The following is a 72,089-nucleotide window of genomic DNA, read 5'->3' on the forward strand; positions in this document are numbered from 1 at the left end:
GATCCCAATGCCCACCTACCACTCTCAAATAGCTGTAGCATTGATTTGTGGTCTGACCTTACAACAAATCTCCTCCCCCACAAGAAGTACTTAAAATGAATAATTGCCCAGAACATTGCCAAGGTTTCTGGCTCAATAACCGAGTAATTTCCTTCCGCACCCATCAGAGAACGTGAAGCAAAAGCTATTACTCTCTCCCAGTTATTCTTATCATATTGTATCAATGTTGCATCTAAACCCAATACACTGGCATCTACCCCCAAAACACACCTATCAGCTGGGTCAAACTTTCCATTCGAGGGTGCTTTGATTATCCCCTCCTTAATTTTCTCAAAAGCCTCTCCACACTACACACTCCACTGGAACTTAACACCCTTTTTGAGCAAACTCCTGAGAGGCCTAGACAACGCTGCAAAATCTTTTACGAATTTATGATCGTACCAAACCAAGGAACTATCTCACCTGATCTTTATCTTTTGGCAAAGGAGCACTTTTGATAACATCTACCAGACTTTCTTTAGGTTTCACACCTTCACAGCCAATCACATGTCCCAAATATTCCACATTCTCAACTCTTATTTTGCACTTACTCCTACACACCATCAAACCAGCTTCGCTCAGCCTGCTCAACACCTGCCTAAGAATCTCATCATGCTCTTTTTCAGAATTGGCACAAACCAAAATGTCATCTTGGAAAATCACAATGTTATGCACTCTCTCCATTACTGTTTCCATCACCCTTTGGAAAACCGCTGCTGCCGACGCCAGCCCGAACGGCAACCTGCAATACTTGAAAGTTCCCAACGTGGTACAAATGCAGTTAGATGTTGGCATCCTTCGGTCAGCGGTACTTGCTGGTAGGCTTGAGATAGATATATTACTGAGAAAAGTTTTGCACCATTCAGAGTTGTCAGTTTTTCTCCAATGATAGGAAGTGGATGTCTGTCAACTAAAATGTTCCTATTCAAATCTCTCAGATCCACACAGAGTCTTATCTCTTCATTTGAATTGGCTGCTTCACAAGCGGAGACAATGATTCAGCACCTTCCATTCTCTCGATAGTTCCTCTCTGCAACAGATTCTCAATCTCTTGTTTCACTTTGTCACTCAGATTCTGTGGTATTGGTCTAACTTTATGCACCTTGGGAGTGGCTCCACTTTTGAGAATGATCTCGTGCCCATCAACATCCCCAGTTCTTCTGTAAATACCTTCGGAAACTCCTGTTCCCATTTGTCCTTTACTTCAGCAATGTTGATGGGGTATTCAGCACTTACTTGCATTCTTATCCCTAACTTCCGATGCTCACCCTAACCTTAAAAGTGACGATCCCTCCTGGGTGACATATACATCCGCCTCATAACTCCGGCCTTCATACTTTATAGACGCTTGAAAGATTCCCAAAACATTAATTTTTACATTGCCGTAGGCATACGGTTCAATCATATGCTTGCTCAGCTGTTCCACTTTCCCTTGTACGCACCCCTCAAAGGTTTTTCTTGAGATAAGTGTCCAAGGTGAACAGCTGTCAACCTTCATCGTGACCACTCTTCCTACCATCAGAAAGACATCTGTTGGTCCGTTTCCTCTAGAGGACATATCTGCCACTTCCAAAACATGCTTCCCATGATGACTCTGTGCGGACACAGAACTTTCCTCTTGCGCTGGAACTCTTCCTCCAGCCTCTACATTCTCTACTCATGGCAAACCCTTGCAAAATGTCCTCTCCTTTTACATTTCAAACAATTAATGTTCCTGGCCAGGCAAAACATACCTGAAGAAATGTGGCGATTACTGCCACACTTAAAGCTTTTAATTTCTCTATTTATGCCCATTTTTTTTGTTCCCCTTATTGCCACAACTTCAGTCCCTTGCTTGTCTCCTCTCATAGTTGACATATATTTGCACGTCTGCTCCATACTTCTAACCATCTCTACCGCCAAATCCAATGGAAGATCCTTAGACAGTAATCTCTCCTACACCTTGGCACTATTAGTGCATCAAACAAATTGATCATCCATGAGTGAGTCTGTAAGTTGTCCAAAATTGCAGCTGCGACTCAGTGTTCTTAGTGCGGCAATTAAATTCTCTAACCGGTTCTTGTGGTTCCTGGGATCTCTGGGAAAACGTATGCCTTTCGAATGTGGTGTTCCTTTTTGGTTCAAAGTGAACTGACAGTTTTCTCTCAGCTGTGTTATATTGATCAGTATCTCCTTGACCTTCTGGCAATCCATTGTATACACTCTGGCCCTCCGCCCCTAAATTGTGCAGCAGAATTGCTTCTTTCCTGGCAGGCGCAAACTTCTTCTCTCCCCCTATGGCAACTAGGTATGTGTCAAACAGTTTTTTCCATCGGTCCCACCTGATGGCTGGTGTACCGGGCTCTGGTAGGAAGGGTGGAGGTGAGGCCCTGCTTGCTGCTGCCATGTTTGCAGTGTAGGCCTTCTGTGTTATAAATCGGTCTAATTACCAAATGTCACCAACTGGTTTGAATTGCTGTACAACTCTGCTTAAACGACACCTTGTTCACTTTTGTTTTCTTCCTCTCCTTCCCCTGCCTTTAGGGATCAAGAATCATCCCCAGTCACTCCTTTTAATCCACTTCTTGTGGAGAAATGGTTTATAGACCTACTTGCAGGTTTACATACCTCTTTGTAGTGCCCCTATTCTTTCTGCATGGCACTCCAATGGTCACTGCAGATTTATGGATCCCTTTTGCTGTACCCTTTCCTTCCAGCACTATCATCCAATGATTTTGCAGCTTGCTGAAAGGTCCTCAGCTCCTCCCCCCTTTGAACAGAGGCTTGCATTTAAGGGAAAGCTGTTCAGGACTGCAGCCCCTTCAAGCAGTTTGAGGTGTCCTCCCCCTCTCCTCACCTCTTTAGCTGTAGCCTTGGCAGCTGGGTATCAGCTGTGTTTGCTGAACACAGCAGCAACCGTTATCTGTGTGCTGGTCCCTGCGCAATGCCTCACTGCAGCCAGTTGTGAGTGACAGGCTAACTCTGGGTGGCCTATTCCTTGCGGCTGTCGAGATCGAGATGCCGTGCCCCGATGAGTCCTGTTGGCCTCAGTGAGCAGGGATTAGGCGGCAGGCTCCGTACGGTGCTCCTCTCCGCAGCAGGCCTGTGTGACCTCAACCCATCCCATCCTCGTCGCCAGTGGAAAGAACTTGTGAGGAGACGAATGGGTACGTTTTGGAAGGTTTTAATTATACAGGCCCGCCCGGAGCTAAACAACTTGCTGTCTTCATTCAACGGTTGCTGCCTCTGTCTCACAACCCCTGTATTCCAATAACAACAGGGCTCATGGGACAGAGAACAGGACCCACATCAATAGCAAATCATCACCATCATCTCACGTGATCAATAGCATTTCAAACTCGTAACGTAGAAATTAATACTTATTTTGGCTGCATCATTTACACATATTCTAGCAGTCAAAGATGAAAATATTTTCACTACTTGGATTTAACTTTGCTTTGTGGTACATATATTGTGATATATTTACCGACCTGCCATCTACAGGTCACGTGATTTTACACAACACTCCTTTGTACTCATTGATTCTACTGGCGCGTTGTGTATGATATTATAAAACGCGCATATATTGTTGTTGGTTGGATTTTCATGGCATTCTTGGATTTACACCTCTTCTGGTGGTTTATGATTTTATTTCAGCAGAATCCCTGGTCATGAGACTGTTCATACAGAGAACTAGTTAATGTTATTACCAGTTCAGGGATCTTGGAATTGTATTTAGTGAATTCACATAAGTTTTCTTCGTTATTGGTCTTTGGTATTTCTATGGAGTCTCATAATTATTTCATTTCTGCTCTCTATTCTTAGATTCTATATAGTTGGGGAAATGTCTTGTCAATAAAAGGGCTTCCATAAAGAGATTGCACTCCACTGATATATTTAAACCATTCTTAACAGCATCCAGGTTATAAATCAATTTTTGTTCGCATTTATTTTAAAGCTAGGTCATGGTTTGCTTCTCTACGGGACTGTTTCATCACTTGGAGCACAAACCAAAGATCTCAGTGTGTTTGTGCTGCTGCTGTATATAGTGTGCCACTAGTGGTTTGTTGGCCACTTTGTTCTTAATACAAGATCAGTGTTCACAGATTTGTTGGCGTACTTGGCGTTTGATATTTCCAATATATATAAGATTGCAAGGACATTTGATGACATAAACGGCCCATTGTGTCATGCAATTTGTAAAATTGGTGAGTCTCACTTCAGTGTCCTTCAAGTTGACCGTTTTGATGTCTTTTGCTAGCACACAAATGGAGCACTTCCCATATCTAAAGTGGCCTATCAAAGGTGGGAGATCCCACAGAGTTGGTTGTTTTATCTGTGTGTTCTCGCCCGTGGGGTATGTGTGTAGCAAGGCATCTCTCTAATTTTGTTTGCCGCTTGAACGCAAAACATGGTGGCGCTGCATTCAAATCTGGGGTGTTCACTATGTGCCAGTACTTTAGGATGACTTTCCGAAGGGCATTGATGATGGGGCTGAAAGTACTTACACAGGTAATCTTATCCAAACTCGTTTTTTTGGTTGGATTAAGACACGTTTCTCGATTAGCAAGCCAAGAAAGTTTGCCAAAGGGTTTAAATAATTTATTTTATTTATTTATTTTTTAAATTTGTACAGCGCACTGCAGCCCATAGACATCGAGGCGCTATTACATGAAGGTATACGCAGGCAAGATTATGAATACATAGAAGGCATGAGGTACTTAGTTACAGAGAGAGGAACGGAGCGTGGTTACATGTGACAGTCGTCTGTCTGCAGAGATCATGGCAGGTATGATGCATACTTAATGTTGCTAGTACCTAGGTTTTAACGTATGTTCTGTATTCTTTGTGAATATAAGCATGCAATATGGTCATTTAAAAGGGAAAATAGGTAATAACCTACTTGTAAAAAGTAAAGAGTAGATATTTATTAAGTTGCACCAAAAAATCACTGCAAAACAAATTTGTATAGTAAATAGTCAACATCTTAAACATTTAAAAATATATATAAATAATAGCATTCTGCAATCTTCTACTTCTGTTGTATTATGGAAACCAATATATATATTTTAACATGTGAAAGTGTTCCATAGAAGTACTAGGTTATGTAAGTGGTTCCTTGTACATTATTTTGAGTGTAGTTACAGATATCTGTTTACATATGAAACAAGTAAACAGTAGCAAACAGACCAAAAAAGAATAATAAAGTTTAAAAAAAGAAATAAAATGTGACAGAAAGTCTGCTGTCATAACCTTCTTATGTGTGTAGGCCATCAAAATAAGGACGCACATGGACTTTACAACAAGCATTGTAATGTCAATTAAGAGAAAATCAGTATAGTTTTAATGTAATTGTTGTCTATGTTAAAGAATTGAGATATAGTTCATATTGGGACATCCACATTTTATAAACATGTGTGTGGCTATTGCCTTTGTGTATGCTTTCATGTAAAGATTTCATACTAATAGCATGTTGGGGTGCATGCAAAGATCACTGTATCACACGGTGTCCTCAGCTGCGTCTGTGTCAGAAAATCTCCCTAGATTAACTACTTCTTGGTGGATTCTCTGAATCACTGTGCTACATTCTAGAACAGTCTGGAAATGTATTGTGTGTTCATACTCCGGATTTTGGCCACCATAATCTTTTAAAAAAATAAGATACTTTCTCAAATATAACAAATAATTGTACAGTGTAGATTGTAGAACATTGATATTAACTTCTTTTGTGTGTAGGTGGCCAAAGTAAGGGCACCCACACATTTTAAAAGAAGTATTTTAATGACAATTTAGAAATAATTAGTATACTACGAAGTCCATTTAAAGGTATCAGAAAAAAAGGAATCCACTTTTCAACTTGGGTCCCTAGTGTTGTCCTCTTACCGGGTGAACAACCAATTTAACTGGTAGTTCAGATTGGATGCCAGAATTCATATTTTACACAGCCCTTGTGCTGCCACAGTTTAACAAATATTGTATGCTTAAACCACCAGATGTTGGAGTTCCTGGGGTACTCCAAAATGCAGTTTGCCATTTCATTGAAAAGTTCGGGAATGCATTCGGCAGTGATATTTAAGCCCCTGTATAAGTATTAAAAAAGTGAAGAATTAAAACAAAGATTGAAAGATGAGGTATATATTGGAGTATGTTGTGTAGGTGGCCAAAATAAGGACACACACAGATTTTACATGAAGTATTGTAATGACAATTTTAAGATAGATAGTACAGCTTGTAGTACATATTAATGTATTAAAAAAGGGTAGATTGTACTATCTATTTTATTTAATTTAAATGTGCATTTGTAAGGCATTTATACATCAAGAAAATGTATTTCAAAATGCCCACAGGGCAAAATGAAGGGAACAAGGGAACAACACAATAATGGAAAAGATAACAGTGATGAGCAAAATACAATAGTGGTCCGACTAGGCCTTGTGAACATTCGGAGCGTGCAAGTGCAGAGAGAGAAGCGACAGGGGAGGGGATACATGCTAGAGGTTCCGCCGAGGGGGGAAGTGTGAGAGAGCCAGTTGCACAGGAAACAGGTAAGTGCCAGTCAGTGACCACTTGGTGGAAGAGGGGTTACCAGCCAATAAAATAAGTGCAGGCCTGTAAGCAATCACAGGCCAGTTGGTGCCCAAAGGAAAGAGCAGGGGGAGGGCCAATGCTGCAGGCGATTGGACAGACAGCCAGGTCCCAGAAGGACACATAAGGGCCCAGGCCACCAATCACAGTGACTGTGGGGGTTTAGCACGGGAGGGAGAGAGGGAAGGAGGAGGAGAAGAGGAAATTCTTGAGATGCTTGCGAAACTTAAGGAGATCTGGCTCAAGATGGAAAGAAAGGGGGAGGCTGTTACAGAGGAGGGAGCCAGACAAGGAGAGGGATTAGCTGGAGGATGCGGAAGGTAGATTTAGGAAGAGACTATTACAATGGTCTAGCCTGGAGAGTACCAGTGCTCTGGAGACATTGAGATTCTGGGGAAAAGTGAGGAAAGGGAGGATGCCTCTGAGTATGTAGAGTTGGAAATGGGCCTTCTTGGCAAGGTCCAAGATGTGAGGATTGAAAGAGAGAGAGGAGTCGAAGACAACTCCAAGGTTTCTGGTTTTCTGGTTTCAGAGGAAGGGGAGGTGAGAGCCCATAGAAGGGGGCCAGATTGAAGGGTGAAAAGAGGGAATAGGAGTCCTGATAGGAAGAATCTCAGTCTTGCTGTCATTGAGACAGAGATCATTGGAGGTGAACCAAGACTGGATGGCGGACAAGCAATCAGGAATGACAGAGGAAGTTGGAAGAGATGAGGAAGGTAGTCTGAAGGAGAGTTGGGTGTCATCTGCGTAACACTGGAAGTGCAGGTAGAAAGTGGAGACATGGTGAGCAAGATGGGAGAGATAGATGTTAAAGAGCCAAACCAAATGGATAGAGCCCTGGGGAATGCCACAGGTGGAGATAGAAGTGGCTGATGAGAAAGAACCCAGGGAAACCTGGGAGGGACAGTCAATTGAGGAATCATGTCATCCAGTCCATTGCCCTCTCTGAGATACCAAGGCTATCATGGAGCAGCTTTATGAGGAGGGAGTGGTTGGCCGTGTGAAAAGTAGAGGAGAGATCAAGTAGAATGAGAACAGCGGATGAGTTGGAATCAAGAGATGCAAGCAATTTTGCATGGGTGTTCATGAGACCAGTGTCCATGCCTCTGGATGCACGGAATCCAGATTGGTGGTCGTGCAGACAACCAACAAGCTCAGTATGCTGGGTCAGTTGGGGCAAGACCAACATCTCCAGAACCTTCCCAAGGAAGGGAATGATAGTGATTGGGCGGTAGTTAGAAGGACACGAGGGGTCGGCAGAAGGCTTTTTCAGTAGGGGGCGCAGAAGGGAGTGCTTTAGGGAAGAGGGAAAAGATCCTGTGGCAAGAGAGTGATTACAGGAATCAGTGAGTGCAGGGGCAAGTGAGCCGATGTTGTCCTTAATGGTCCAGGAAGAACAGGAGGAGACCTGTTTGGAGGAGACAGTCATAGAGCAGACTACTCTAGAGACATCTTCCGATGTGATAGGAGAGGAGGAAAGTGTGGGAGGGTGAGGGGCTGAGGGTGGCTCGGGGAAGTGGGGAGAGGGCAGAGGAAGAGAAAGAGCTCAGGATGTCCTGAGTTTTAGCAGTGAAGTGGGTGGCCAGTGCAAAGCGTAGGGCCTAGGAGGGAAGAGGAGAGGTAGAGACTGCAGCTGGATTTGCTTGTTCCTTGCAGATTTTAAAGAGTGCAGCTGTGTTGTTAGAAGCTCCAGAGATGTGGGCCTGGACGTGAGCCTTCTTCTTGGAGTGAATGGAGAGACGATATTGCTTTTGGTGGAGGCAACAGGCTAGTTTATCAGATGATGAGCTTGGGGTCTGCCACTTCCGTTCAGCAGCTATGCATTTTCATTTCAGGGCTGCTAGATCAGAATCGTACCAAGTGTTAGGCTTGGTGACAGTTTTCAGATGGATCCTCTTGACAGGGGCAAGAATATTGAGAGTGTGAGTGATAGCGAGATGGTAACTGTTGAGAGCAAAGTCAATAGTTGAGTTGGTAGTGGGAGGAGGGAGGGAGATGAAGCTTGAAGCGAAGCAGCAACTGACACTAGTTTCATTGGATGGATGTCTGCAAATGAGGCTGGTAGATCTGGGGGAGGTTTATTTGTATTTTTGTATTTGTTTTATTTATAAAGCACAGCCAGGCCCAGGGGCATACAAGCACGCTTTAGCCAGAGGGAGGAGAGGTCCCAGGTGGGAGGAGAGGAGGGAGTAGTCAGACCAGGAGAGAGGGGTGGGGAGCAAAAGATCGGTATGGATGAAGGCATCAAGGGGGTGCCCAGCTGAGTGGGTAGGACTACAGGGGTGAATAGAGAGGGAGAGAGGGGTGGTGAGGTCACAGAAGGGAGTGGAGGCTCTGATTGAAGAATCAAGATGGATGTTAAAGTCGCCCAGAAGGAGTTTAGAGGAGGAATTCATGAGCGAGGAGGAGAAATCGTCCCATTCTGAAATGAAAGAGGAGATAGGGCCCGAGGGCCTGTAGATAGTGACGATGGTCACAGAGGAAGTGGGAGAGATGTCAAGTTTGCAGACTAAAATTTCAAAGGAGGAGTAGGGCTTGGTGGGTATGAGGGAAGAAAGGACCCACTCAGGGAAGATCAAGGCTACTCCACTGCCAGACCAATTAGGAAGAGGCGTGGAGATGATCTTGTAGCCATCAGAGAGAAGGGAGTCAAAAGCAGTAACTGAGCTGGCATTGAACCAGGCCTTGTTGAGAGCGAGGACATCGAGATCAAAGTCTTTAAGGAGGAGGAAAACATTGGAAGAATGTTTGATAGCGGAACAAGTATTAAGTGTGGCTAAGTGAAGCTGGTCACCACACTTGAATGTTTTCTGAGGTGGGATACAAGGGGGGTACACCAGTCGGAGGTGATGAAGGAGGTGCTCAGAGAGAGGAAGGCGGGACAGCAGGAGCAGGAAGGTGAGAGATGGCAAGCCCCGGTCAAACAGGAGGAGATTGGGTTGATGACCCTGAACCATGATAGTGCCATTGTGATAGACATTAATGACGCACCTTGAGGATGAGAAGCCCGTCAAGAGACCTTTCTATCTAGTGCCACCATTAATTGATGAGGAAGAGGAAGGGGAGAGAGTGGAGATCAGATGCAGAGTCCAGGGGTCTGTAGAGGGGACATAAAAGAGGATGTCTGTGATAATTTGGTTGAAAGTAGAGCTAAAATAGGTGTCTGTGATAGGTAAGACATGGTTAGATGAAAGGAGATATTTCTTGAACTTTTTTCTTCCAGACTTTGTGAGAGAGGGAGGAAATGTAATAGAATAGCTGTTTGAGTTATAGGAGAGAAGGAGAGAGCTATGGAGATGGTAGAGAGGGTAGTAAATGGATAGGGGGAGATAGTGCACAGGCATGAGCGACTCACCAGGTGGCCTAGTAGCCGAAAGTAGCGGATACTTTAAAAAGCACACCTAGTTTTGAATTTGCCAAAGAGCACAAAAAAGCACAAAATGTAGGATGCAGCAATTTTGAAAAGCACAACTAGTTTTGAATTTGCCAAAGAGTACTAAAGAGCATAAAATGCAGGATGCATGCATTTTTAAAAGCACACCTAATATTGAATTTGCAAAAGAGCACTAAAAAGCACAAAAAGCAGGATGCAGCAATTTTAAAAAGCACACCTAGTATTGAATTTGCCAAAGAGCACTAAAAAGCACAAAATGCAGAATGCAGCAATTTTAAAAAGCACACCTAGGGCCTCATTAGGACCCTGGCGGTAGCCGGCTGCCGCTGGTAATGATTTTTTGCCGGGGCCCAGAAAAGGGCAATAACCAGGTCATGCCGACCTTGGTGGACCCGGTTATTGCCCTTTTCTGGGCTCCTGGAAAAACCATTCCCCATTCCCATTTGAGCCCCATAGGGCTCAATAGGAATGGGGAGGGGGCTAACAATGGGCCAGTTAATGACGGGCCCGTTGTTAGCATCCTTGATTGCTAGCGGGTCCCGCAGCAGTCCTCGTGATGGGGCAGCCCGTAATGAACGGTGCTGGTCCCGTACCAGCACCGTTCATTACGGGACCACCAGGGTCCTAATCCTAATGAGGCCCCTAGTATTGAATTTGCCAAAGAGAATTAAAAAGCACAAAATGCAGGATGCAGCAATTTTAAAAAGCACACCTAGTAATGAATTTGCCAAGGGCACGGGAGGGTAAAAGATGTTTAATACACTCTTAGAGAGGAAGAAAAGTTAGGCACAGATGGTCATCAGAAAGCAGGCTGTAAGTGACAAGTACAGGGATTAGCCATGTGAAGTGGGCCAGGAGGAAGAGACAGTTAGCAGTCAGGCTGTGAAATAGTGTAAATAGGAGACAGCAGGCAGTCAGATGGAGGGTTTTGGTCCATGGACATGTTGTCCTGCAAGCTTACCGGTGCTGAATGGTGGCATAATGTTCAAGGATCCAACATGCAGAGAAGATAAAAACATGTTTAGTGTGCAGCATGAGCTTGGAGGATGCAGGAATGGCTGCAAGAAGGGGAGATCCCTCCAGCTCCAGTCAGGTCCAGACAGGGGCCTTAGTTGTGGGACTTGGCTCCCAGGGTTGGCATAGATGGTTCCAGTTGCAGCTAATCAGAGCTGCGGCAAGAGAAGAGCATAACAAGCTCAAGTGTTGTTGAAAAAGGTGGACATGTTTAAGAAGCGAACAAGGCCAAAAGAAGGCAATGGCCCAGCTGGTCTATCAAAGGACTAGCAAGCTCTCACGAACATGAAAACACCTTCTGATGTAAAAACATGAAAGCCATACAATTATGGGCACTCGTTCTTTCAGAAAGCATAATTTTGCAGCCAGGCTTACCTGGTCGATGGTAGTGGGGTGGAAGCCCCTGTTGTTCCTAGAGCCTCGTGGTCTTGTTAGGACCATTTGCTTCACTGCTCAGATGTCACAGCCATCCACTCAATGCAAGCACGGGTGTTGTGGGAGAAAGGATGAACTATTTTACATAATAGTATGACTATAGGTTAAAACGCTTTACGCTAAAAATAATGGTACAATGTTGGCATGGCTATATATTTTCAAGTAAAATGTGATCTTGTTAGGTTATATGTCTTGGTTTCCTTACTAAGGTTACATAAACTACTCAGCAAAGTTTATCTGTAATAAAACAAAGTGACCTTTGTACAGACATGAAACATAAAGTATGTGTATATTGTGTCTTACTGTTAATATGTTGTTTTTTTATATATTGTGTAATGTGACGGCATCGTGAAGCAAGTCACAGCCAACAGATTCAAAGTTAAAATAAATATGTTTATTAACGTAAATGTCAGGATGCTGTAAGGCTTTACTTGCCCTACCTTGGCCTTTGGACGTGCTCACTGTATATTTTAAAACACTAGTGGACCCCTTGGGCCATAGGCAGTGGTCCCAGCCTTCGGATTGTCCACTGTATATTTTAACACATTAATGGGCCACTATCTATGACATTCAGCCATGACCAGTGGCTACGGCCTTCGGTTGGGTCCCCTGTATATTGTAAAACACTAACCTGCCACTAGCCATGGCTGAAGGCCATGCACAGTGTCCACAGCCTTGGCCATGGCAAAGGCCATTGCCTAAATTGTTATTTAGTTAATCAAAGCTTTTATTAGCTAAGTCATAAATAATATTATGTCTGATGCCATCACAGATGTAATCAGTGGTGTTATATATCATATAAACAGTGATGTCACCAGTGATGTCATCAGTGATGTCATCATTGATTCCATCAGTGGTGTCATTATTGATGTCATAGATGATGTAGCTCATTTTTTATATCTTATTTTTTTAATGTGTTATAGTTGAAAAACAACTTTACAAATACATTTAAAACTTACACATCATTAGGTATGTAACACATCATACACTTCACAATTATTTACAGACATTTTTTAAAACATGGATTATTACATTTTATCCATACATTTACCATATCTTGTAGATACATTTCATTTCATCCCTACTTCTTTAGGTCTTAGTCTCCATATCTCATCTAAGTCTATCATTACAATCTTTCGATCTCTAGTCTCTTTAGAAAGTTAATTGTATTTATATTTAGGGATATATGATTTGCATTAAAAAATGTTATCCACATCTGGTGAGGTGTCACAAGGCGATATTCTGAAAAGAATTCTGAAAATAATTTATAAAAATGTTCTTGTCTTAATTCTGTTAGATTTACACACTGTCACTGTTACAAAATAACGCCTTGAGAGCAGCCCTGAATATACCTAGTAGAGAGCACATTTCCAATATAAGAAGAGATCACTAGTTGAAAAAATACGTGACAGGATTCTTCTCAAAATGGTATCACTCACCTTTAAATGCCTGAACAATGCAGCACCCCCACACCTTACAGAGAGAATGATTAGGAGAACCTCGACCCGTCCATAGAGGTCTGCCAACGCCCATTGCCTAGAAATTCCCAGATTTAAACGAGCCAAATCAGACGGCTCTAGCTTCCCGGTCAAAGTGGCCAAATCCTGGAACACACTACCTCAAACCTTCAGAACTGAACAACCATATCTCAGATTCAGACACAGCATGCTCAACTGGCTACGACTGAATGACATTTGGGGGGTAATTCATAGAATTCAGTGCACAAGTGGCGCATGCGGCTGGCGCACAGTGTGCGCGTGCGAATCCCTGTGCCAGCCGCGTGCGCCAAAATCCATTTCCGCGCACAGCGTATTCATGGATTCCAGCCACCAAAACCAGCCGTGGCGCACAGTGGCGCAGCGACCCTGCAGCAGCACCAGTTACGCCCCCAAGAACGCTTCTCGCGCAGGGAAAAGCCATCAACATACCCAATCCAGCGCAAAGGGCTGCACTAACCCTGTACCAGCACAGCAAGCGGGCTACGTGTATCACTCGGGTGCGCGGGAAGTACCTCACGCGATTGGCCCCGTGCGAGCAGGGTACGCGTATTTCAGGGATGCGCGGGAAGTTCCACACGCGATTCCATCAGGGTACGTGTATTTCGGGGTGCGTGTGAAGTTCCACACGCGATATCAGCAGGGTACGTGTATTTCAGGGTGCAGGGGAAGTTACACACGCGATTTCCGCAGCGTACGTGTATTTCAGGGGTGCATGTGAAGTTCCACACGCGATATCAGCAGGGTACGTGTATTTCAGGGTGCAGGGGAAGTTACACACGCGATTCCAGCAGGGTACTTGTATTTCAGGGGTGCGCGGGAATTTCCACACGCGATTGGGCCCGTGCAAGCAGGGTACGCGTATCTCAGGGGTGCGCGGGAAGTTCCACACACGATTTTCCATCAGGGTACGTGTATTTCGGGGTGCGCGTGAAGTTCCACACACGATATCAGCAGGGTACGTCTATTTCAGGGTGCAGGGGAAGTTACACACGCGATTTCCGCAGGGTACGTGTATTTCAGGGGTGCACGTGAAGTTCCACACGCGATATCAGCAGGGAACGTGTATTTCAGGGTGCAGGGGAAGTTACACACGCGATTCCAGCAGGGTACGTGTATTTCAGGGGTGCGCGGGAATTTCCACACGCGATTGGGCCCGTGCAAGCAGGGTACGCGTATCTCAGGGGTGCGCGGGAAGTTCCACACGCGATTCCATCAGGGTACGTGTATTACAGGGTGCGGGGGAAGTTTCACACGCAAAATCAGCAAGGTACGTGTATTCCAGGGGTGCGCGGGAAGTTCCACACGCGATTCCATCAGGGTACGTGTATTTCAGGGTGCAGGGGAAGTTACACACGCGAAATCAGCAGGGTACGTGTATTCCAGGGGTGCGCGGGAAGTTCCACACGCGATTCCATCAGGGTACGTGTATTTCAGGGTGCAGGGGAAGTTACACACGCGATTTCAGCAGGGTACGCGTATTTCAGGGGTGCGCGGGAAGTCACACACGCGATCTCATCAGGGTACGTGTTTTTCAGGGGTGCGCGTGAAGTTCCACACGCGATATCAGCAGGGTACATGTATTCCAGGGGTGCGCGGGAAGTTCCACATGCGATTACATCAGGGTACGTGTACTTCAGGGTGCGGGGGATGTTCGACACGTGATTCCATCAGGGTACGTGTATTACAGGAGTGCGCGGGGAGCACCAAACGTGAATTGCACGTGTGGGCCCTCCCAGGTGTTCCCTCTACACCCTCCACAGCCCCTGCAGGTGGCTCACACCACAGGGGCCTACCCTGCACATGTCCTGCAGGCACCCCATCCACCATGGCCATGCCCCCCAGCCAACCCACATGTCAACTTGCACTACTGCCCACCAATGCATGTCCCCCTGCACCCCCAGCCACCAGGGGCACCCTCCACAGGCCCCCACCCATGTCTCCCACCACCCCCCAGCAGTGCAGGGGCACCCTCCACCAGGCCCCCACCCATGTCTCCCACCACCCCCACCCCCCAGCCACCAGGGGCAGCCTCCACCAGGCCCCCACCCATGTCTCCCACCACCCCCACCCCCCAGCCACCAGGGGCAGCCTCCACCAGGCCCCCACCCATGTCTCCCACCACCCCCACCCCCCAGCCACCAGGGGCAGCCTCCACCAGGCCCCCACCCATGTCTCCCAGCACCCCCACCCCCCAGCCACCAGGGGCAGCCTCCACCAGGCCCCCACCCATGTCTCCCGCCACCCCCACCCCCCAGCCACCAGGGGCAGCCTCCACCAGGCCCCCACCCATGTCTCCCGCCACCCCACCCCCAGCCACCAGGGGCAGCCTCCACCAGGCCCCCACCCATGTCTCCCAGCACCCCCACCCCCCAGCACTGTGGGGCACCTGCCAGCAGGCCCCCACCCATGTGCAACTCATGTACCCCTGCACCCCCACCCCCCAGCACTGTGGGGCACCTGCCAGCAGGCCCCCACCCATGTCCAACTCATGTTCCCCACCACCCCCACCCCCCAGCACTGTGGGGCACCTGCCAGGAGGCCCCCACTCATGTCCAACTCATGTACCCCTGCACCCCCACCCCCCAGCACTGTGGGGCACCTGCCAGCAGGCCCCCAGCCACCAGGGGCAGCCTCCACCAGGCCCCCACCCATGTCTCCCAGCACCCCCATCCCCCAGCCACCAGGGGCAGCCTCCACCAGGCCCCCACCCATGTCTCCCAGCCCCCCCACCCCCCAGCCACCATGGGCAGCCTCCACCAGGCCCCCACCCATGTCTCCCACCACCCCCACCCCCCAGCCACCAGGGGCAGCCTCCACCAGGCCCCCACCCATGTCTCCCAGCACCCCCACCCCCCAGCCACCAGGGGCAGCCTCCACCAGGCCCCCACCCATGTCTCCCAGCACCCACACCCCCCAGCCACCAGGGGCAGCCTCCACCAGGCCCCCACCCATGTCTCCCACCACCCCCACCCCCAGCCACCAGGGGCAGCCTCCACCAGGCCCCCACCCATGTCTCCCACCCCCCCACCCCCCAGCAGTGCAGGGGCACCCACCACCAGGCCCCCACCCATGTCTCCCACCACCCCCACCCCCCAGCCACCAGGGGCAGCCTCCACCAGGCCCCCACTCATGTCCAACTCATGTACCCCTGCACCCCCACCCCCCAGCACTGTGGGGCACCTGCCAGCAGGCCCTCGCCCATGTCCCATCCATGCCCCCCTGCACCTGGGTCCCACCAATCCCCAATCATGTCCGTAATGGCCATCCTCCCCTGCCAAAAGGCCCAACCAACTATCACATCCACCCACATATCAAAGGCAATTACATGTTACACACCCATTGTAAATAATGCAAATGAACACATGTCTGTCACACACAATGGCTGCAAGTGAATGTTAAAACACCCAACATGACATGCATGAAAGCAATGAGATGATACGACACATTGAAGGATGAAAATATAAATGTATTTAAAATCAACTTGAATGGAAATGAAATGAGAAAAACCACAAAGCAAAACAGCCAAGAGAAGATGAATGTCCATGAAAAAAATCAAAAACACACAGCACAATCAAAATAAATGGTGTCCAAAGTCACAGTCAGAAAAGAAATCCAAGGGTAAATGATAAACAAAAACCATTGCTCCATGGCGATGAAAAAATTCCATAAAAAAGAACAATCCATTGAAGAACTATTTACAAGATAATCCCGGGTCCATGAGCCCAACCAAATGAAACCTAACTATGACAACTAACTAAAAACTGAACTACATACAAAAACGTGGCGCATTGTCCAATCGCAACCAAATAAAAAAAAAAATAAAGGAAACCTAACACTAACTATATAACTATATACAAAGGCGGCGGGCAAGTCCAGCGGCTCACTCCGTGGTGTTCTGGGCCAGGGCATCATCGAACTCCTGTTCGATGTCCCGGAGGCGGTCCTGTTCCATGGCCGGAGGGTCCGCAGGGACGACGCCGTCTCCTCCTCCAACCCCCTGCGGATTGCCTCGAGGCACTCGGCCCGCCTCAGGGCCCTCCGCATGGAGTTCTCCGCCCTGACCATTGTGAGCCGCGCCTCTTCCGCCCGCCGCCACTCCGCACCTATCTGCTGGCCCAACCGCTGCCACACAGAAGACACACCCCGTCCTGGGTCCACCTGCCCTCTGGCCGATGCCTGCCCCTCCGATGTTGAAGGCCTCGAGCCTTCATGGCTCCCACCACATTGCTGCTGCTGCTGTGCCTCTGCCCGTGCACTGCCTCCTGCTGCCTGCACATCCTCCGCCGACTGGGGTGCAGTTGTTGATGTGGCCACCCCTGCTGGACGTCCGACTCCCGACTGTGGCAGGGATGCCTCCTCCACCAGCCTGGCCGCACCGTCAGAGGCAGCTCCACAGGGCACCCAGGTGACTGATGGGTGGGAAGATGGCACAGAGGATGACTGGCACGTAGGGGGTCCAGTTGAGGAGGGGGTCGGAGCAAGCCCCATCAGACGGAGGAATCCGGCCTGGGTGACCTGTCCCAGCAGGCTGACGTGGTCAACGAGCCATTCGATATGACGTGCAGTCTCTCCATGAAAAGACTGCAGGTCACCTCGCATGGCCCGTTGACGCAACGCCACACCAGCCAGGACAGGCTCAACCCGGACCTGGATAGCCACGTCCACAGGCAGAGGAAGGCCAGTTGATGTGAGCTCCTCCCCTGCCTGAAAACGGGTCTGGACATAGGCATCCCTGCTGGTGCAAGATGATGCAGGGACAGGATCGGGGACAGGATTGCACACAGGCACCTCTGCGGCGGCCTGTGCTGCCTCCTGTCCCTGGTCCTGCACTGCACCACTAGCACCAGTGGGATCCCCACCTCCAGACCCCGTCTCTGGTGCTTGCACGGCCTCCTCCTCCACCAAACCCCCCACCAACCTGGATGACTCTGTGCCATCTTCCCCTGTTGGGCCCTGTGGGGTCCCAGCTGCCCCTTCTGCTGCCGAGAAGTCCAACTCCAACCTCCGCCTCTTGGACCTCCCCCCGGCAGCTGCGGCCTGTGACGCGGCACCGGACTCCTCACTCCCCGACGAGATGACAACCTGGGAGGGGAGCCGGGCCTTGCGTCTCCGGCTGGCGGTCGGATCCCCGCCGCTGTTCTCCACAGCACCTTCTCCGCCCTCTTCATCAGTTGACGCTGCAGACAGGGAGAAACAAAACACAGGCATCAGGGCACTGTACAATGGAAACATACACACATGACAGTTGTACATGAGTGGCATTGGCAAACCTCAGACATGTCATCACAATCCCCAACACACATGTCATTACAACTCGCACACATGAGCCATACCACAGCCATATCGCAACTGCCACCACCATCCATACACATACAACAGCATGAGCAGCCAAAGGTGAGCCAGACATCACATGCAACACAGGAAGTTCACCACACATGTACACACACCACCACACTTGCATGCATGTGTACACCTCTGCCAAGTGTCGCACTGTTCAGACGGGCATCCATGTCACATCTGCCAATCAGGCTTCCACATACCGCTGTCACATGCATCCATGTTGCATCACTGTTGCACCCTTGTCAAATACACACACATGCACATGTACACAGTGCTGATACATGCAGCCGAAAACAACATACATGCGTGACATCACGGACATGTCTACTTACATACACATTCATCCAAACATGTGTGCCCACACAACTGCATTTGGCATGCAAGCCTACACACACAAGCACCATCCATGTCTCACACATTACAGCCCTCGCATGTGTCAGCCCCACGGCCCTGTACACCCCCACCCATACTCCACCCCATACAAACATATGTGCAACCTGCACACTACTGAATAATCACCACATGCACTGCTCACAATCAGGATGCATGTACACTCACTGCTCGACTCCAGACGGGTCTGCTTCTCAAGGACCTGGACGTGGAGTGCTGGGGATATGCGTTCCAGGACCCTCATCTGTTCTTCCGACAAGTGGCCCCGGCGCCCCTTGGCATCCGCTGCCTTCAAGAGGCGCCGGGCCTTGTTCAGGGTCCTGGACCTGAAGTCCTCCCAGCGCTTCCTGACATGTTGTAAGTCGTGGACTGCCACCCCCTCCGCGTTGATGGCAGTCACGATGGCAGTCCAGATCCGAGTCCGTCCTTCCTTGTCGGCGCGGGAACTTCCGAAGAGGGCATCATACTGCCCCAGGACTTGCTCCACCAGGACACCAACTTCGGTGGCACTGAAGCTGGTGCCCCTCTGCCTCTCTGGCCGGGGGTTGTCAGTGGTCACAGATGATGTTTGCCCCGACATGACAACCCCAGAGGCAGGAGTGGGTGGACAACTGGGTCCTGGGGCTGGGCTGTGGAGCGATGGAATCCCAGTCGGGAGTCTTCGGTTCCAGCAGGGGTGGTCACAGCAACAGCACCCCTGGCTGATATGCAGGCAGCAAATGGCAGGGCACGTGGGCAGCAGGCAGCAGCAGATGGCAGGTGGGAGCGTGCTCGGGGCTCCGGGGGGCAGTAGTTCGGCCTTCTGGGCAGGAGCGTGGTCTTCCGTGTGCTTACGCGTGGCCAGCTTGATACGGAGTGATTTGGCACGTGAAAAATCTGCACGTCAGCGTGTAATTCGAGGAAAGGCCCTTAGCTCGTAAGCGCGTCTGCACGCATACGCATTTTCATTGGACAGAAGGCCCCTCAAGCGCAATCGCCCCTGTGACGTGACGCGTACAGACGTGCATGGGCATTTCAGCTCGTGTGAAAAACTGCACGTCCGCGTGTAATACGAGGAAAGGGCCCATGTGCGTATGCACGGCAGCACGCATATGCGATTTCATTGGACCAAAGGCCCTTAGCGCGTGAGCGCGTCTGTGACGTGACGCACGCAGCTGTTTCCCTCATTGCACGTGATGACAGAACAGACGTGGATTTCCACCAATCGCGTGTGAAAGTTCCCGGCACCCCGGAACACACGTACCCAGGCTAATCGCGTGTGGAACTTCCTGCGTACCCCGAAACTCACGTACCCAGGCCAGTTGCGTGTACGCTCACTCCCCTCCGATCACACGCGATGACACTCGGACCGTATCCGAATACGGGAAACCCGCGCACAGCAAAAGACGTGCACAGGCATCAACGCGTCTGCCACACGAAGGCAGGCGGAAGCGTCCCCGCGCACAGCATAAAGGTGCGCGCAAACAACAAACGCGTATATACAGCTACGATGAATGCCCCATTTGTCGCTGCACTGATCGTGGGACACCGCAGGAGGAGGAGAATAGCCAGGGCACGCATTTTGGCACCACGGACAAGCCTTTTTGGGATGCCTGACGACCAGGTCTATGGCAGGTATAGGTTTCCACCCCATATCATCCTAGACCTGGTCAGGGAGTGGGAGGATGACCTCACATCCCCCACCCTTTGCTCCTAAGCATTGAACCCCTTGGAGAAGCTGCTCAATGTCCTGCATTTTTTGGCCACTGGGTCATTTCAGCGGACCACTGCCATAGTGGGGGGGGGTCTCACAGGCCACGCAGTCACGCTGCCTACACCAGGTACTGGCAATCATGACAGCGCGCCCCTCAGTCCGCAGGCACATATACATGCCCAGAACACCCGCAGAAAGGCAGGCCGTTGTCCTGGATTTTTTCAGGGTGGCACACTTCCCCAAAGTGCTTGGTGCCATAGATTGCACCCATGTGGCCCTACGTCCACCTAGGGCCATTGAGCACATCTACCGAAACCGCAAGCACTGGCATTCCATCAATGTACAGGTGGTATGTGATGCAAAGGGAATCATCACCTCTGTCTATGCAAACTACCCTGGCTCCAATCGCAGTTTCATATACAGAATGTCCGCCCTGAGCCGGGCCCTGGAAGCTGGGCAGCATGGCGACACATGGCTCCTAGGTCAGTACAAATGCCCTTGCACATGCATGCAAGTCACACACAGACAAATATCCAAACCCTAATAATCTCAACTATTATCACCTCCCCAGGGGACAGTGCCTACCCTCTGAGCAACCACATGATGACGCCAATCCGGAACCCCACCACACCACCCCAGGTAAGATACAACGGCGCCCATATTGCAACCAGGGGCATAGTGGAGCGCACATTCGGAGTGCTCAAGTCACATTTCCGCTCCCTTGACCACTCTGGTGGCCAACTACTCTATGCACCACCAGTAGTGTGCAGGATCATTGTGGCAGCATGTGTCCTGCACAATGTTGCAACACGGTAGGGCGTCCCGGTGGACATGGTGGTGCCCCCACATCCCCAACCACAGGCACAGGCGCTGGCCATGGGAGGGGACAGGGCACGTGGCGAGGAAGCCCGGACCCAGCTTGTGGCCACATTTTTCACCTAAACTCCCACCCCTGCGGAGTGCACACAGGCCTGGCACATACCAGGTGACAATCGATGATGACAAAGAGACAGTTAACTGTCACAACCCTACCACCCTGAGAACGTTGCCATGGAAGTGCCACATCGTCTGCATCCCTAGCTACTTAAACACAAGCTATCCTGTGTGACCAAAAGGCACACATATGACATATGACATGATATGGGCCATACACAAGTATTCCAAGGCGCAATGAGGCAGGGAGGGGGGAACAAGGGAACACAGGGAACGGTACTACTAGGCCAGGTGTCATTGGGATCGTGCAAGTGCAGGGGTAGGGGGAATGGGAAAAGTGTAAGGGGAAGGGTGGGGGGGAGTCCAGTACAGGGGAAGTAGCCCAAAAAAATAATACATAGGTCGCCTGGTGGCAACTACAAAGGTAAGTGCAGACAAGTGCTGGGAAGGGAGGGCTGTAGGGATAGAGAGACAGTACTGCAGTTCAGGGGTTGCCAGGGAGGCAGTGCAAGTGGAGAGTGGCTGGGCCAGGGACCGAGGTCGGTGAGAGTGGGCCAGTTGCAGCTCCTGTGCAGTTCCAGTGGAGAATTCTGCAAGGGAGTGGCAGTCAGTAAGCAGAAGCAAAGAGGAAGGTCTTGAGGTGCTTCCAGAACTGGAGATGATTCCCCTCAAGTTCAAATCAGGCCGGAAGTCTGTTCCAGGGGGAGGGCCCTGCTGCAGAGAGAAATCTACCCCCAGCTAGTTGCTCTGAGAAGCGGATGACACGGACATGCAAGGTGTGCATCACACACACCTGCAAAACAGGCCATGGCCATCACTGTCATGTCACTCAAACCTTCCCAAACATCAACATGACATGGCACGCAATACCCATACACCAATGCAGTAACGATAAGGTACACATTGCCATGTCCTAAATGCACAGTGGCATCGGACACTGCTGCCTGACCCGGAATCAGATGAAATGACAGACCAACAACCTCCCACCCAAAATAAGTCATTTCCAAATGCATTACAACAGTCGTAGACGTAACATCACAATGAATGCCTGTCTACATGCACATTATGCATTGCAAAATCAACACTGCAGCTCATGTGTGCAGTGTCCTACTCCTGCATCACACTGCTCAGCGCACAGCAGAGTGAACAGCCATTGTGTGTGATGCACACCCTGAGCATCACATATAAGTGACAGACCATGTCAAACATCAAATTAGGCAATTACTGGATCCATGATCGGTCACAGAACATGTGCTGCCGGGACACAGTGGGCACCAGAAGGCAAACAGTGTACACGTGGATATGCAAGGGTGGGAGTACATGTAGTGCATCAGAGTGCAAGTGTGTGGTTCTGCAAGGACATGCACTCCACATATGCATGTGCACTCAAGTGACCATCAGTGTTCCCTACACATCACATGTGAACATCCACCATGTGTACACCCCAGCATGTCAAACCACAACTATCCCCTCGCACCTGAAAGGAAAACACAACACATGAACAGGCATTGATCAGCAGAACACAACATGTACATAGGATACCACCATTACTATGTCAGAGTTCCCATCACACTGCAGGGCAAGGCAACTATCAATAACAACCCCCCCCCTCCCTCACAAATGACCATGACCCACTGAACAACTGCACCTGGGTCATGGAGCCTCCAAACCTCAATTCCACCTGGCCACAGGATCACCTTTACCCTTCGTCACCATCTCCCACCTTGTGTGTAAAAAGATGCCTGAACCCTCAGAATCCACACTCATTTCCAAAATCACAAAATCCAAGGCATAAAAACGAACCCGAACACCCTCCAGTAGATGACTTGACGTAGCAGTACCTCACAAAGGCCAAGTACTACCACAATGATGCAACAACCAAGGTAGCACAGCAAAACAATGTCACGACAGGATGTGAGACATGTGTGGTACATGACATAGGATGATGCACCATGAATGGATGTCTACTGTCACAGGTCCCCTGTACAGGCGCGGGAGTGTCACGAAACAACCACCCCACCATGTCCCGGGTGCCTGCAAGGTCAGACTCACACAGGCCCCTGAGACCCTGGTGGGGAAGGAGGTTCAGGGATATGCAGTCGGGACAGGTGTTGACACACTGGATGACTGGAATGAGCGGCAGGAGAGGGGAGGAGGAATGACACATGAAACTAGGGAATGCACGAAAATGTACAACCTGCATGAACACATACACAATCCAAACAGACTTGGACATCATTGTCATGGCCTTCTGTAGTCCAGGCTCAGGAGTGGTACAAACCAACCACCCCCTCTAGGGTTTTGGCGCCTGCAAGTTCGGGGCTTACACAGGCATCCGCAACCCCAGTGGGGAAAGAGAGTCAGGGAACGTTGCTTGGATAGGCCCGGGAAGCAGGAACACCGGGTAGAGGGTACAGGTTTCAAAATTGCATACGATCACGGGTGATTAGGGAGAAAAAAACATACCAAATTGAACCACACATACATCCATGCATCAGTACACTCCCCAGCAAGCCTATGCAGAGCAGTTCGTAAGAAAAACAACAAGACACTTAGCTCTGGTTTTGAGTGCTGGCCTCCTGCCTGCGCACTCTCAGGTCCGGTTACAGGAGCACTGCAATGCTGCAAAGAGAGACACAGTCAACAACCTGTACGTGCCAATTGCACAAAAACACAACACCAAACATGCCCCATAGCAACAGACTACTCTACAAACAGACAATGGCCCTCATTAGGACCCAGGCGTTAAGGGGTTTACGGCGCCGTAAACGGCGCCGACCCTTAACGCCTGATTCCAAGGTCCCTTTGCGGGATGGTGATTTTAACGCCTGCTTTTTGCAGGCGTTAAAACCCATGGCGCAAAGGGACCTTGATGCTAATTACGCCACCGTAATTTACGGTGGCGTAATGAGCACCTTTCCCTATTCCCATTATGCCCTATGGGGCAAAAATGGGAATGGGGAAGGGTAAAATGGGAAATGGGGATTTACCGCCCCACTCACCTTGGAATGGGGCGGTAAATCCGCCATCCACCATGGTGTAAACGTAGTTTACACCATGGTGGTAAGGGTACGACCCAGGCGGTAACTTACCGCCTGGGTCGTAATGAGGCCCAATCTGTGGTTGATGCTTCGTACCCATATATAACATCACCCCTGTGACGGGTCATACACAGTCAATGCAGTAAGGCAGCCGCTGCTGGGTGCGTGGCAAATGGAACACCAATGTGTCACAATTCACACAACATGCAATGTTCCCTGGGTAAGCAGACAGACCCATAGAGCAAGCCATGACTACAGAGCAAGTTGCGTACCACCATGACCGAAACAAAGTTGGCAGTGCATTCATCATGAAGTACGTGGAAAAGACATGCACTGCACCCGAGTATGTCCCTTGCTGTATGTCCCTGTGAGCTGCCCCTTTCCATGTCTTGGAAGGCTACATGGTTGATACAAGTGCCTCAATGGACCTTGGTGTACCGGAGGGTATGTGCCACTGCCCCTGCATGTGTCCCAGACAACCCTACTATCAGCAGCCATCAGTCCACAAACACATCTGAGCTGCATTGTGTGCTTCAACACCAATATTCGTCTAAGCTCACCCTCAGAGCTGTGACTAAGCCTGCATGTGCAACTCGCCTGGTGCAAGCTTTGCTGTGTCGTGGCCCCCCTGTGATGCTCACCTTGCCTGGAGTTCCTTAGAACATGTCAGCAGTTCTAGGATGTGGGTCTGCAATCACTGTGCCTCTGCTTCTGCACACATGTGCATGTGGGCACCAACAAACGGGTCCAGAATTCCGTCATCCAATGGGCCATGTCTGCTGGCAAAGGTGCTCTGGAGGCTCATCCCCCTGCAGAAAGGGCATGAAACACATGATTAATGCTTCAAAGTCATCTGTGTGTGTCTCATCAGGCATCTCATTACTTGACCATGTCAGAGAGTCACATCACAAATCACACCATCAGTCCGTCTTCACCTCCAAAGTGTGGAACACTATCTACAGCATGAATTGCAACAGGCACATGTACAGGAAAGATATGAAACATACTACACAATGCATAGCAATCAATGTCCACATTAATCATGACACACCCCATCTAGCAAAAGCTGAACAGTGGACAATGACACCTAAATCATCCCCACTAGGGGTGTCAACACAAGTCACACAGCACCAGACATGCCACAGATATGACAGTCCAAAGCCCTTGTGTAAAATGCTGTAACACCGAACCATCCTTGCTAGCCCATGGATAAGGGAGGCAGGAGTGGCATATGTGAGTCAAGGAACCCAAGCAGCAAACACATACACAAGACAACCATGAAGGGCCCAGCTGGAACAGACAGTGGATGCCTTCAAAAGCCACAAAGCACCGCACCGTCACATGAAAGCACAATAGACTAGCAATTTTAAACTAAATCAACTATTAACTAATTGCACTAACTATGGAAAACCTACATTACCTATTTAAACTAACTATCAAACAGAAACTTAACTAACTAAACTAAAAGAAAAATAAAAAATGGCCACATACGACCCGGGGGGAGGGGAGGCACCCAGGAGGGGGGAGGTACAGGGTGCTGCTCAACATCCACATGCGATGATGCTGAGCCAAAAAAAAATCCTCCATGGGCTCAACGCCTGCACAGCACGACCTATGTGGGAGATAGATGGTCGTCCGAGTCTGGCTCATCCTGGAAAGGAGGACGTGGCACAGTAGCCTGGCCACGCCTAGCCACAGCTTGCCCCTCGTCGGCAGCAAGTCTGCCGGACGGGTGAGCCTGGTTCTGTGTGGCGATGTGACGTAGGTCTGCATGTAGAACCTCCCGTGATACACGTGCTTCCTCTTGCAAGCTAGCACGTGTAACACGTAGTTCCTCCTGCAAGGCCTGGCTGGACAACCGCTGCACCTCCCGGCAAGCCTGTAGCTCAGCCGAGATGGTACGCTCAAGCTGTGCAAACCTCTCCTCTGCCTGCTGCCTCTGGGACATCATAAGGACACCCACAGTGGATCTGAGGGAAGCATACTCCTCCCTCAGGGCATCCATGTGCGCCTCTGCGTGAGCAGCAATTGCTTGACGCAGAGACGACATTTCAGCCTGGCGTGCCCTGTCTGAGGCCGCCATGCCCAGCCTGAGCAAGCGGGCCGTGGACCGTGCCGCCTGCTGCTGGAGAAGCACCTGCCTAGCAGGGGGGAGCACAGATCGGGCCACACGCTCCATGCTCTCAGCGATGTTCTCCATTGCTGCCCCCTGCCGTTCGGAATTGGCAGTCATGTCTTGCTCCCACTCAGTATACAGCGGTTGCGCACGGCGACCGCGTTGCCGGGCTTGACACCTGCGGGACCCAAGGACCGGGGGTCCTCGCTGTGTTGGCACCGCCTGCGGCTGCACGACTACATGCCCCCGTCGACGTGATGTCCCAGGCACATCAGAGACTGGTGTGGAGGGTGACCCTGCGTCACGATCCACCACGGGCGGAGGAACCAAGACTGTCTGATCTCTCAGTGCAGGTGTCGCAGACAGAGGAGTGTCCACATCAGAATCACTCACCCCTGACACATGGACTTGATGCTCATCCAACTCAACATGGACGTCAGAGTCGTCATCAAGGCTGGACTCATAGGCAGCCAGAGACAAGATGGACTGCAGCAATTGGGGGTTTTCGTGGCCTACCACCCCACGACCCCCACTAGTGCCGGGTTGATGTGGCGTTACCAACCCTGTGTCTGGCATGACAACACCATCCTCTGCCTCCATTGCGTCATCACCTGAAAAATAGAGAGAAAAAGGTCAATACACATGTCAGAAGCACACGACACACACACACACCGACAGCAAAGGCATCCGGCAGACATGTGACACACAACATATGACCTGGCATGCATGCTGGGTCTACTTTGAATAGCTTCTGTGATCAGACCTGTTGAAAGGTGGCAGTTTCCACGGAAGTGGGTCTATGCAGTGCAGAAAATGTGTACGCCACTCACTACCTACATGTACAAGCACTACATGGTGTGTGCCAGGAAATGTGAAGGCAGTGCAATGTCAAATTCAGACATCACGTGCATTGTGCATTCAATGTGTACCATGTCTAGAAGCCAAGCACCCCTCCACCCCAGTACCAAAGCAGGGATGCCTAGCATGGAATCAAAAGGCTGACCATACACCTGTGTATTGACAGGCAGTGTTGACTGGCATCAACAGCTTGATTTGATTCAAATTACAACACTGCAAATGATGCTGGGACAGTGGGCAGGACACATGATGGAAACTCCAGAGGCCGCCCACATGTGAAGAAGACACAACAAGAGTTGGACAGAGTCATTGGCCATTGAACAGGCTGAGGCCTGTGAGCCACACAGATTGTGAGAGCCTAAACATGTGTGCAACGCAGGACTGAGCCACAGTTGACATGGGAAGGCTGATGAGATGGCAGGCAATGTATGTAACCAAGGACTTATATTACAGTGATCATCCAGTCAAGGACACATAGGGGCATGCGTGCAATGCACATGGAGCATGAATGGGCACTCATGTCCCTGCGGGACATCTGACCCATGCACAGTACAAGTGAGATACCCTGCATTGAGTACTAAGGCTGTACCACACGGCATATGTCTGGCAGACTCTACGCTGGAAGTTTGCATCTACACAGGACACATGAACAAGAAAGTACACATTGGCAAGATTGAAGCAGACCATTGCAAAGGTGGAACTGGGGTGCAGAGTGGCGGAGGAGGGGCAAGGGAGCATGCCTACATGGAGTCCCGCATGCAGGCAGAGGAGACATGCATGACGGTAGCATTGCATTACTTACACATCAGAACCATGTACACGTCACATGTAGCAGCAATCATGCACAACACATCCCACAAGTGAAACACACACGTCCTCAACAAACACGCATCAACACTCACTGGACTGGGCATCAAAGTCCAGCTTCTCTCCCACTCCTTCGACCAATTCTGGTGGTATGAACTCTGCAACGAGAGCCTCATGCGGAGTGAGTTCTTCCTCCTCTGGTGCAGGCCCACCGCCAGTCACCAGAGTCAAGTTGTAATTTGAGGCACGCTTGGCCTTAGTGCTGCGCTTGATGTCATTCCAACGCTTTTTGCACTCCTGCGCCGTGCGCACCTCATGGCCGAATGAACTGACACGTTCCGCAACATGCTTCCAGTGGGTGTCACGTTGGGCAGCCGTGGTCTGACTATTGGCACCCACTAGCATGTCACGGCTGTGGCCCCGCACGTAGTCCACGAGGAAGTCCAGTTCCTGCTTACAGAAAGGCTTCTTCCTCGACGTGCAGGAGGTTGTGGCTGTGTGTGGGGTCCCAGCCTGTGCTGCAGGTGCAACCTTCCTCCTCTTGGACTGTGGCGCAGACCCTGGCTGGCTAATGCCGCCCTGACCAGTATGGCCAGTGGGTTCGGTGGATTGAGCCAAGGGAGTGGCAGGTGGAGGGATGACCAAAGGCCTGACTTGTGTCAGTGGCAGCTGGGTGCCCACTAATGGACCCTGCGCAGCAACATCAGCTGTGGCAGGGTCGTTGGCCGCAACGGTCCTGGTTGGCAGACTCACAACCCGGGTGCTGTTGGGTGCATCTGCCCCTGCACTTGCCAACACCCGGCTGTTCGGGGCAGCAGATGACATGACTGCCCCAGGGACACGTGTCTTGGTCTGAGCAGCCCGGCCTGCCCCTATGGTTTCCCCCCTGGCCTGTTGGAGATCTACCAAGGGCTCTTCAAGTGCCAACGCAGCCTGCGCTGGCAGACCCTGAGCCTGGGTGGCGGTGTCCACAGCTGCACCTGCAGCTACCACTACCCTTGGGCCCGTGGCAGTCGATGGAACGGACTGCCGGGTCATATGGGTGCCAGTGCCAGATGCAGGAGCTGCATCCCCCGGAACCACAGGGGGTGGTGGCATGGCTGCACCGACACATGGCACAACATTGTGCTCAAGTGGCGCACCCCTGCCTCTTCCCCCTCTGTGGCTGCCCTTTACACCCTGGAGTCCCCCTACTCCCTGGTCACCACGGCCATGTCCCCGACCATGCCCGCCACGAGGAGTACGCCCAGCTGAGGCGCCCCTCACCTTTGGTGGCCTCCCAAGCATGCAACAGATGTAGTAGTGCTGGCACAGATGGAGTGGTGCCAATGGGAGGTGTACACCACAATTGACCTGGGCAATTGGGGTGAAGGGGGTGGGAAGCAAGATGTTAACAGCCTCCTTGCACCTGCAAGGCTGTATGTGACCCCGGTGATGTGGTGACGGGTCACGCAACGCTCAGGCACCCCAAAACTGCAGTAAAACCGTGCACGCAATCCTGCAGCCTACGTGCGTGGATTCAACCTCCCGCAGTACGCGGTGGCACCCAGTAACACGAATAACGCGTACGCGTGGGACACGCAGGCTACTATGACATCGAAAATGGGTACGATACACAGGGGCACCCGCAGTGGGAAAAAGAGCGTGTGCGACTCACCGTCTGACTAGCGCGATGCAGAAAAACACGCGTAGCCAATACTCCTGCCAAAAGAAGAGATACGTCCTTGATAGCTGTGAAGTTGTGATGGCGCGCGAAACAACAGGAAGCAGCAACACACGTCAGTCTCCACGAAAGGCACGTACAGCGAACTGCTGGGCCCGCTCACCTTTAACCCGTGCTGAGGGAAAGGCACGTGCGCGTCACGTCACTTACGCGCATTGGCCCTTTCCTCGTACTACACGCGGACGTGCAGTTTCCACGCGCGCTTACGCGCATGGCCCTTTCCTCGTATTACACGTGGACGTGCAGTTTCCACGCGCGCTTACGCGCATGGCCCTTTCCTCGTATTACACGCGGGCGTGCAGTTTCCACGTGCGCTTACGCGCATGGGCCCTTTCCTCGTATTACACGCGGACGTGCAGTTTTTCACGCGCGCTGAAATGCGCATGCACGTCTGTACGCGTCACGTCACAGGGGCGCTTGCACTTGAGGGGCCTTCTGTCCAATGAAAATGCGTATGCGTGCAGACGCGCTTACGCGCTAAGGGCCTTTCCTCGAATTACACGCTGACGTGCAGATTTTTCACGTGCCAAATCACTCCGTATCAAGCTGGCCACACATAAGCACACGGAAGACCACGCTCCTGCCCAGAAGGCCGAACTACTGCCCCCCAGAGCCCCGAGCATGCTCCCACCTGCCATCTGCTGCTGCCTGACTGCCTGCTGCCCACGTGCACTGCCATTTGCTGCCTGCACATCAGCCAGGGGTGCTGTTGCTGTGACCACCCCTGCTGGAACCGAAGACTCCCGAATGGGATTCCATCGCTCCACAGCCCACCCCAGGACCCAGTTGCCCACCCACTCCTGCCTCTGGGGTTGTCATGTCGGGGCAAACACCATCTGTGACCACTGACAACCCCTGGCCAGAGAGGCAGAGGGGCACCAGCTTCAGTGCCACCGAAGTTGGTGTCCTGGTGGAGCAAGTCCTGGGGCAGTATGATGCCCTCTTCGGAAGTTCCCGCGCCGACAAGGAAGGACGGACTCGGATCTGGACTGACATTGTGACTGCCATCAACGCGGAGGGGGTGGCAGTCCGCGATTTACAACATGTCAGGAAGCGCTGGGAGGACTTCAGGTCCAGGACCCTGAACAAGGCCCGGCGCCTCTTGAAGGCAGCGGATGCCAAGGGGCGCCGGGGCCACTTGTCGGAAGAACAGATGAGGGTCCTGGAACGCATATCCCCAGCGCTCCACGTCCAGGTCCTTGAGAAGCAGACCCGTCTGGAGTCGAGCGGTGAGTGTACATGCATCCTGATTGTGAGCAGTGCGTGTGGTGATTATTCAGTAGTGTGCAGGTTGCACATCTGTTTGTATGGGGTCGAGTATGGGTGGGGGCGTACAGGGCCGTGGGGCTGACACATGCGAGGTCTGTAATGTGTGAGACATGGATGGTGCTTGTGTGTGTAGGCTTGCATGCCAAATGCAGTTGTGTGGGCACACATGTTTGGATGAATGTGTATGTAAGTAGACATGTCCGTGATATCACGCATGTATGTTGTTTTCGGCTGCATGTATCAGCACTGTGTACATATGCATGTGTGTGTATTTGACAAGGGTGCAACAGTGATGCAACATGGATGCATGTGACAGCAGTATGTGGAAGCCTGATTGGCAGATGTGACATGGATGCCCGTCTGAACAGTGCGACACTTGGCAGAGGTGTACACATGCATGCAAGTGTGGTGGTGTGTGTACATGTGTGGTGCACTTCCTGTGTTGCATGTGATGTCTGGCTCACCTTTGGCTGCTCATGCTGTTGTATGTGTATGGATGGTGGTGGCAGTTGCGATATGGCTGTGGTATGGCTCATGTGTGCGAGTTGTAATGACATGTGTGTTGGGGATTGTGATGACATGTCTGAGGTTTGCCAATGCCACTCATGTACAACTGTCATGTGTGTATGTGTCCATTGTACAGTGCCCTGATGCCTGTGTTTTGTTTCTCCCTGTCTGCAGCATCAACTGATGAAGAGGGCGGAGAAGGTGCTGTGGAGCACAGCGGCGGGGATCTGACCGCCAGCCGGAGACGCAAGACCCGGCTCCCCTCCCAGGTTGTCATCTCATCGGGGAGTGAGGAGTCCGGTGCCGCGTCCCAGGCCACAGCTGCCGGGTGGAGGTCCAAGAGGCGGAGGTGGAGTTGGACTCCTCGGCAGCAGAAGGGGCAGCTGGGACCCCACAGGGCCCAACAGGGGAAGATGGCACGGAGTCATCCAGGTTGGTGGGGGGTTTGGTGGAGGAGGAGGCCGTGCAAGCACCAGAGACGGGGTCTGGAGGTGGGGATCCCACTGGTGCTAGTGGTGCAGTGCAGGACCAGGGACAGGAGGCAGCACAGGCCGCCGCGGAGGTGCCTGTGTGCAATCCTGTCCCCGATCCTGTCCCTGCATCATCTTGCACCAGCAGGGATGCCTACGTCCAGACCCGTTTTCAGGCAGGGGATGAGCTCACGTCAACTGGCCTTCCTCTGCCTGCGGACGTGGCTATCCAGGTCCGGGTTGAGCCTGTCCTGGCTGGTGTGGCGTTGCGTCAACGGGCCATGCGAGGTGACCTGCAGTCTTTTCATGAAGAGACTGCGAGTCATCTCGAATGGCTCGTTGACCACATCAGCCTGCTGGGACAGGTCACCCAGGCCGGATTCCTCCGTCTGATGAGGCTTGCTCCGACCCCCTCCTCAACTGGACCCCCTACGCGCCAGTCGTCCTCTGTGCCATCTTCCCACCCATCAGTCACCTGGGTGCCCTGTGGAGCTGCCTCTGACGGTGCGGCCAGGCTGGTGGAGGAGGCATCCCTGCCACAGTCGGGAGTCGGATGTCCAGCAGGGGTGGCCACATCAACAACTGCACCCCAGCCGGCGGAGGATGTGCAGGCAGCAGGAGGCAGTGCACGGGCAGAGGCACAGCAGCAGCAGCAACGTGGTGGGAGCCATGAAGGCTCGGGGCCTTCGACATCGGAGGGGCAGGCATCTGCCGGAGGGCAGGAGGACCCAGGACAGAGAGTGACTTCCGTGTGGCAGCGGTTGGGCCACGCCATAGATGCGGAGCGGGCGGAAGAGGCACGGCTCACAATGGTCAAGGTGGAGAACTCCATGCGGAGGGCCCTGAGGCGGGCCGAGTGCCTCGAGGCAATCCGCAGGGGTTTGGAGGTGGAGACGTCGGCAGCCCTGCGGACCCTCTGGGCCATGGAGTGGACCGCCTCCGGGACATTGAGGAGGAGTTTGATGATGCCCTGGCCCGGAACATCCACAAGTGAGCCGTGAAACTAGCCCGCTGCCCTTGTACATAGTTTCTAGGTAGTGTTAGGTTTCATTTTTGTTTTTATTTTATTTGGACCTTTCGGACATTGGCCACATTTTTGTATATAGTTTATTTTATTAGTTAGTGTAGTTAGATAGGTTTCCTTTATTTTGTTGGGATAATGGACTCTGGATTGTTCCCATGTACATAGTTGACAGTTGGATTGTATTTTTTTTTTCTATTTTTGACCATGGAACAATGGCTTTCTTTTTTATTTCCCATTGGATTTTGTTTTGTGGACATTGACTTTGGACATTACTTTGGATTTTTATTTTTGGTTTTGCTTTTTTTGACGGACATGCTTCTTTTCATTTTTGTACATTCACGTTTCTGTTTCTTCATTTTTTATTCTATTGATGTTTCCTTTAACACATATTATTTTTGGTGAACTTCAATGTGTGGTATCTCATTGGTTTCATGCATTTCATGATATGTGTTTTGAGATTCACTGACACCCATTGGGTGTATGTGAGGGAAATGTGTTTGTTTCGGAACTTGCAATTGGTGTTCTGTGATGTAATTGCAAATTATGAGTGGGTGGATGCAATACTCGGGTGGGTGTTTTGCATTTGGAGGCTGACCATAGGGACCAGGGATCTAGATTGTGATGACATGTTGGCTGGGGAACATGAGTTGCACATGGGTGGGGGCCTGGTGGAGGCTGCCCCTGGTGGCTGGGGGGTGGGTGTGGTGTGAGACATGGGTGGGGGCCTGGTGGAGGCTGCCCCTGCACTGCTGGGGGGTGGGGGTGGTGGGAGACATGGGTGGGGACCTGGTGGAGGCTGCCCCTGGTGACTGGGGGGGTGGGGGTGGTGGGAGACATGGGTGGGGGCCTGGTGGAGGCTGCCCCTGCACTGCTGGGGGGTGGGGGTGATGGGAGACATGAGTGGGGGCCTGTTGGAGGCTGCCCCTGCACTGCTGGGGGTGGGGGTGATGGGAGACATGAGTTGGACATGAGTGGGGGCCTGGTGGAGGCTGACCCTGCACTGCTGGGGGTGGGGGTGATGGGAGACATGAGTTGGACATGAGTGGGGGCCTGGTGGAGGCTGCCCCTGGTGGCTGGGGGGTGGGGGTGGTGTGAGACATGGGTGGGGGCCTGGTGGAGGCTGCCCATGCACTGCTGGGGGGTGGGGGTGATGGGAGACATGGGTGGGGACCTGGTGGAGGCTGCCCCTGGTGACTGGGGGGGGGGTGGGAGACATGGGTGGGGGCCTGGTGGAGGCTGCCCCTGCACTGCTGGGGGGTGGGGGTGATGGGAGACATGAGTGGGGGCCTGTTGGAGGCTGCCCCTGCACTGCTGGGAGTGGGGGTGATGGGAGACATGAGTTGGACATGAGTGGGGGCCTGGTGGAGGCTGCCCCTGCACTGCTGGGGGGTGGGGGTGGTGGGAGACATGGGTGGGGGCCTGGTGGAGGCTGCCCCTGCACTGCTGGGGGGTGGGGGTGGTGGGAGACATGGGTGGGGGCCTGGTGGAGGATGCCCCTGGTGGCTGGGGGGTGGGGGTGGTGGAAGACATGGGTGGGGGCCTGGTGGAGGCTGCCCCTGGTGGCTGGGGGGTGGGGGTGGTGGGAGATATGAGTGGGGGACTGGTGGAGACTGCCCCTGCACTGCTGGGGGGTGGGGGTGCAGGGAGACATGAGTGGGGGCCTGGTGGAGGCTGCCCCTGGTGGCTGGGGGGTGGGGGTGATGGGAGACATGAGTGGGGGCCTGGTGGAGGCTGCCCCTGCACTGCTGGGGTGTGGGGGTGGTGGGGAACATGAGTTGGACATGGGTGGGGGCCTGCTGGCAGGTGCCCCACAGTGCTGGGGGGTGGGGGTGGTGTGAGACATGGGTGGGGGCCTGGTGGAGGCTGCCCCTGCACTGCTGGGGGGTGGGGGTGGTGGGAGACATGGGTGGGGACCTGGTGGAGGCTGCCCCTGGTGACTGGGGGGGTGAGGGTGGTGGGAGACATGGGTGGGGGCCTGGTGGAGGCTGCCCCTGCACTGCTGGGGGGTGGGGTGATGGGAGACATGAGTGGGGGCCTGTTGGAGGCTGCCCCTGCACTGCTGGGGGTGGGGGTGATGGGAGACATGAGTTGGACATGAGTGGGGGGCTGGTGGAGGCTGCCCCTGCACTGCTGGGGGTGGGGGTGATGGGAGACATGAGTCGGACATGAGTGGGGGCCTGGTGGAGGCTGCCCCTGCACTGCTGGGGGGTGGGGGTGCAGGGAGACATGAGTGGAGGCCTGGTGGAGGCTGCCCCTGGTGGCTGGGGGGTGGGGGTGGTGGGAGACATGGGTGGGGGCTTGGTGGAGGCTGCCCCTGCACTGCTGGGGGTGGGGGTGATGGGAGACATGAGTTGGACATGAGTGGGGGCCTGGTGGAGGCTGCCCCTGCACTGCTGGGGGTGGGGGTGATGGGAGACATGAGTTGGACATGAGTGGGGGCCTGGTGGAGGCTGCCCCTGGTGGCTGGGGGGTGGGGGTGGTGGGAGACATGGGTGGGGCCTGCTGGCAGGTGCCCCACAGTGCTGGGGGGTGGGGATGGTGGCGAAAATGAGTTGGACATGGGTGGGGGCCTGCTGGCAGGTGCCCCACAGTGCTGGGGGGTGGGGGTGGTGTGAGACATGGGTGGGGGCCTGGTGGACGCTGCCCCTGCACTGCTGGGGGGTGGGGGTGGTGGGAGACATGGGTGGGGACCTGGTGGAGGCTGCCCCTGGTGACTGGGGGGTTGGGGGTGGTGGGAGACATGGGTGGGGGCCTGGTGGAGGCTGCCCCTGCACTGCTGGGGGGTGGGGGTGCAGGGAGACATGAGTGGGGGCCTGGTGGAGGCTGCCCCTGGTGGCTGGGGGGTGGGGGTGATAGGGGAAATGAGTGGGGGCCTGGTGGAGGATGCCCCTGGTGGCTGGGGGGTGGGGGTGATGGGAGACATGAGTGGGGGCCTGGTGGAGGCTGCCCCTGCACTGCTGGGGGGTGGGGGTGATAGGGGAAATGAGTGGGGGCCTGGTGGAGGATGCCCCTGGTGGCTGGGTGGTGGGGGTGGTGGGAGACATGAGTTGTACATGAGTGGGGGCCTGGTGGAGGCTGCCCCTGCACTGCTGGGGGTGGGGGTGATGGGAGACATGAGTTGGACATGAGTGGGGGCCTGGTGAAGGCTGCCCCTGCACTGCTGGGGGTGGGGGTGATGGGAGACATGAGTGGGGGCCTGGTGGAGGCTGCCCCAGGTGGCTGGGGGGTGGGGGTGATAGGGGAAATGAGTGGGGGCCTGGTGGAGGATGCCCCTGGTGGCTGGGGGGTGGGGGTGATGGGAGACATGAGTGGGGGCCTGGTGGAGCCTGCCCCTGCACTGCTGGGGGTGTGGGTGGTGGGAGACATGGGTGGGGGCCTGGTGGAGGCTGCCCCTGCACTCCTCGGGGGTGGGGGTGCAGGGAGACATGAGTGGGGGAGGCTGCCCCTGCACTGCTGGGGGGTGGGGGTGGTGGGAGACATGGGTGGGGGCCTGTTGGAGGCTGCCCCTGCACTGCTGGGGGGTGGGGGTGGTGGGAGACATGGGTGGGGCCTGGTGGAGGCTGCCCCTGCACTGCTGGGGGGTGGGGGTGGTGGGAGACATGGGTGGGGGCCTGGTGGAGGCTGCCCCTGGTGACTGGGGGGTGGGGGTGGTGGGAGACATGGGTGGGGGCCTGGTGGAGGGTGCCCCTGGTGGCTGGGGGTGCAGGGGGACATGCGTTGGTGGGCAGTAGTGCAAGTTGACATGTGGGTTGGCTGGTGGGCATGGCCATGGTGGATGGGGTGCCTGCATGACATGTGCTGGGTAGGCCCCTGTGGTGTGAGCCACCTGCAGGGGCCGTGGAGGGTGAAGAGGGAACACCTGGGAGGACCCACACGTGCAATTCACGTGTGCTGCTCCCCACGCATCCCTGTAATACACGTACCCTGATGATATCGCGTGTGGAACTTCCCGCGCACCCCTGTAATACACGTACCCTGATGGAATTGCGTGTGGAACTTCCCGCGCACCCCTGGAATACACGTACCCTGCTGATGTTGCGTGGGATACTTCCCCCGCACCCTGAAATACACGTACCCTGATGAGATCGCGTGTGTGACTTCCCGCGCACCCCAGAAATACAAGTACCCCGCTCAATCGCGTGTGTAACTTCCCGCTCACCCCCGAAATACACGTACCCCGCTCAATCGCGTGTGTAACTACCCGCGCACCCCCGATATACACGTACCCCGCTCAATCGCATGTGTAACTTCCCGTGCACCCCCAAAATACACGTACCCCGCTCAATCGCGTGTGTAACTTCCCGCGCACCCCCGAAATACACGTACCCCGCTCAATTGCGTGTGTAACTACCCGCGCACCCCCGATATGCACGTACCCCGCTCAATCACGTGTGTAACTTCCCGCGCACCCCCGAAATACACGTACCCCGCTCAATCGCGTGTGTCACTTCCCGCGCGCCCCGAAATACACGCACCCTGCTCGATCGCGTGTGTTGCTTCCCGCGCACCCCCGCAATACACGTGCCCCGCTCGCATAGGCCCAATTGCTGTATGTTGCCACTTTTGTGATGCGCTGGGACTCTACCGCCTGCCTTCGTGTGGCGGACGTGTTTCAGCTTGTGCGTGTCTTTGGCTGTGCGTGGCTTTGCCCTATTCGATTCCATGAATACGTGTGGTTCGAGTGCGTGTGGCCGTTCCGTCTGCTTCCCTGCAGTACATCCCCAGTTACGCCCTTATTTTCGCGCGTTGTTCCCCATTCCGCGCGTTACGCCCCGTGTCCCGCCAACTTTCTGGTGTATGCTCCGAGGTTGTGCGCTTTCACTGTGCGCGTCGCGCACGCCTTTCGGGATGTTGCAGTGACTTGTGCGCCATGCATGGGTTTGGCGCACATCCCGAGGTGAACACGCGCAGGGACTTCCATGAATCGCACGCGTGCGCGTGCGCCTGTTTTTTTCCGCTTGCGCCTGCTTGCGCCTGCTTGCGCAACGATTTTCGGCGCACGTTTGTTTCATGAATCGGCCCCTTGATGCTGGACCTTACCTTTGCACTGTCCTATGTAACTGAACATGTACGCTTACTCTTTACCCACTGTACCCTTCTACGGGACTACTGCATTTACTGTACCTTACATGTTGTCACTTATGCCCATGTCTCCTCTGCATTTACTGTTCCTTTATATGTTATAACTAAGGTTCTAGTCTCCTTGTACCGGCCTAAGGGTTTGATGCGCATTACCAATTAAAACAAACAAACACTCAACTAGAATGTGTTTCGGGGTTTCAGGCTGCGTCAGCAGTTTCCAAAATCGGCAGCTATCACTAATTTTATTACGCTTCCTTGTTGCTAAAACCACATTTGTGGGCCATAGATCAAAGCATAGATGCATAAAAAGTTAATGATAAATTTGGTCGGGAAATGTAACTAAATATCTCAGTATTTGGTTCAGTCTTTTGAATATGAAGTGATCAATAGTAAACTTTTTATAGGTAATACATTCCTGCCAGTTCTCATACCAGTCTAATGACCAGTATTTTTGTTTGGCCCTACTGGGGTTTTCCTCTATAAGAGTCTGTTCAATGTCTGCTTTTATCATGTTTGATATACAGTATTGTCTCCATGTGGCTAGCGCAACCTGTTTGGTATTTCCCTATAGATTAGCTAGTGGTGTTAAAAGAGTATCACCAAACTTGTCTTTGTTCATACATTTATTATACAATGACTTAGCATTCCAAGCTACAATTGCTCTCATTGATGTCAACCCAAGTTCATGTCTAACTATTTCTATTGGGAAGCTTTTGGGCATTGGCAGAATATTGTTCCAAAAAATCCCCTCAGGTAATACCAATCTGGAAGATTTTCTGAGCGCTTCGTATGTGCACCATATGCGATCACAGAGATTACCTTCTCTTTACAGAATTTTAAGATTGGTAGATATGAGCATTTTCCATATTTCTTGTAAATTTGCTTTGCTTGATAGCACACTGCTTGGGTCTTATGTTTCAAGTCATTTTTGTAAGGGATGTCTGCTTTACTATCATTCACTCTAATCCCTGGGTATTTATAGTCATGAATGATTTCAAGTCTTTCTATACCTACTCTCCATCAAAATATAGAGACTTTAGCTGTTTAACTATGTGGGCTTAGCTTTAGGATGTTTGATTTGATTATATTTATAGCTAGCATATTTACCTCTGCAAAGTGTTTTAAGCCCTGCAATTGCTGTTGCAGTCCTATTGATGTTTGGTCTAGTAAAACAAGATTATCAGCATATAATAAGTGCGTAGTTGTATAGTTACCTAATTTTGGTAGGAATGCTCGAATGGTTAGTAGATGATTATACATATCCCTAGTATTAAAATTGAAAAGGGTAGCAGCAAGGATGCAACCTTGTTTCAAACCCCTGCAGGTAGGGACCTGTTTAGATAATAAGCCTTCCCGGGATAGTTTTACTTGGACCTATGTGTCTGAATACAACTGGTATATTGCTTGGAGGATATAATTCAGGCAACCCACATCCAATAGTTTTTTCCATAAGATATTCCTGGATATTGAATCAAAGGCCTGTCGGAAGTTGATCAATTCTAAATATACAGTTTGTTTAGCCTCCCATACTTGATTCTTCAAAGCTGTTAATATTAGAAGATTAACCTCTGTACTTAATCCGACAGCAAAGCCACATTGATTTGGGTCAGTCAATTATTCTGTTTTCAGCAAGGTGTTTAGATCTTTCAACATGCGCCACGTGATAATTATCCCTGGGATATCAAGTAGGGCAATGGGGTGATAATTGGTTGGTAAGCTTCGATTTCCCTTCTTGAATATAGTAATCAGTATGGACTGTTTCCACGATTTTGGTATACATCCCGAAGTTCTCACATTCTGAAATATTTCAAATAATATGTTGGCCCAGTCTTCCGGGTGGGCTTTAAGGATGGCATTTGATAGGCCATCAGGTCCTGAAGCTTGGAATGTACTTAGTCTTTTAATTAAATCAAGATATCCAGATGGTCAAAATCAAGTGGAATAAAAACAGTTTTTTGTGTATTTATCTTCATTGTATTGGCCTCTGTGTCAACAAAAAGATTTGAAAACTGAGATATCCATGTTTATTCAAAAATTATATTTGGGTGCCCACCTTTATATCATCATTAAGCAATTACATATGTTTGCACTTAATTTAGTAATTAGGGCTCCAAGCATATGTTTATTTGCTTCCTGGGCTATTTACGCTTTGTGCTGTTTTACAAAATGTTCATGGTTAGTGCGTATCTTCACACGTTTTCCTTTACATTCTTTCAGTTTTAAAGATCTTACAGTTTTCAGTTCTGCTCTCATTTTTGCTCTGGTGTTTTTAATAATTGGATCATAGGGATATTTATGTTGGAACGTTGGCCAACAAAGATGGTTGGATTTTTCAGCAAGAAACATCAAAGTTTGTGTGTATATTGGCTGAGAGTACAAGTCTCCAATATAGGTTTAGGTTTGAGTGGTTGACAATAACTGTTTCAATTTGGCATCATCCATTTAATTCGATTTCGACCCTCTGAAAGATGGCATTTCGGCGTATAATATTGTCTCAAAGAAGTAGAGGCATACGACCAAGTAATAGCCAGAATGTTATGGTTGCGATAAATCGTAGGTGTAACTTGGAAGTGATCAATAATAGTTATCACTTGAGATAATATAAAGGTGTAATCTAGTATTGCTGTTGATTGATGTCTTTTTCAAGTTGGTTGGAGTCTCCCTGGATAGTTCCATTTATATTAGTAAGGCCTCTTTCATTCATTAGCTTTAACCACCTTCTGGCTTTGGGTTTTAATGAGTAGCTATCTTTTGGGATGCATGCTATATTCATATCACCAACAATACGTGCTATATATGGGGTGGTTTCTTTTACAATTAGATCTAGCATTTGGTTTTTATGGGCAAAAGAATCATAATCAGATACTAGCGCTGAGTTCCAATAAACATTTAAGAAAGCTATGTGGGTAATTTGTATGTAATCTGGGTTCAGCAACCTCAATTTCGCCAGTTGAATACATGGGTGTGGTGATGCCCAGAATGTCAAAGTGGCATGAAGCTCGCATTTCATCCCAATCATCACTCCAACCATTGGCCTCCCTTTCGGTTGCTTAATGGCAGAAGTCCATACAAGATTATAGTTTGGCTACATGGGTTGGTTGGTTATCCAGGTTTCTTGGAGTATAATTATGTCATAGTCTGATAGATGATGATTATTATCTATATTCAGCAAATGTTTGAACCTTCTGGTATTCCATATAGTTATCTTAACAGATTGAGAGGTCTGATTTAGTTGACATTAATAGTTTCAATTATGTGTAGTCTCTTTTACTGCTTTCGTTCGCCAGTTCCATGATGTTTTCTGTTCTGTAGCGCTAGGTTTATCAAAGTAGACTGCTCTTGTCAATTTCCCTTTAGCTCCTTCACAATTTACTATTAGGGGTTAAAAATGTCTTACAGGAGATCTACTTATTCTTTGTGGAGGTAGAGGTTTGGGTTTCCTTTCAGATTTCTCTAGTTTCATTTCAGCTTGGCTATCATTATCATACTTTCTGCTGATTGTCACCCTAAAGCCCATCTTTTCAACGGATTCTTGTTCGGCCCATTTTGCCCTCTTAACCACCTGAAACCAAATTGTTTTCTGTCCTGTGTCCATTTTGCGGGATCTTTCAATAATGATTGCTTGAATATCATTGGATTCAATTAGTTTTTAATTAGGGATAGTTGCTATGCCTGTTAAGAGGGCCGCTCTATTAGGAAACGGGTCATTTCTTTGTCTGTCCATCATCCTTATTTTCAATCAGCTCTATGTAGGGATTGCTTGTCTTTTAGATTTAGGTCTTTGTTAGGAGTCTTAGCTGCATCTAAGTCTGCAGCAACTAGATCCACATGTTCACTTCTACTTGTTTTGCTAATCTGAGTATATCTCCTGGATGGAGAATGCTATTTGTCTCTCGATTTAGTTGAAGGTTCTTTTCATGATTTCAACATCTGCCTTATGTTTTCTTTGAGTTACTATCCCCTGGTCGCTATGGGATTGCAAGGTCAGTTCTGCTCTTTTTTGTTCTATAGTGCTGAAGTTTTCAGATCCAGCGTTTTTCTGATGGATACATCGAATTGGGATTTCATTTAGCAGGCATGGCTGATCAGATTCATACTTGCGCATTTGGAGCAATGTTATGGAGTATGTTGAATAATTCATAGGGTTCTCCTCTTCTGTTGTCAAAATGTCATCTCTCTCAATCATAAAATTGTCAGATGTTTGTATTATAATATTTTTGGGGCCTATTGGTAGACTTTCTTTCTGATGGTCTTTAGTTAAGTTTTGATTCATGTTTGTTTTATTTCTATTTGATTGCAGATTGCTGAGGGCCTCTATACATTTGTTCACTTTACTTCTTGAGGTCCCCTTTATTCGTAATAGAGTTTTAGCTTTTTCAATATGATTTAAGTCGAACTTTCTTGCTTCTTGTTCATTTCTTTCTCCGTTTTGTCATTTAAAAAACTACAAATATCGATTCTTGGGTCTCAGGCTACTCGATTATCGAAGGCTCTAGATCATTTTCAATTTGAATCGGAGCATTCACTAATCTTGCAGGTATTGCTAGATCTTCTATTATGAAATCCACTCCGGTCTCCACCAGTGGCACCAACAATTGCTGCTGCTGTGTCTTGTCTGGTGGTTTTATTGGAGGGCTTAATAAACTCTCACTGATTTAAGGTACCTTTTCCTTATTTAATTCCATTGCAAGCCAATCTATTTTACCACACAATAATTTTAACATAATTGTATATTCATCAGTTTTTGTATCCATAACTTCATACATTTTTGTGAATGTGTAGATGCTATTATTCATTGCTGTTAACGCATTTTCATTTACTGCAAGCAGAATTAGTTTGAGTCCAAAGGAAGGTCTCGGAGTTGGTCTTACAAAAGACATCTCTGAAGAGACCAACAAGACAGATTAGTTATTTAAGGATTCTTGATATAATATTGGTGAGTTAGATAGATTGGTCGATCTTGTTGTGTTTCAAAGATGATTTCTTGTCTTAAATTTACAGACAATTTATTGTTTTCCAATTCTTCTTGACAGGCTTGAGAGTTATCACGCGAAAAATGTTTAGACCATGTTTTATCATTTTTCCTACAGGGGAGAGTACCTTTGTACCACCCTTCAACACCTACAAATATAACAGGGGGTGATTAATACTATTGTTTTCATTTATTTGTGCATTACATACTAGTGCTTCCCCTTGACAAGTTATTGTGTGTTCGTTAGTCCCTGTTTTACTGCATCTAGACAAGGTTGCAGGTCGCTCTGTGTATCCAGCGCCATAAATTGAGTGTCTGTTATTTGGTTACAGTCATTTTCAGTCTCTTTCAAAGTGTCTATGATCACCTCTATCAGCGCTAGAGAGAGAGCCTCATTCATACGCACACATTTTGGGTGATCTGTCATTTTAAAACAGCAAACATTTCTGAATACCTGCATTTGCAGATTTTGAGCGTTTCATCTTTTCTGAAGCACATTTCTTTTGTGTCACTATGTCTTCATCTGTACTTAATATGTCGTCTGGCTCTTGATTTACAAAAGCAGAAACAGCTAATATTGGCATTTCTGAAGTTAACGTGTATAGGACCAACTCGCTATATTAGGGAGAATTCCGGGCACTGATAGTCCAAGGAAAACCAGCACATAATACTAGCCGCTGGCAGCATGGCAATAGGAAAATGGTACAATCAAAAAATGGAAACAGAAGCAGGGGCTCCATGTGCTGGTCCGCTGGTCAGCTGGTTAGCTGAACAGCCGAACAGCACTCTCATGGGCACGTCTACGTTGTGCGCACATGATACGCGTGGGAGCCTGATTTTGAAGGCTCGTCAGAAAAAAGTGGGCTAGTGTGCCTTGTAACTGCAAGGCAAATTAATAACTTCAGTACACCCACAATATATAAAGTGTAGATTTTCCATACAATTTAATGGTAAACATACCACACACAGCACAATGAAAGCTCAAAACAAAGAGTCCAGGTATGCTTCTCATGGACAGCATGATACTTTGTATACACACGAAGTTAGCAGCGAGCAAGGCAGAGAGAACCAAGGTCCAGCATGAACAGCACTCACACTGGAATTCCCATGATGATGTAATTAGTTATGTCACCAGTGATGTCATCATGGATACCATCTGTGAAGTCATTAGTGTGGCCATATGCTTCCCAACAGGGGGTTCTAGGTTAAGATGGCTTTAGCTGAATTTCATGGGTTTTGTTGCATTAGGTTCTCACCTTAACTTCCCTGCAACTAAAGTTGTTTCCTTGAATTTCAAGTTTTTTTTATTCCATTGATTTTTTCTAGACCACTGGTCATGGCCTTTGGCTGTGGCTATATATTTTAGAACAATACCAGACCACTAGCCATGATCTTTGGCCATGTCCACTCAACATGTTCACCTAATATGTTTATTTTGGACCCACTAGGTGGACATGGGCTTCCCCTGTGTCCACTATACATGTCTTTCAGACCCACTAGATAATGGCTTCTGCCCTGCACAGTGAGCACAGCCTTCAGCTGTCTCCTCTGTATATTTTAAAGCACTGCCAGGCCTCTACTGATGGCCTTTGGCAATGGCAGTGGGCACAGCCTTTGGCCATGTCCACTGTACATGTTCACCCCATATGTTTCTTTTGGACCCACTAGGTGGCCACGGCCTTCAGCTGTGACCACTATGCAGTCTTTCAGGTCCACTTGCCAGGGCCCTCAGCTTTGGACAGTGGCCACAGCCTTTGGCCATGCCCATATATTTTAAAACACTACCAGGCCACTAGCCATGGCCTTCGGACATGGGCAGTGGACACAGCCTTTGGCCATGTCCACTATATATGTTCTCCCGATATGTTTCCCCACACCTCACTGTAGCTGTAAAATTCGAGTTGTTTTGTATTAATGTCATTTTTTGTAACTCTCTTTATTTTTATTTTGTTCCCATATCCATGGTTATATTAGCAATTTACTACAACAAGATTAAGCATACTCCCAATACCATTCCATTCGACATGCCATACAAGCATAACATGGAATGTGTACACTAATAATTCAACCTTCCCTAAGAAAGTTGTCATGTTCGGCAGGGTATAATTTCATGTGGGATCATTGCTTACCATACACCCACACTAACAACTGTTTAAAATTACAAATACATCGTTCTCAATATTCAACCTGTTCCTAACTGTGACATTGTATTGTGAGTGCTGTTTACTAAATAAGCCTGGAAAGCAGTGTAAAGAGTCAAAAAATGATCCAACTATCAAATAAGCATACAAGATACCATTCCATCAGTTCACACTATAAAAATGTGGCCGAGTGAGGTGATTCTAGGGGTTTTTGGAGTCTCATCACGGACAGGGACTTTGGAGGTGACACCTCACTGCAGGCTTGCATTCTCCCTGCAGAGTGGAGGCAGCACTTCTCAGCACTGTATAAGAATATGGACCCGATAGTCTTAGATACGAAATTCAAACCCAGGACCACTAGGAGGGCAGTAGGGGTGAAGGGAGTATGCTTGCAGTTTTCACAGAAGGACATCAAGGATGTACTAAATGCCCAAAAGGTAGGAAAAGATGTGGTACCGGATAGAATTACGGGGGATTTGTTTAGGGCCGAGCCATTAATGAGTGCCAGTTCTAATATTGTTTTTTAACAACATCGTTCTGAAGGAAAAGTTCCCAATCTCATGGAAGATGGCAGAGATCGTCCCCGTTTGCAAAAAGCGTTGTATGGAGAGGCCCTTCAATTATTGCCCTAGCCCCTTTTGTATACAACAGGGAAGATGTTTGCAAAAGCCCCTCTGAAAAATGCACAAGAATGGGTTGAAAAGGAATCACTGCTTAGCCACCTCCCGGTAGGTTTTAGGTCAGGCTTGAGTATGGTAGATCAGAGGATTTGCCTCTATTTGTAAGTCCAGAAACACCTGTTTCTATCTAAAATAAAATTATGTGAGGTATTTGTTGATTTAAGAACTGCATTTGACAGTGTTTCGAGAAAGTCACTTTGGGAGGTATTAGTGGCCAAGAAAATTCCAGAGGCTTTGCTAAACCCAATTTGATTGGTGTATTCTGGCAATTTGGCGACAGTATGATGGAGTTTGGCTGATGATACTACCCCCCATTCCCTGTGGACAGAGAGGTTTGCCAGGGATGTCCATTGGCCCCCCTTTCATTTTCCATTTACATTAACATTTTTATAGAGGAAGTGTGTCTTAACAGTTTTTACTATCTGCGGCTGGGGAAGGATACATTCCAAGCATTATTTTTTTTGCGGATGATACCATTCTCCTTTCTACTACTCCTTCCTGCTTAAAACCACAGGAAATGTGTGGAGTTAGGCCTCAAACTAAATGTTGGAAAAACATAGGCTATGGTCTTCTCCCCTAAGAATTCTCAAAACAAATCCTTATCCGTTACAGTTGCAGGGACAAGGCTAGCGGAAGTTACCTGGTATGATTACCTTGGAATCTGTTCCGCCTTGAATGGTGGTTGGGCTCTGCCCAGGGACAGGGTTGCTGGGGGCTTTGGCAAAAATTGTGGCTCATTGAAATAATTCTTCTGCACACGGGGAGGTGGTGTAGTTGGACCAGTTTTGCAAGTTTGTAAGGCGCAAGCAAAAGTAGCAGCAATATTTGGGTGTATTTCGTGGTTAGACGCCAACATAATTGAAAATAAGTTTGTAAAAAGCATTTTGCTACTGTCTCAAGGTTCTACGACAGCCCTGGCCCATATGGAATGCAACCTCTGGCCTCTGGAACAGGAGCTGGCCATGAGACCTGCATTGCATTGGTTTAGAACCACGGTTAAAATAGAGACAGGTACAATCCTATAACTGTGGCTACCAAAACAGTCATTATCGCCACGGCAATGGTAACCCGTCAAAATACATGACGCCATTTTGGTGGACACATAACTACAGCTATCATAAGTGTGATTTACCCATGACTATTTTGCCGACACAAAACAAAGCTTAAAATAAAATGTATCAAAGAAACAACCCCAGTACACACCACAATCAAACATTTTCAAGTCATTGAAATTGTTAAAAATAATATTTTCTCGCTATTATCTAAGTATATTATTAGGTTTCCACAGCCCATAACCAAGGCTATAAAAGGTTAATCTCTATTTGCCTGTACTTTAACTGCAACTATAACAATGCTGTATAGCCGTGAATACCAATGTGCACAAAAATCACATGACGCCCATTAGCTATGAAAATAACCATGGATATAACTGCGCCTACGGGGCCATCACGTGTGCTAACTACTGCTATCTAAGGAGGATTACTTCCATAAATGCGGTTATAACAGCGGCTATTTGGCTGTTTTGAAACAAGACTTAAAATGGCATTTTTCAGTACAACCACAATATGTTACACCACAATAGGCCTGATCACGATTTGGGCGGTAGCCCTTAAATGCGTCAGTAACGCTAATACCGCCGCATTTTAGGGCTGGCCTGATCACGAGTTGGGTGCTAAATGGGCTGTGTTACCTCCAGATTTTTGCTAGAGGTGAAAATGCCATTTAGCACCCCGTTTTGGGGCAATTACTACTGGCGGTATTAGTGCATGGTAATTGCGCCAAAAATGCCCAGAATGGGGATTTCCCATTATCACCCAGCTCGTTATTTGGCACTAATAGAACCGGACCAGGTGGCGCTAGAGCAATTAATGTTGGGCTGTATCCCAGCAGTATTACCACCGGGATACCCAACTCATGATCAGACCCCTTTAATCTTTTCAGCCCCATTGACACTGTGAGAACAGTTGGAATCATATGATTTCGAAAAACGTTACCACATAGACGGTCTCTGGTGGCCATGCACATTTTAACCCCATTGCCAGTCCCTGGTGGCATGGCCAGTGGCCAGATTGTTCGGGGCCCTGCCCATTGGCATGCCACAGGCTATACCTCAGTCACTAAAGGATATCCTGCTGCAAATCCTACAGCTGTTCTTATTTAAGGGATGGCTTTGGTGAAGATGGAGGACAACATTGAAGGTATGGTGGTGACAGTAAAAACGAGTGATATTGTAAAGGTTTTCTATTTTTAAAATGCCACCTTAACACAGGCTGGGATTGCACAGGTTTTATGTTCAACCCAAAAGGCACAGCTCCGTGCACTGCACAGCTTTAGCGTTCTGATTCCAAACATCAGGCTCTTCGAGTGAGAGAGACACAACTGGATTTGAAGGTGTCAGACCAATCAAATGATGGTTACATGTCATCCCTTATTATAAGCAAGATTATCAAATGCATACATCTTATCTCAAAATTAGCTGATGAGATAAACAAGTTCAATGCCCCTTCATGTCCATGACAAGTCAATTTTCCTGCTGGCTGCATGAACAGTATACATTGCCTTCTCGTATAATATAGTTGGCGTTTGTTACTCTATGGCCTGTTTTTTGCTGGGAAGCCTGAAGCAGAAAGACATCATATACATCTGATTAAGTGGTTCAGTGCGGGTAAGAGAACTCCACTTTATTTGTTTTTCACACAATTATGTTTTCCCATTATCTTAAATGGAGTCGTCGAACCTGGGAGGAGTGCAGCAAAGAGCCAGATGCATCCAAGACTTGTTAGGACTGCAGATTGCTAACCTGGAATTCCAGAAATGATTTTGGTTGGTCTCCACTGGTGTTATTCTGGTTATTTCCTGAGAGGAGGGGTGAAAAAGAATCTGTGTTCCAGCCAAAGGGCCTCATTATAAGTTTTCCGGTCCGGGAACTACGGGCAGTAAGTTCGGACGGACCTGGCGGGCAGAAAGGCACACGCGAGCACAGCTTGTCGGATGCACCGTCACCGTTGCATCCAACCTTCCCATTCCCATTCAGCCCTATGGGGCCAAATGGGAATGGGGAGCATCTTTTTTCCGGCTGCTGCAAATGGACACAGGGCCATAATGACCTGGTAATTGCCCATTCACGGGCGCCGGAAAAAATGGCAAGTTTGGCGGCAGCCTGCCGGTTTTACCAGCAAGGCTACCGCCAAACGTGTAATGAGGCCCAAAGTTTGGGACTCTGGAGCTAGTGGTCTTAGAGGTGGTCATGAATGCATTCCTTGAACGCATGATGCACTTTATTCTGTAGTGGCTCTTCTAACATTAATCCATATTACAATTGGGATATTTAGGGATGCTGCCTTCTGTGTGTGATACATTTGCCAGGTCCTTAGGTGAATATGTTTCCTTACCAGTAAAAATTATGATGCTGCCAGGGCAGATGTTTTTATGCTTTAGAATACTAGATGCAAAAGCAACTCTACAAACCTTGCACTGGCCTAGAATAGTGATGTATTCTCTGTACTTTCTTGAAGGGCTGTTACAATGCCTCAAAGTCTGACAATAGTGACTCTGGTACACATGCCACAAATGCTCTAGCCCTCAAGGACAGATGAATACCACTAAAGATCTTCGGATTACCTTCTTGTTGACATGGTCCTAGATTGTGGCTCCCTCTGTAGCTGTACAAGAATGACCTATGAGACTTGAGAGCAAAGATTCTGTACTGAAACAGAAAACATGCCCTTTAATCCCACCAAAGAATAGAGCTGGAACATTAATCTGGCAAGAGCGCCTTTGGTAACCCGCCTAAAGGGGTAAGTGGGGGGAGCTTCCAGATTGGATCCTGGCCATTTAGAATAACCTCAATGTGTGAGAATCATTTTAGGAGTGGATTTCAATTCAAAGCCTTCTTTGTTTACTCTGCTTCTGAATCAGAGGATTGTAAAAGCATGGCTGTAATTATCCCTTTAGGCCTCACCAGGAAAGGATAATGTTCAAGCCGTCAGGATGTATTAGCCAAGCAGCTCAGCATATCCTTCACCATAAAGTATGAAGTGGACTCGGGCGAGACACTAAGTGCGGACAGTATTGAATGATTGAATGAGGAGGGCATATTTGCATCTGCATCTTCTCCGTTGTATGACATTTTCCCAGCATGGTTTATGTTTTTTCGTTATGAAAAATTAAATAAACATGTAATTAAAAAGATCTTTGTCATTAGAAGATCAGTATTCACGTGGTGACCAGGGCAGTAACGAGGGGGTGGCAGGAGGGGCAAACTGCCCCGGGGCTCCCGCTTGCAAGGGCCTTGCGGCCCCCTTTCCTGAGTGGATAGAAGGCAGCACAGTCCTCCATGTTCTTTTTTCACATGGGGGACTGTGCTGTCTGCTCTCTGCACCAGCAATGATTTTGCTGTTTGTTGCGAAGCCGTTTGGCTCTGCAACAAACAGCAAAATAGTCGGAGACAGCAGGGCTCGGAAGTGAGCTCTGCTGCCTCCCATTATTCCGCTGACAACGTGGACATGCTGACTGACAAGAGAGGACTCCTCTCCTGTCAGTCAGTGTGTTCACGTTGCTCAGCGTGAACACGCTGACTGATAGGAGAGGAGTTCTATCCTATCAGGCAGTACAATCTCTACGTGTAGAAGTGATGGGAGGGCCATCCGCTTTGTAAAGGTGCATGGAGGTAAGTTTAGTGTTTTTTTTATTGTAATTAAATATGTATATATGTGTAATGGATATGTATATGTGTATGAATGCGTGCCTGGATGTTGGCGTTTATGTTGGGGTCAAGTCTGTGTTTGGCTTTTATGTATGCATGCCTGTAAGGAGTTGTGTGACTGGTGGATGAGTACATCTATGAAAGTGTGGTATGTGAGTGTGCGTGTCAGCCCCCACCCCTAAATTTAGCAGCCCTACGGGCCACATAATTGAGAGGTGGGGCCACTGCATCGGAGGTGTACCAAGGCTAAACTTTTGGGTAGTGGATGGGGACTAACACTTCAAATGTTGGGAGAGGGGCAAACTTACTGTGGGGGTATCTGACATCTTTCCACATTCAAATGAGAGTATTCTGGTGAAGCTTCAATGTTAAAGCAGCTATCTCCTTCATTTCTGAAACCCTGCACTCAAGGACTACTGCCAGTGAGAATGAAATGTCTCATATCACCATTTCCCTTCTAATCACTCCCCTGGTATACAAGTGCTAACCCCACATCACAATTTCAATTACCTAAATATGCATGCATATGAATGCAGGTGCTAACAGCAAAATGTTTTATGTTAGTAATTGCAGGGCCTTTCTTAACAGCGAAGCCCATGCACTGATTAACGTCTGTGTCCTGTTGCGTCTGGCCACGGCTCTGTTGGACAGCCCGGCAGGGGCTGTATGACAGTTATGAAAGCGGATATTGAGTGGGGCCAATAAACCCATTGCGCTGTTGGTCTCCCCACTGAGGGAGGGCATCTGGACCTTTCAGCTTTTACAGTTGAAATGGGCCCCCAAGCAGCTGCCACCATGTTGGCAGAATTATGACACAGAAATCTACTGATAATCTGAAGCTTTTAATCACCTTGCTAAATTATTTTGACTTTATTATTGATTTAAGCACTCCACACGTGCCTTGGCCTATTTTTCCAATCTGTAATGTAAGGGGTGCCCCACAAACATCAAAAAGAAATGGGCCACCACCAGCCCTGACATACCTCCCACCAGCTCTTCTCCCACATCCTTCCCAATTCCCTGAGCCCAGTTAGGAAGCTGAATAGCTATTGCACCTTCCCTTTGGCCATTGTTGCACCCTTCACCCCAATTCAGAGGTTGTTTACTTTCATAATGCTATGCTAGTCTCGTGAGAGGTGGGCCATGTAAAAGCTGAGAACAGATGTTAAGACTTTGGCTTTATCAAAGTGAGTCTGTTGATATTGCGTGAATAGGCTTATGTGCTCTGCAGGTTTGATGCTGATGACGCTCCTTAATGAGTGCTACGTGCTGGTGACACATTGAAAGAGGCTATCAGCCTCAAAGTGGGACAGCTTCAGCCCTCCCCAGCCAAGGGCTGGCGCCGCCCATGCAGCCAGGTAGAGCCAACAAAGCCCAACATTTCAGGAGGGGGCTGGCGCCCGATCTGCTCAAATGTGTTGCTCCACCGCATGGATTCCTTTTGTTTGGGTTATTAGGTGTGCCACCAATAAGCCAAAACTATTGCTTTAGCGAGCAAATAGTGGTGGAATTAGACTTTTTTTTACTGTGGCATCAGTCCTACCGCAGTGAAAGGACAGCGACGGTAGGATTAGGAGGGTGTTAGGCAGGTATTGTAATCACCCCAATGAACATAATGCCTGTAAGACTGAGATCCTTCTCATTGGGACCCCTGAGCCGGCTTTCCACCTCTCATTCTGGCCGCCCTCCTTGGGCCCTCTTGCTTTGCCTTCCTGTGAGGCAAAAAACCTTGGTGTCATCTTCGACTCCACTCCCCATTCCCCTCCCGCTTCCTGGCGCTTCTCCCTCTCGATACCCCCTGCACTGTAGCACCGTCGCACTTGCACGATCTGAATATCACAAGGCCTAGTAAGATCATTTGTATTGTCCTCCCTTGGTCTTCCCTTGTCTTGTCATGCCTAGTAACACTTGTGTACAGGCGTGTTATAAATGACGTATGCCATATAATAACATTTACTTCTTCCCCTCAGAGGATTTATCATCAGCTAAGTTCAAAATCTGCACCTCTTTTAAACCTAAAAAATGCATGTCAATATTTCCAGTACAGTGCAACATTGACAAGGGATTTCAAAAGGGCTCCTGCTCAGACCTTCTAGTGGTCTTGGGGGGAAGTGCCTCACTTTCGAACCTAGCAACCAAAGTTCAAAGCCCTACCCAACATAGTTTACAGCATGAACACACCACCGCATTCTAAAATAAACGTATAGTGCACATACATTTCCTAGGATTGTGGAGCTGGATCTGAGATCCTGTGAGTAATATTTTGCCAAATTACAGTCCCAATGACAGCATTGATAACAGATAGGAAGAAATGGCAGATGAGGAGGGACACACAGCTTGTAGATGTTGTTTAGTTATTTGCCCATCCAATGACTTTTCATGGCCATTCTAATCCCTATGGCAATTCACACCCAGTTCCTGCCCTTCCCACCCAACACACTTCTTTACTGGAACTCTTTGAGCTAGCTTTAATCAAGCCTTGCCATCAAACTTTGCCCTCACTGTGTCTGTGAGTGTTTTCTCAAAGGAGTCTTCTGAGAGTTAATGACTCAGTTGGAGTTGTAAGCACAGTGCCAGTGTAATGCAAATGTCTTGACCAGGTCTGCCTTCAGTCACTCTATTTAAAAGCATCCTGCGTGTCTTTTGCTGAAGTCCTGTTAAAAACAAACACTGACAAAGCCAACGGTTTTGGCTTGTGTATACGTATTAGGCATTTGCAAGACACTGCTGTTAGATGCTCAGGTACTCAAACCATTTTGCACCTGCTAACATCAATGGTTAGTAAATACCAATACAGCAGTGCCTTTCCCATGCCTACACGAAAGCCCAAACTGTTAGCATTGCCAATGCTTGTTTTTTTTTTACTCTTGATACACAGGACTATAAATCAAGGTTAAAGCAAACACATATTTTGCTAAACTGGCCCACCTTGAATTTAGGCCAGTCTAGGCAGTAATAACACTTATGGTGCAGAGTCAGACTCAACATACTTTCTGCGGCATGGAATTTTTACAGGCTGGGAGTCCGTACATGGTAATAATGGCATATATTGGTGCAGCCTGCATGGACATACATGGGAACAACAAGCATGAATATATTTCTGTACTAATATATGCGGTGTGCAAAGGCAGCGTGAAATGCATTGGAAAATTTTCCTGTGCACGATTCATGACTTGCAACTATTGGGTTTTCCCATGTGCTACCATAAAAAACCAATTACAAACTGTATGGATTTCTACCCAATTTTGCAAAGAAAGGGCTGTAAAATGCATAATTTTAACCCAATGATTCAAACATTTTCTTGGAAGTGAGAAACCCCATCAAGCAACCCTTGTTTGGTTTGGGCTCCCTCCCTGTGCTCTATCGATCCTGCATAATTGACATAAACATTTAAGCCTATTCAGTTCAGAAATTCACTAGTCTCCACTGTACATCATCTTATCTGACTGCCACTGTGTATGATGTGTGTTTTAATGTGCACACAGGGACAGGGTGCTCCTTAATGCTGGCATCACGCACCACATGCCGTCATGTCATCCTATATATATAGTTATGCCTATGATACAAAAGCTAGTCTGACATAAACCTTTCTTCAGTAGAGAAATCTAACTCTGCTGTAGTTGATGATTTGCATATGTAGAAATAAACCATATTTGGGTTCCTCCACACAAACTCAAGGGGAGATTTCTCGAGTCTCCTATTTGCGGGGGTGCCACAGCTGGCCCAGTGCAAAAAACCATAAGAGGGCCTCACCAAATGTTTTGCCCCGGTCCTCACCACACATTGTGACAGCCCTGGTGGTGACCCCCTGCCAATCCATGCATACATTCTCTAACTAAGCACTTAAGGAGTTCCCTGAGACGCAGTAAGGGTCTAGGGCTTGTTGCACCATGTGTAACATCCATTTTCCTTGATTTCCTTGATTTTATAAAATTATTCTGGATCACTGAGATGTCATATCGCAAAGTATAATTCTCAAAACTCACAATTCACCTAGTTATAAACAAACAACTTTTTCATGTAAGTACACGATTTTGTTAAATCAATTTCACGTAAAACAATGCAATTCAGATATACACATGAATCGTAACAAATACACATGCCTTTGTGTAGGGGCATGCCTTAAACATACATTTGGAAACCTCACAATATATAAATGTTGACAGAGTAGAAACTATTTTCAACAGTGCAATTGAAATGAAGAACATTGACTCTTTAACGTTTGCATAAATACGCTGCAGGAGAATTCAAATTCAAAAGCACTCACATTATACACATGTTTTAAATAGGTTAAAATAATAAAAATAAATCACACTAAATTCTGATTACACCCTGTTGCATATTCAAAAAGTAGAAATACAAATGTAAATTAGCATTTAGTAAGTAACATGACTAGTTGAAACAAGCAAATATATGTTTAATGGCATATTTAAAATGTCAACAGTAGGGCTTGTAATTTAGCCTAGTGCAAACATCATCGGGTGATTTATGGAATGAATGTGCGCCGAAATGTGTAACGTAAGCGGGCACCCGTTTACTGATTCATGGAAGGCACTGCGCGTGGCTTACCTGGGACCTGCGCTGAATCCGCTCATGCAGCACACGTCACTGCGACATCCCGAAAGATGTGCGTAAGTCGCCCAGTGAAGGCGCACAACTTCCAGCGCACACACCTAAAAAGGGAGCGGAACATGTGGAATGGGGAACAACACGCGAAAATGTGGGTGTAACAGGGGAAGTACAGCAGCGAAATCCTCGCAACACCCACACGCGCGCTAACAACACATTTTCATGGAATTGAACAGGGCAAACCTGCGCACGCCAAAAGACGCGCAAAGCCAGAAACATGTCCGCCACGCGAAAGCAGGTGAAAGTGCCCCGGCGCAGCATAAAGGTGCGCATAAACAACAAACAAGCACATACAGCTACGATGAATGTCCCATTTCTCGCAGCAGTGATCGTGGGACATCGCAGGAGGAGGAGGGTAGCCAGGCCCCGCATTTTCTTACCCAGGACCAGCCTTTTTGGGATGCCTGATGACCAGGTCTATGGAAGGTATGGGTTTCCACCTCATATCATCCTAGAACTGGTCAATGAGTGGGAGGATGACCTTGCATCACCCGCCTTGTGCTCCCAAGCACTGAGCCCCTTGGAAAAGCTGCTCAATGTCCTGCATTTTTTGGCCACTGGGTTATTTCAGCGGACAACTGCAATAGTTGGGGGCGTCTCACAGGCCAAGCAGTCACGCTGCCTACACCAGGTGGTGGCAATCATGACTACATGCCCCTCAGTCCACAGGTACATATACATGCCCAGAACACCTGCAGAAAGGCAGGCCGTGGTCCAAGACTTTTACGGGTTGGCACACTTCCCCAAAGTTCCTGGATGCCATTGATTGCACCCCTGTGGCCCTACGTCCATCTGCACGGTCCAAGTGAGACACCCTGAATCAAGGACAAAGGATGTACCCCACAGTACAGATATGGCAGGGTTGCACAGGGAAGTGTACACGTACACAGGAAAGGGGAACAGGCCATTGCAGTAGTCTGACATGGAAACCGCCAGTACCATGGAGATAGTGAGCTGCAGGGTGGTGGAGAGCCAAGGAAGCATGTCGTGAGGAGGAACAGCTTGCAGGGTGACCTCACATAGCCATCAGTCATGTGACGACATAGGCTGAGTGTTGGGTGGAACTACACCACAGGCTATATGCAAACATATCAGTGAACTTGTACATAGACAGGAGAGGCTGCCGAGTGACTTGCATGTAAGTAGGGTGCATGTGTGGTGATGAGGACTGGCCCCGTGTGCAGCACATGGCCTGCATGCAGAATGCATGACGACAAGCATGCATCAGTAAAACATTGCATGTGTCACACATGGCAGTCATTAATACATAGCCTGAACTGGCAGTCAATCACAACACATCACACAAGCAAAATACACATGGGCTGGACACACATGCATCAAGACTCACCGGGCGTTGCGTCATAATCCGGCATCTCTCCCACTCCCCCGATAAGTCCCTGATCGATGAACTATTCAGCGATTTCCTCGTGCAGAGTGAGTTCATCCTCCTCTGGTGGTGGCCCACTGCCAATCGCCAGAGTCGCAGAGTAATTAGAGCCCTGCTTTTGTTTTGCACAGTGTCAGAGGTAAATCCAACGCTTGTAGCAATACTGAGCTGCGTGCCTCTCAAATGCCATGGCACTCACACTATCTGAAATGTGCTGCCAGTGGACCTGACGCTGGGCAGGCGTAGTATGGCAACCTGAGCCCACCAGGATATCACGGTCGTGTGCCGACACGTAGTCCACAAGGAAGTCCAGTTCCTGTTTATTGAAAGGCTTCTTCCTTGCCGTGCCAGAGGCCAGAGCCGTGTCTGGGGTCCCAGCCACTTGTGCAGAAGCACACTTCCTGCTCTTGGCCAGTTGTGCGGCCCCTGAGAGGCAAATGCCACTCTGGTCAGTAGGAGCAGTGGTGATGGTGGACTGGCCAATGGAAGTAGGAGTTGGCATGAGGACGGAAGGCCTGGATTGTGTGATTGTTGCTAGGTGCTATTGCCAGGACCCAGCAGCACAACTGCCTCAGTGCCAAGGACTGTGACTGACACAGTCCAGGCTGGCAAACTCACTGCCAGGGTGGTGTTGGCTGCATCTGCCCATGCAGCTCCCACCACCTGGCTGCTTGGTGCAGCAGATGTCACCACTGCCCCATATACATGTGCCTTGGTCACAGCTAGCTTGGACAAACGTGGCTTGGCCTTCCTCACCTGAAAATCTGCTTGGGAGTCCTGTGCCAAGGCAGCCTGCGCTGGCTGACCCCGAGCCTGGGTGGTGGTTATCACAGCTGCACCTTACACCACCTGGTGACCCGTGCCAGCAGATGACACTGGCTGTGGGGTCAGATGTGCGCCAGGGATGACTGCAGCAGCAGCATGTCCCTGAGCCGCTAAGGGTGGTGGCATGGCTGTCCCAGCAAGTTTCTGGACATCCTGCACCGGTGGAACACCCTAGCCACATCCCCCTCCGTGTCCACTTTGGCCTCCCTGGACTCCCTGGACTCCCTGGCCATCCATTCCACGTGCCCAACCACACCCAGCCTAGGGAGGTCGCCCAGCTTTGCCGCCCTTCCCTTTTGGTGGCCTCCCAACCATGGCACAGATGGTATATTGCCAATGGGAGGTGCACACAATAATTGTCCTGGGTAATTGGGGTGAAGCAGGCAGGGTACGTGATGTTAGACACACCCCTGTGCTCCGGGAAGGCTGTCTTTGACCCCTGGTCAGAAAAGACGGGTCACGCAACGCTCAGACACCACAAAAAATAATAATAAACATGCAAGCAACCCCAGGTGGCCCACGTCCGTGGAATAAACCTCCTGCAGTACGCTGTGGCACCCAGGGACACAAAGAATACGTACGCGTGGAACATGCGGGCTACTCTGACCTTGAAAATGGGTGCCCGACAGACAGGGGCAAACACAGTGGGAAAAATAAGCTTGCGCGACTCACTGTCTGCCTTCCGTATGTGTGTAGGCAACTCCCCCACCAAAACAAGAAGTACAAACTTTAAGCGTTGTGAAGAAATCGTGTGTGAACCCACAGGAAGAAGAAACACATACGGTCGGTCTCCACAAAAAGCACGTACAGCAAACTGCTTACACACATGGACCTTTAACCCCTGCCAAAGGCAATGCCCACGCACATCACATCACTTACGTGCTTACGCGCGAAGGGCCTTTCCTCGAATTACACGCTCACGTGCTGTTTTTTCACGTGCGGACTTACTCTGCATCAAGATGACCACGCAACACAGAAAAGACCACGCTCCTTCCCAGAAGGTCTTTTACCTGCGCCCATATCCCCAAGCATCCTCCTACGAGCTATCTGCTACTGCCAGCTTACCTGCTGCCAACGTGCCCTGCTGTTTGGTGCCTGCACAGAAGCCATTGCCAGGGATCCTGTTCCTGAGACCCCCTCTGCTGACCCCTGACTGGTGTACCATCGCTCCACAGCCCAGCCCCAGGACCCAGTTGCCCACCCACACCTGCCTCGGGGGTTGCCATGTCAGATCAAACACCATCTGGGGCCAGTGGTAACCTCCTGGCTGAGAGGCAGAGGGCTGCCAGCTTAACTGCCAATGAAGTTGGCATCCTGGTGGAGCAAGTCCTGGGGCATTATGATGCTCTCTTTTTGACAAGGAAGGAGGAGGATTTGGTCAGACATCGTGGATGCCATCCATGTGGAGGGGGTGGCATCCCGCGACTACAAGCATGTCCTGAAGCGCTGGGAGGACTTCAGGTGTAGGACCCACAGCAAGGCCCGGCACCTCGTTGCAGTTCGTGGAGAAGTGGGGTGCCAGGACCAGTTGACCAACATCCAGATGTGGGTCCTGGAGCGCACACACCCAGCGCTTCACCACCAGGTCCTCGAGTTGCAGACCCATCTGGAGTCGAGTGGTAAGTGTCCATGTGTTCTTGTCCAGCGTAATGCATGTTGAGGTGTGGCAGGAGTGTGCACCTTGGCCTCATGTCTAGCATGCCCCATGTATGTACGTCTCTGTGCAGGGCCATGACAGTGCTGCATGTGAGTCCACTCAAGCCTGTTCCACGTCAATGGTGTCTGTGTTGCAATGCATGATGACGACGCACACATGTTTCTGGACTTGGCCATGGTTTGGGTGTGAGACATGGATGCTGATGTCATGGTCATGCATGGTGTACACATGCGTGTGTCTGAGTAGTGTGTGTGTGTGACTGGGAAACGCCATGGATGCATGACATATGACCATCACGATGCGTGAATTGACTGATGCGGCCTAGTTGTCCATGAATCCACTGTGATGGAAGGTAGACATAGTCAGATTCATGACTGTCCCGTGGTGTTTGTGTGCATGTGATCAGCATGTCCCATGATGCATGTGATGTTCAGCCCCCCATTGGATGTTCCAACAGTGCCTTGGACATGGATGCAAATGTCTGGTGCATGTGCCATGCTTGTTAATGCATGTGTGTTGCTTGCACTGACCAGTGTGTTGTGGAGGGTTTATGATGGGAGTGACGTTTGACAGTGCCACTCATGTGCAATTGCTTTGTGTCTAGCAGACTATTGTTCAATCCTCTGATGCTTGTGTTCAATCTCTAAAATGGCAACTGAGGAAGAGGGCAGAAATGGTGCTGTGGAGCAGAGCAGTGGGGATGCCTCCACCAGGCAGAGACGCATGGCCCTGTCACCCTCCCAGGACATGTCATCTTCCGAGAGTGAGGGGACTGGTGCCGCGTCCATGGCTGGAGCTGCCGAGGGGATGCCCAAGAGGCTGAAGTTGGAAGTGGGCTTCTCAGCAGCGGTAGGGGCAGGTGAGCCCCACAGGGGCTGTCCAGAGCAGAAGACGGTGCAGAGGCATCCAGGTTGGTGGTGGGTGAGGAGGAGGAGGAGGTCGCATTAGACCCACACATGGGGCCTGGTGGGGTTGATTCCACTGGTGCAAGTGGTGCAGTCCAGGGGCAGGAGGCAGCATGGGTCACCGCAGAGGGGTCTGTGCCTAATCTTGTCCCTGATACTGAGACTGCATCACCATGCACCAGCAGGGATGCCCCGTCCCAGGCCCGTCTGCAGGTAGGGGGAGTTCCATGTCAACTGACACTCCTCTACCTGCGGACGTGGCGATCTGTGACAGGGTTGAGCCAGTCCTAGTCGGTATTGTGTTGCGCACATGCATGATTCGTGATGATATGTGTGCTTCCTGGCAGGAGCACGAATGTCATCACGAACAGGTGTGTGCCAATATGAACTGGCTAGGAGGGCTCATTGTCGGGGGTTTCCTCCATGTGCTGGGCGCTCTTGTGATCCCCTCCTCCTCTTCACCCACTATGTGCCAGCCGTACTCCATGCCGTCTTCCGGACCACATGCCACCAGGGCCCCCTGTGGACCTGCCCCAGCAACCACAGCCAGACTGGTGGAGATCCCATCCCTGCCACAGTCAGGAGTCGGAGGTCCAGCAGAGGTGGTCATCCCAGCAACTGGACCCCTGGAAACGGAGGTTGTGCAGCCACCATCAAGCAGGGTACGTGCACGACGGCCCCGGGTGTAGGTATCTCCCCGGAGGCAGTCGTGGTGGCACAGGTAGATGGCATCAAAGCGGCAGCAGGCTCGACGTAGGAGGCCTCAGGAATCGGGCCGACTACATCACGGGCGTAGGCATCGGCCAAAGGGCAGGAGGACCCTGGACAAAGTGTGTCTTCCGTGTGGCAGCGGTTGGGCCTGCGGATAGATGCAGAGCGGCGGCAGTCAGAGAGAGCACGGCTCACCATGGTCAGAGCGGAGAACTCCATGCAGCGTGCCTTGAGGCAGGCAGAGTTCCTCGAGGAGACTCGCAGGGAGTTGGCAGAGAGCATGGCAGCGTCCCTATGAGCCCTCGAGGATAGAGCGCAGTCCTGCCTCCGGGCCATAGACTCAGAGTTTGATGATGCCCTGGCCAAGACTCTTGGGAAGAACAGTAAGCCGCATGACGAGCCCGCCGCCACTGTAAATAGTTATTTAGGGTTAGGTTTCCTTTTGTTTTTTTTTCTTGGAGTCCACGGACATTGCTCCACTTTTTGTATATGGTTGTATTTTTGTAGGGTTTTTGGTAAGTTTCATTTTGTTTTGGGACATGGACCCTCAAAATGTCATTGTACATAGTTGTGGTACTGTGGATTTTATTCTTCTTTTTTTCACCCATGAAGGAACGATTATTTTGGTTTACCCTTTGGATTTTGATTTCTGGACTTTGGACATGGACCACTTTGAGGATTCGCTTTTTTTTGGATTTCATGTTTTTTGGGGATTTTGCATTTCATTTCAGTTCACATTCATTTATTTTTCATTGTCATGGTTGTTTTTCCTTTGGTAAATTTCATTTTTTTTTTTAAATGTGGCATGTTGGCCATGTCTTTGGGTGCATGCATGTGCGCTTCTGTGAATGACATGCCTGTACTGGGAAGTGGTGTCAATGGATGGGTGTGGAGTTGCACTGTGGGGGGGCAGCGTGGGATGGCATTTGGGTGGACATTTTCTACATGATGTTATGTTGTGACAATGTGTTGGTTGTGAGGACCTGAACCGGGGCCTGCCTGCAGGTTCCCATCACTGCTGGGGTGGGGGGACATGAGATTGGGCCTCCCTGCAGGTTGCCGTCACTGCTGGGGCGGGGGACATGAGTTGGGGCCTGCCTGCAGGTTGCCGTCATTGTTGGGGTGGAGGGACATGAGTCGGGGCCTGCCTGCAGGTTGCCGTCACTGCTGGGGGACATGAGTCGGGGCCTGCCTGCACGTTGCCATCACTGCTGTGGTGGGGGGACATGAGTCGGGGCCTGCCTGCAGGTTGCCATCACTGCTGGGGTGGGGGACATGAGTCGGGGCCTGCCTGCAGTGAATGGTGCCATGTGGGCTGCCTGCAGGCATAGTGACGGCTGATGGGGGTCCCCTGTGGTGTGAGCTGCCTGCGGGCATGGTGATGGCTGATGGGGGGTCCCTTGGGGTGTGGGCTGCTTGCGGGGCATGGCGACGGCTGATGGGGAGTCCCTTGTGTTGTGGGCTGCCTGCGGGCATGGTGGCGGCTGATGGGGGGTCCCTTGTGGTGTGGGCTGCCTGCAGGCATGGTGACAGCTGATGGGGGTCCCTTGTTGTGCGAGCTGCCTGCGAGCATGGTGACAGCTGATGGGGGGTCCCGTGTGGTGTGGGCTTCCTGAAGGGGGTGTTTACGAGTGCTGCACGCAATACATTTTTCACATGATTCGTCAGCGGGGTACGCAAGTTCACGGGGTACGCAGGCAGCTTTTAACGCGATTTTGTTTGCGCGAGCATGGTACACGTATTGAAGGGGTTGCGTGGGTAGATTTTCGCACGTTTTGGCTGGTGCGAGTGGGGTGCGTGTATTGAAGGGGGTGCACAAGGAGTTTTCATGCGATTTGGCTGGTGCGAGTGGGGTACGTGTATTGAAGGGGGTGCGCAAGGAGTTTTCACATGATTTGGCTGGCGCCAGCGGGGTATGCGTATAGAAGACGGTGCGTAAGGAGTTTTCATGCAGTTTGGCTGGCATGAGCGGTGTATGCGAATTTGTGGGGTTACGATGGGCCCTTTTCACGTGATTTGGCTTGCGTGAACGGGGTATGCATATTGAAGGGGGGGCGCGGGTAGATTTTCACGTGATTTGGCTGGCACGAGTGGGGTACGCGTATTCGTGGGATTATGGTAGGCCCTTTTCCTGTGATTTGGCTTGCGCAAGCAGGGTACGCGTATTGAAGGGGGTGTGCAGGTAGATTTTCATGTGTTTTGGCTGGTGCTAGTGGGTTAGGAGTATTTGCAGGGTTACGGTAGGCCTTTTTCATGCGATTCGGATGGTGCAAGTGAGGTACGCATATTGAAGGGGGTGTGCGCATAGATTTTCCTGTGTTTTGGCTGGTGCAAGTGGGGTACGCGGATTCAAGGGGGTGCGCATGCAGATTTTCACGCGATTTTGCTGGTGCGAGCCTGGAACTAAATTTCATGGGTTTTCACAAGGCTCTTTTCACACGATTTGGCTGCCGCGAGTGGGGTATGCGCTGTTTTTCACACGAATACGGTGTAGGGGAGCTGTATGCTGATCCAGGGTTAGCACAGCCCTTTGCACCGTATTGGGAATTTCTATGGCTTTTTCTGGCACAAAGGCGTGTTACTGGCGCTGCTGGATTTTCGCTGCGCCACAGCTGCAAATGGCTCGGGAAATCCATGATTACACGGTGCGCCAAAATGCTGTTTTGCGCTGCGCCTCGCGCATGCGTGGCGCACGCATGGCGCACGCTCCCTCTCTGTGCCAGATGCGTGCGCTACTTCTGCGCTGAATTCTATGAATTGGCCCACATGTATCTCTTTTGATTGGGACCAGCTATCTAGTTATCAATACTTGCTTAATGTTCCTTCAGCAGCAAGGGTCAGTATTTATATGTTTTATGTAAGGTATATTTTGGGATTTCCTCTATCCTTCTATATAAAACTGAATGTGTGTATGTGTGTGTATGTTTGTCTGGCTATACAAATCCACACCATTGAACCCACGTTTACCAAATTTTGCATGGATTCCACTTTTGTTTGTGGCAAGATCATAGTCTATGTGTGGATGCAATATATAAGATTGTTTTTTTATCACACCGCTCCAAAAATGGGAAATGGCAAGGTTACAGTTTTCTTAAGTTCATTCACATATGCATATAACTCTTAGGAACTTTCCTGAATAACCCCAATATAGCCATCCATCGGTATGCTAATGTCACTCAGCTGTATGCTAAAATGAATGGCCCCAGGACATTGCTCACCTCTGCGATTGCCTGGGTAACATCCAAACATGGATGGAAGATGCCTACCTACAACTGAGCTCCAGAAACACAGAATGCATTCTTGTTGATCCATGGCAAACAACAACTCAAGGATCGATAGCTGGATGATATGCACCTGGAGGATTCACCCCACATCTGTCAAAGTTGGCCACATCCCTCGACTTTATCATTGTCAGTAGCCTTTTCTTCCAAAAGCACATAGCTAGTAATGTGAAAACCATTTGACTACAGATATCCCCACTCCACAAAATTGAACCCTGGCCCCCTCATGACTTGTGCACTCTGGTCCAAGCCCCCATGATCTCACACATAGATCAAGAAACACCCAAATTACTGGAGTTCCAGCCACGCACCTGGCCCTCTTCAAGGCTGCTCACCACGCCAAAACTTCCCACAAATTTTACCATATCTCTCCTACACTCCTCAAGCTTCACTGAAATCCCCTCTGGATCATATACAAAACGATATGCATCAAACGCAAATCAGTCTCAAGAGGAACATAAATGTATTTTGAAGCTAAGCCACCATAAGGTTGGAGTCTAAACTAGCCCAGAAAGAGAATACACGCAAGATGCCCTGCTGCCGCCATGCAGTGACCATCTGGAACTCATTTGTGGTAGAGGCTCAAAATTCACCCACCTTCCACAGTTATGCAAAGCACTAAAACGTGTCTCTTTCAACAGTAACTGCCAGATGGAAAACAACCCCACCCGTCCTCGATCAACAGTACTGTACTTCTGTATAAAATGCCAAGCCCAATGCTGACAGCCACTTTTGTAACATGCTCCACTGCTCTCGAGGTTCATTCTATAAGCAACTAAATGAAATACAATCTGACCAATAAAGTCTTTTTTAGAAATCACTCTTTCTGAAACCCCGTAATTATTCAATTAATTTTCTTCATTTTGACACAATGGGCCAGTTTTCACTTCCTACAGTGCCTCACTCCTAACTTTAAGAAATTGTATTATTATTACTATTATTACTATTATGGTATTTATTGAGCGCAAACCTAGCTTTGAGAAGCAACGGAGCACTTTAGAGAGGTATACAACAATACAGATACACAACAGAGCGTTTTAAGGAGGTATACAACAGTACAGATGCAAAACATAGCTCTTTTCAGTGGTGACAACAGAAGAGATATAGAGCGGGGGTAGGATACAGAGGGGCACAGAGGAGGGGTACAGCAGTCTGGGGTGGCATGAAGGAAAGGTGCAGACAGTGTCTACTGAGTCAGGTGGCAGTGGGGTGAAGTGATGGCCTAGGTGTTGAGTAGGAGAGACTCCTTGAAGAGGTGGGTCTTGGGTTCTTTTTTGAATTGCAAGAGCGTGGGGGTGAGTCCGATGCTGACAGATAGGAGGTTCCATAGTCTTGGGACACATGCAGAGAAGGCTTGTTTCATCGTCCTTTCCTTTTTGCAACAACAGATTTCAAGTCTGCACATGTCCTGGCTTCTGGTGGTCCGCTGTCTGTCGGAGATGCTGAGTTTCGCCCTCGAGGTAGCTGGGTGACTTGAGGGAGACTGCCTTATAGATGATGCAGCAAGACTTGATGGTGATTCGTGTATGCAGTGGGAGCCAGTGAAGGTCGATGGAAGACGCAGTGATGTGGTTCTATCTGCATAGACCACTGATGAGGTGAGCAGCTGCATGTAGGACACTTCTCAGGGGCACAAGAGAGGACGACAAGTGGCCTTCAAGGAGGGCATTGCCCCCATCCAGGTGGGATAGGGCTTGAATGGTGGATTTTGACTTTCTGCAAGAGGGAGAGCTGATGCCAATATGTCTTTATTAATGGCAAGAAATATGTTTGACACCACATTGCAACGGGATCACATTGCAATGTGCGCAACATGAACCATTCATGTATTATTGAAATATAACTTTCAACTGCTGTTTTGTCTCTGAAAGCTCCTATCTTTGTGTCACTTGCTCTGTCTTTTGATTAGCTGAGATTTGTCCTTTTGCTTTGTGTTTCGTTCCTTCCCCTGCGTGTCTCACTGTCTGGCTGATCAGCATGACTCCTTATCTGTTTTCCTGAAGGCTCAACGGATATGTTATTTTGCTATCTTATTCGTCTCTGGGAAAAGCATCCTGTGCTCTTCTTGCAGACAAATGTTGCCTTGATTTTCCAGTAAATTCTGATCTGGGCAGCTTATGTCTCTGTGACATATGGTCTAGAAGTTGGGTTGGAGGAAGCTGTTTTTGTTGCATTCTACTTGTTATGATATTGTCACGAATTCTGAATAAATTGGGAGGTGCTGCAATAAGCAGTAGACACACGCTCTCTTGCAAACCGGCCCCAATGTGTGTACAGGAATCCTGTCAGTGTCTCCTAACTATTTCTCACTGTTCGGAGTTGGGCACCGTGGGGTAGGGGGATACACAGAGCTTTCTTGCGCTGGCAGGAATATACCTGTATTGTTTACATTTATATCGAAGGTTTCGGTTTTGGTTCGAACTTGCTGAGCCCTGGGTCTGATGGTATATATTTCCACAGAAACACACATTGGCTTAAAACACAATTCTTCCTTTCAAGCATTGAAGCAGTGCATGGTATTTATTTAAAGCCTTACCCTCATTTAACAGAAGCCATGAGTTCTAAAGTTGTCTCTCCCCTTAAGGGCATAAGGTAGCCTTACAATAGCGTTTTGATAAACAGCAGGCCGCCAGTGAGTTACTCAGCTGCTATTTCTGATTTGACCTCTGAATTCCACCTTGACATTCTATTTATTACTCAGATCGGTTCTTCATTTGTAAAAAGACTTTCTTTTGAAAGTCTGTAGTTAGTACGACACGTTGCCGTTGAGTTATCCTGCGAGGATAGCTCAGCAGCAACGTGCTCGCCTTGCAAACAAAAGGACACGAAACAACACAGGTTTGATGCCCGGGTGCGCCCTTAGAAACCTCGGGGTATTCAGCGCATTATAAATATGCAACTAAGACATATTCAGATAACCCCCGACTGTGTGACTTGTGAGCGCTTCAAAAATGCTAAATAAAAAAAAATAAGCTAGTTTTGGTGGACCTAAATACAGGTTTTTCTGTTATGGGTGGTTCTCCTGCCATGCACCCTCCCTAATGCATGCCGCCACCCCCACCTCTGTAAACCCCTGCTCCTACATACACGTATATGTGTATATGTATTTGGTTGAATCGACCAAACTGTAGACTTCGAAAGAAATTATTCTAAACAACAGAATACCCACAGATCTGGCTCACCGAGGATTGTTCTCCTCATCCCCATTCACTGAGCCCCAAATTTTGTCAAAAAAGAATTAGAGGAAAAATCTAATAGAGCGAATTGAAACCGGAGAAAGAGCCCCAGTGTGAAGAGTCACACTGCGGCTTGAAGTGCACTACATGAATAGGACCTATTCACATTGGTCAACTTGTGTTGTTGTTTTTTAAGTGTTGTATTTTATACAATGTTTCATGCAATATGATAATTTTTATGATTATTCTAAATAGTTTGTTCGTATTAATAAAATGTGTATTATTGTGTACGATAACATAAGGCATTATTGCGTAATTGTTTTTTTATTTTAATAACCAGGATATAGGCACTTTGTTACACATCTTCTTTTGGTAGAATATATGAATTTCACCTTGGATCTTTTGAATTCTGACATGCTCACTTGCAAGGTTGGCGTTCTAGTATATCCTTTTAATTCAACTGTTTTTTCGGTTCACTACTTTCAAAATGTTGCTTTGCTACGCTCCTTCTGGAAAATCACGCTTTTTTGTAGCCACTGTTTGATGATTTCCTACCCAGCGGTTTTGGGAAACGTGGACTCTCACTTATATGACCACCTTCAATGTTTGCCATACACGTCGCAATATGTGCTACAACTGTCCAATTTGCAAACCATTTTTTGCAATGTGTGCATATATTTAGCAAGTTCAATTTTAAATACAAATAAGATCGTTCCAGTCATGAAGTCCCTTATTCATTAAGGCATGTGCATGTACACAAGTTGCAAAATGCACACAATGCTGGCCCATAACCAGGGTCGTAATATTTGGCCAGATTGGGCCTGGTTCAGTGATAGAGATCAGATGCGTGTGTGTGTGTGTGGTGTATGTGTGTGTGTGTGTGTGTGTGTGGTGAGTTTGTGTTACTATCCTTGTGGGGACTTGGGTGTGTAAACATGCACACGCTGTGGGGACTTGATTTCACTGTGGGGACCTAAACCCAAGTCCCCACATGGTAATGCATTCCAAATGACTTAAAACAACTTAAAAGACATCTGTGCCAATTTTTAGAACTTTTCAAAAAATGGCTTTGTGGGGACCTGTGTTTATTTTGGTGTGTTGATTTTTTACTCAGCTCTGCCCCCGCAGGCTGGGTGTGGTATTGCAGTCATCAACATACGGACAGGAATTTAAACACACTTGATAAATCAGATGCCCTACATGCTTAGGCAGCAGACAGCAGATTCATTGGAACCATTTATACACAAATACAATTATGTTTCAAATGGCCTGAACTCTGCGTTTAAATGTAAAATAACGAAATTAAGCTATTTTTTGTGTATTTTGTATGTTTACAGAATTGAATATAATTGATACGCAACATAAGTCTTCCCTCATTGCACAACACACTTCCAGATTAATTTTAAGCATTGGCTACTTTGTAACAAACCAATCACAATGTGACTTACTTTACTTCCTTATTTTTCTGTGATTTTGTTGAAGTCCCCATAGGGGTGGTGTGTGATGATATTGAATTCCACACTGTGAAGACAAGGCATTATGTGCACTGATGTCATCTTGTCTATAGTCTGATATGTGAATTAATTGAATATTGGCATCACAATTTATCTGATTATACAAACAATTCACAGGGTTAATGTTTAATTGATACTAATTTGGTTTCATTACAAGTTCATCTCTAAGAGTCAAAGTGGCAGTAGTGGAATTGCCGCCACTTTGATCAATCTGCTGATATACGGGTTATTGAAAATGGACACTAATTCCTCTGGTGCAATTAACCCTGAAGAAATTAGCACTGGAGGAATAAGCAATGAAAAGCAGTGATAATTCCCCCGGGGCTAAATCCTCCAGTGAAATTAGAGCTGGAAATAAAAATGCTAATTCCATCCTATCTTCAGGTTAAAATACTGAACGAAACACTGCCAAAAATAGTGGCCGATTTAACCAAAAATACGCAAAAGGCGAAGGAAAATTCATTCAGGTGATGCAAATGAAGCCACAGATGCACCCAATTGGCCATACAAAGGTATGTGAATACGAATAGTATGTAATGATGCTGAACTCCCCATAGAGCTGATATGATGGTACTGTGTCCACCAAAAGGATGGTGCGTGGTCATGTTCAGGTCCCCACTGGGATGTTGTTTGATGACAAAGAGGTCCTCACAGGGATGGTGTGTCATGGCATATTAGGCCCCATAAGAATAGTGTGTAAATATGCTCAAGGTCCCATAGAGATGGAATGCAATGATATTGAATCCTCCAACTGGATGGTGTGTGCTGATGTTGAGGTCCCCACAGGGTTGATATGTGATCATATTTAAGTCCTCAAATGGATGGTGTGTGCTAATGTTGAGGTCCCCACAGGGTTGATATGTGATGATATTTAAGTCCTCACATGGATGGTGTGTGCTGATGGTGAGGTCCCCACAAGGATGATCTGTGATGATATTTAAGTCCTCACATGGATGGTGTGTGTTGTTGAGGTCCGACAGGGTTTATATGTGATGATATTTAAGTCCTCACGTGGATGGTGTGTGCTGATGGTGAGGTCCCCACAGGGATGATATGTGATGATATTGAAGTCCTCACGTGGATGGTGTGTGCTGATGTTGAGGTCCCCACAGGGTTGATATGTGATGATATTGAAGTCCTCAACTGGATGGCGTGTGCTGATGTTGACGTCCCCACAGGGTTGATATGTGATGATATTTAAGTCCTCACATGGATGGTGTGTGCTGATGGTGAGGTCCCCACAGGGATGATATGTGATGATATTGAAGTCCTCACATGGATGGTGTGTGCTGATGGTGAGGTCCCCACAGGGTTGATATGTGATGATATTGAAGTCCTCACATGGATAGTGTGTGATGATGTTGAAGTCTCCTTAATGAAGATGTATAATGATATTAAAGTTTTCATGTGGGCTCTTTGACATTACATGCCTTACAGATATATAATGCTTCAAGGAAGTAAAAGAGAGGTTTTGTGAAGATGTTGTTATAATTTAAGAAAGTATTCATAGGCCTGAGTGTGTTTTATGTTAATTTGAACTCATGTAATGGTAACGTTACATCAAACTCTGCTTAGTACATGACCAAATCAGAAATCGAATAAAATCTCACCTGACAATGGGGGTCATTACGAGTTGGGCGGTATTCTGTCTGTAAATCCACTGGACTTTCGGTTACTTTCACTTGGTCTGGAAGATTTACCGCTGGATTACACGTGGTGGTGGTGGAGTATGTTCCCATTTTTTCACATTGGACTCTATGGGGCATTTTTGGCAGCAGTAATTCTGCCTCAGTAATTTCACTGAAAATGGGTAGAAAGTCAGCAGATTTAGCTCCAGTTCATAGCTGGAGGTGAATCCTTTACATTTCTGCCAAACGTCTGCCACATTTCACCTACTTCACTGTGCCCATTTATTTAACATGAAATTCACGACTGTCCTTATTTACCGGCATGTTGAAGCTGCCCCTCAACTCCATTTAGGAGATTTGTTGTTGCTTCAGAGACCACGGCCCAAAATTCAAAAGATAACTTGGCCAAGGTGCAGGGTGCATTTAGTGCGTTCAGGGCAAGGATGCCCGTAGTTAATATCTTGTGCCCCTAAGCATCCAGTCCCTTGCTCCCCTTGTCAGGAGACAAAAGGGGGAAAATGTGGTTTGGAAGCTAGCCATCATGACCTTCACCACCAAATCTTATGCGGATGCATGGGTGGATCACGGCAAGATCACCCCCCTTACATTTCTTGGAGGCACTGCAGAGCTCACCTCTCGTGTGCCTATACCTATCCTACCCTACCTACCAACCTAGGCATACCTACTCTTTCTCTTCTCTGGGTTAGTGTACATATTTCTAGTGTAAGTTTAAATTTTTCTTTTGATATGATATGATAGTTTATTTATATAGTGCCTATACACAATGTGTTTCAAAGCGCTTCAAGGCAAGGGAGTGAACAAGGGAAAATACGACGACATTCTTGCAGGCCATGAAAAGTAAGGATGTGAAATTAACTATCGTACTCGGCCTGACAACATTTCAGATAGTGCTAAGACATAAATAAGGAAGGGAGGGGGGAGTGGGAAGGAAAGGGAAACAGACAGGCGACTACCGTACTGGGCCTGACAGCATTTCTGGTAGAGTCGGAGGAAAACAAAAGGTGAGGGAGAGGGGTGCAGAAGGGAGGGGAGGAACAAAACAAGCGACTATCATACTAGGCCTAACAACGTTTCAGATAGTGCTGGAGGGGGTGGGACAGTAAGGGGATGGGAGAGCGATAGGCGAGTTTGCTATCATACTAGGTCCAGGGACAATTCTGATAGAGTAAGTGCATAGAAGAAAGTAAGGGGACGAGGGGAGGAGATAGGAAAAGGGAGAGGGGAGGGGAGGAGAGAACAGAGAGTAAGCAGTCAAAAAGAGTGGAGAAGCAAGAGGGGAGAGCGAATACAATTGCAGAAGTCAGTAGTAACACATAATGTTGCAAGCCAGGATACAAGATGAAGAACGGAACAGCATGATTCAGGGGCACCATGAGTACAAGATGCAAAGTAAGTCCAGCATGAGAGCTGAGAAAGGGTGACACACCATGAATCAATGAAGGCCATAAAAGTCAAATCCAGCATTGGCCACAAGACGGTGATGGTGAAACTAGAATGTATCAGGACAGACTTCTGTGTGCAGGAAGGGGGGGCACAAGGGAACAACACGGGGGGACCAGAGAGGGTGGGGATGGCAAATGGGGACAGAGGGTGTAAACACATGTTGGTGCATGCTTACCTGCTGTCTTAGCAGGGGGTCGGACCCTGGATCGCCCTTGA

This window comes from Ambystoma mexicanum, chromosome 5p (genome assembly GCF_040938575.1).
Source record: "Ambystoma mexicanum isolate Mex_15411 chromosome 5p, UKY_AmexF1_1, whole genome shotgun sequence".
NCBI lineage: Eukaryota > Metazoa > Chordata > Amphibia > Caudata > Ambystomatidae > Ambystoma > Ambystoma mexicanum.